Consider the following 72,089-nt stretch of genomic DNA (forward strand, 5'->3'; position numbering starts at 1 on the left):
TGTAATGCGTTGATCATGATCCTATGTATCTTATCTCCCGGTCGTACAACTCGATGAAGGGTTTGCTTACGCACCTATCTGCCAATGTGTGGATGACGAAAGCCTCGTGAATCTCCCTCGGGCGTTGGTCGCGATACCTCATGAGGATGACGGTGCGGCCAAATCCTGGTGGGGATATCTTGCATTGCTGGCACTTAGCACAGTGCGCAGCTAGATAGCTGCCAGTGCCTGTCCTTATCGTGTTTGCGTGCTCCCTGAGCCGGTTATTATTGCAGCGACCTGTTTGGCCGACATAGCTTTTGCTAAACGAGAGCTCAATCTTTTACACCACACCTTGTATAAACTCGCTGAAGCGATTGCCGTGTTTTTTGCTGCAATTTTGCTGTTTACCGGCCCCGAATTCACCCGGCCGCACGTTCCGCTAAGTTTTCTTGGCGCCGAAAAAACAACACGTACGCCCGCGCGACCACCCGCCTTCTTAATTCGTTGGGACATGCTATGGACATACGGTATCACCGCAATTCTTGGGGCCCCTTCTTCCCTTGTGCATTGTGTGCATTCCTTGTGCGGCGGCGACATCAAAGTCTCCGCTAGTGCGCTGAGCAGCTCACGCAGAAAACCTGCATCGGTCATCCTTGCTATCTGGTCCCCGAAGCTATCCTGCACACTATGAGGGCACGACCTCTCTAAAGCATTCAGCATTGCCGAGAGAGCAATGCGACGCTTCACTTACTTAGAATGGGCTGATGTGTACGGTAGCAGGCTCCTCTTTGAACGAGGCGCGTATTTCCAGCAAATATGATCATGGCTAAAGTACAGCACTAGATCAAGAAACCTAAGGCTGTTTTCTGACGGGAGCTCATACGTTAAGGTGAAGTCGCGAAGGGTGCTCTCGAAGGTGGCGACAATGTCGCATGACAGCACTCGTAACTCGTCTAGTTTGGGAAGAAATGAGATTAGAAAGTCGTCCACTTATCGAAATACGCGTACAATGTTAGTTTCATCCAGGGTGTTCAAGAGGGCGCGGTCATACCGAGCCAGAAGGACCCGTGCCTGTTAAAAATAAGTAAAATATGAGGTGTGCGAGTCCAAAAATACGGAATAAAACATGACTCCCATAACTCGCTCCAAACGAGAAGGGCAGAGAAACAGGTTTAGGATTTACAAAGAGGTTGGGCAAGGATGGATCGTTAAAGACAGTTTGGAAGAGGTTAATATTTTGAGATTAAATTCCAGCTAATATATCTTGCTTTGCCACGGAAAACTTCGCATATTTTACTCTTTTTCGACTCACAATTTGTTGCAATCAACGTATGCGCTTTGCCCGAATTAGTGCGAAACGGGCTCGATGCAAGCAAAACCCTTACCGCATTACTCAATCGCTCATGTTTACGGCTATTTCCCTGTCTGACGGATAAACGACAATGCCGTAGTCCAGACATGACCCCACAAAGGCAGCCACGGCACGCAGACATTGTTCTTCGTTCGTTCGTTCGCACAGTAGGAGTGGTGTGACGAAATGTTTAAGTCGCTTTTTTTATTTTTTGTGTTAAATCAGTTTACTGTGTCGGATATATGTGTGTCGGATATACGTCGGATATATCGGATATATGTGTGTCGGATATATATGTGCGAAACTAAAAATTACGCTTCTTTTTAACAGGAATCGATTCACAATTCAGTTTGAGCTGCAGATAACGGAAGATCTGTCGCCTCTTAGAGAACATATGTACATTTTACTAGAGAACTTTTAAACCTATTTTAATCATCCAAGGAAACAAGTTTGATGACCCCAAAAGGCACGTATGATTTACACCTAGGTGCGTTACATAATTGGACGGGCATTTGTACAACTTCCTAAAACCCTAAACGGACGATTGACGGTGGCAATGCTTCCCTAGGAACATTCACTTTCGCTACAAACGACGTACAGAAAAAGGCTGCAGCTGGAACCATGTGTAAGTCATGCACGTGAACGTTTGAGAGTGCTGGTCCAGCACTGATGTGGAATCTTTTCGGCGACCTGCAAATGGAGGTCTGCTGCACAGTTTTACATGATGATGATGATGGTTGGTGCCTAAAGGCACAAGGCCAACAAGGGCAAAGAGCGCCAGAGAAGAAACTACTGACTTGTTGTTGAGACCGGGAGTAATAAAACATGTGAGTAAAAGTAAAAGTGATGCAAAACAAAAGACAATCAAGATGGCCGGTGTGTAAGTCCAGGATGATTACACGGGATTTGACTAAAGCTGCAGAAACGTACCTCAGCTAAAAACTTAAGAACGCGTCGTCTACAAATCTATGGTTCATCGGCTAAAAGGTGTGATGGGTGCAGTGGCATCTGTCGTCTGTATTAGTCAGGGAAATGTTTGTGCCGTGTTGTTTCAAGTGCCTTGCATGTGAATAATATGTGGACTACGGATAGGGTCCTTCCAAACCTGCTATAAAAGAGTCGCGAGATCCAGTGAGCAGGTGGGAGTGCGTTACATGTGTGTGGACTATTTGGAGCCTAGTCGGGCAACTTTAGTATATCGGTTGTGTTAGTGGGTTATGTAGCTTCCATTTGTGGTTTATTATGCGTAGTTGGTTGTCTGTTTTTTGACTCCACTAAGGCGTCCACGTGTTACAAAGGTGTCGTCGGATGTGTGTCTTTTGGTTGGTGTAAGGTACTCTTGTAAGGGCGACTGGGGCCACAAGAGCAGCAGCACCCTACATTTGATCAGTGGTGTCATTGCCAGGTCTCATTGCCACACTGTCCTGGTACCCAGCATATAGGTATTTCTACATTTGAAGCAGATGCAATCATTATAACCTTTAAAACAACATTGATCACATATTTTTCAGACGACCTTCCTGATGACAGTGCTTGCACAACGCTCACAGAATGTGCGTACACAATGGACTTGGGAATTTTATGTTTGATGATGTGATTTTAAACCAGTAGGATGCCATACGCTTCTGCCGTAGAAATAGTGCTATAAAATTCATTGTTTTAGTAACGTAAATTTTGGTCCAAGGGCTACTCAAGAGACCATAGAATCAGTTTTCGACGCGTCGCTGACGAATTATGCGCACCTGTACTTGTCCTGCCGGAACGGGAAGGAAGAGATATGCTCCGGAGAATGTTATCAACTTCTCTATCAGACAACCTTGGGAATTCATGAGAGAAGAGCCCAAAGAGAATTGTGTGCCTAGGTCGCCGGTGGGGCTGTATGGTTCGGGCAGCTGGTCAACCACCACTTCGAAGTCGATGCTCGAAAGTGCAAAATCGTGACAAATATATATATAGAGAGCATACCCTTGTCAAGCTAATAAATATATTTTGCATATTACTACAGTCTCAAGGAACGAGTTAAAAGTGACAGAGTGTAATGCTAAGGTATTCCTGGCGATAATTGCCATACCGCCCGAATAGTGTGTGCAGCCAGCCCTGTCCTTTCTGAATACCATATAACTATTCAAGAAACTATTTCAAGAAACCAAGTAACTATTTGTGCGATGGGAATTCAAACGTGTTTCGTGAACACACATTACCCTTGCCTGATTAGCATATATTATTTCATTGCGTTTCATTTGGTCATGTTTTCTATTTCCATTATGAAGTTTTCGGAGCTACTCGAGTGTGTTGTGTATGTATTGTCTTCGGGGCTTGGACTCCCAGTGGAAGCTTTTTCTTCCTTTAAAAATGTTGGTATGCAGAGGCCCGTTCCTTCCGCTCCGACTTAAACAGGATCGGTCACACGTCCATCGCATCCTCGGATGTCATAGAGGTGGCCGAGGGACCACGTCCCTCGGACTTGGCTCCCATTCGGGCGCCCTTTGTTTTTTGACCCGCCACCGCCTGAAGTGTGGGAGCACCACAGTTGGCACGGGCGCTGCAGCAGGGGTGGGAGCCGATGCGGGAGCCCCGGTGTCCATCACTTCCACAGTCTCCAGAGGAAGCAGGGAGGGTGAGGAAGGAGGCGCCACAGAGCATTCGGTGCCGAAGGTGGCCGATGCCACCACAGCGGCTGCGGCCTCAGTAGGCGCTGTGGTGACGAGATCGGCTGCCTGAAGCAAGCTGATGGGGGGTGGGGGCGGTACCAGGTCTGACTCGCGTTACTGGGTTCCCGCTTGAACCAGACGCCGCTCTGCCCCAAGCGAGCCGCGTTGACATACCTCCCCAGGGGGATAGAAGCGAACCTTTTTAGTGCCTCTGGGAAGGTTATATTTTCTGTGACCTTAATGTTTATTGTTTTCTTCTCAAGTTGAAACTTGTCGTACTTTCTGCAGCACGTCGCCTGTGGGCCCTGACAGTAATGCAGAGGCGTTCTTCTAAACTACATATATCTGTGGGGTGGTCATGCTAGGCGCACTTGACACAGGTTATTTGGCCCCGACTTGAGTTAGTACTCTGCCATAATGTGCTGGCACTTCAAACAGCGCCGTGGGATAGGGATTTACGCTCGGACGGAGCATCGGATTAACCCAGCATTATAGAGGTCTCGAAGGGCGGAACGGTCACACGTCAGGATGACATGTCTAGTGGGTACTACCTTATCGTCTCTTCTAATGGTTATGCGCCAGACAGGCATTACACCCGGGCTTTTCAGGACTTCAAGAAGGTTGGCTTAGGTCTCGTTTCCTAGGTGTGGCTAAGAGATCACGCCCAACGAGCTGTTGAGGCTGCGGCGGTGCGCGACCTTGATGTCACAATCGGCAATTTGGTTCGGCTTCAGGTGTTTTGTGACCTGCTGTTGATTGTGTACCTCGACAAAGATCTGCTTCTTAGTTTTATAGGATTCCATTATTAAACTCTCTAAAACATTTAAATCAAGAACATAGACACTGAAGAAATTGGCTGGCGCGGGTTGTTCAAGGCATTCAATTATCAAAAAGTGGGGTAGTCATCAAGTTTTGGGATTGTCATTGTCGGAAGGGGTGGATATTATACTTCAATAAAGCCGAATGATCGGCGCCCCACAGGGGGCGATCATTGGGTGAGGAAAATTCGGAAAAAGAATGTAGTATGTATAAATGCAAAGGCGCGGGTACATTCTTTACCAAAAAGTGGGGTAGTCATCATGTTGTGGGATTGTCATTGTCGGAAGGGGTAGAAATTATACTTCAATGAAGCCGAATGATCGGGGCCCCACAGGGGGCGACCATTAGGTAAGGAAAATTTGAAAAAACCATACAGTACAAAAATGCAGGGGCGGGGGTACATTCTTCGCTCGGGTTACCCTGATACCGAGAGATGTCCCGGAGCTCCCTGCCTGGTAAACCGACAGGGAACCCATCCGCCGGAGCTTGACCTGCGCTCCTACTGCAACCGTTTCTGATTTATTTATTATATTTATTTATTGATTTTTTTATTTATTAGAGTACCCTCAGGGCCTTTACGGCGTTACAGAGGGGTGGGTACAGTGCATGAAAACAGGTAACAGTGTAGAAGTACAGGCAGTATGTAAACACGAGAATATTTCCAGAAACCAGGTTACTGCCCCACATACAAAGAAAGTGCATTCTTGAATGATGCGGGATCTTCAATGGACAGAATGTGGTAGGGAAGGTGGTTCCGTTCCTCAGACGCGCTGGAGAGAAATGAATCGGAGAATGCGTTTGTGCGGCCAGATGGAACGGGAACCTTGAACGGATTGTCGATGAGGGATGATATACACGTGGGCCGAGAGAAAAGGTCGCGCCTCATAGATGGGTTATGAAACAAAAATTTGTGAAACAGAGAAAGATGTGTAATTTTTCTGCTATTGTGTAAACTTGGTAGAACCAGGTTATTTTTCATTAGTGAAACTCTAGAGGTACGGGAGTAGTCCGAAAGCATAAATCGAGCTGAGCGGTTTTGTACGGATTTTATAAGAGAAATTATTTTTTGTTGTACAGGGTCCCAGATTTCCGAGGCATACTCTAGTTTAGGGCGAATTAGTGTCCGATAAAGTGTTAACCTAAGGGAGGATGGAGAATGAGAAAAATAACGACGAATGTATCCTAAGAAAGGGTTTGCGAAGCTGCAGACATAATTAATGTGTGTGTGCCATGTTAAGTCATTGCTGATATGAACACCATGATACTTGTATGATGTAACGTATTCGAGAATGGCTCCGGTAATTTTGTAAGTAAATGGCTGCTGGGAATACCGTTTGCGCGTTATGGTCATTCTTTTGCATTTGTTTGTGTTAAGGGTCGTGTGCCATTTGCTGCACCATTTAAAGACAGTGTCGAGGTGGGCTGGTAAATACTGTTGTCCGTTTGGCCATGAATTTCGCTATAAATTACGCAATCCTCAGCGAATAAATGTATGGAGTAATTTATACCATTAGGAATGTCGTAATAAATATTAAAAAGAGTAGAGGACCTAACACGGAACCCTGAGATACACCAGACTTAACATCAGTTGCGGAAGAATTGCATTGGTTAGCAGTCACGAATTGGGTGCTATTGGTATAAAAGCATTCCATCCACTTACACACATTAGGGTGAATATTTAGGATATGGAGCTTAGGAAGTAATAATTGATGAGATACTTTGTCAAACGCTTTTTAAAAATCTGCAAAGATGGAAATTCACATCAACAGTGATCCAAAGCTGATGCAATGTCGTTTGTGAATCTTAGAAGCTGAGTTTCGCGTGAGTAATTTTTCCGAAAGCCATGTTGAAATGGGCTGAAAAAGGAGTTGCATTCGAGGAATGCGGTTAGAATAAATGACGTGCTAGGAGTTTGCAGGAAAGAGAAGTTAAGGATATTGGCCGGTAATTTGAAGGAGAACTTTGGATACCGGATTTGAACAAATGTACGACCTTCCCCACATTCCAATCAATTGGCACAGCACAGCACTGAAGGGATTGAGAAAAATATAGTGACAGGAATATTGACGAATAAACTTCGGTGTTTTAAAGAACTTGGCCCTAATTTCGTCTATGCCACAACGGGTAGAAGGTTTAAGGTCACGAATCAGCTTCATAATTCCAACAGGATCTACTACAATAGGATTCATAGGAAAAAGTTGCAATCACATAATTGCGACAAAAAAAGAGCAGGGCAATTGGAAAACGACTTGGCAAATACTTCATTCAGAACGCGACAACATTCGTCACTGCGCATGACGTGGTTGTCAGTTTATCTAAGAGATATAAGTTCTTTTTTATTACGTGTAATTGTCTTCCAAAACATTTTTGGGTTACTTTGGAGGAGCGAGGGGAGAGTGTTTGTAAAAAAGACGTCCTTTGTTTTTTGTATGGCTGCGCGATAAGCGGAGGAAATATATTTGCAAGCAAAGTAGCGGGATGCATTATTTCTGCGTTTGGCTACACGAAATGAGCGTTTCTTTTGGTTTTGCGGTCGTTTTATATCAGATGTAAACCAAGGTGACCGTTGCTTGCCAGAAATAACAACTAAAGGAATATACTTGTTTATCAAAAACAAAACTTTTTCTTTAAACAAGTGCCAATTGGGTTCAACCGTGCGATTAAAAAAGCCTTCCATGTAGGTATCGAGAAACGATTCGATTTCTGTGTTAATTGAAGCGTAGTCTCCTTTGGCGTAATTTCTGATTATTTGGCGGTGTGTGAGGCGGGCGCAAAACCTGAGCTTCTAAGGTAAAATGAACAAAACAATGATCGCTTCAATCAGGAAGAGAAATAGGGTCTCGCCCAAGATCTGGAACTTTTGTCAAGTCCAGATCTTGTATGTTAGCGAACGTCGGACCCACTCTGGTTGGTTGCTCAGCTAGCTGAGTCAAATTAAAGTCGAGAAACATGTTAAAAATTTAGTACTATCTCTTGATAGATTAGTGGAAGCAGAGGAGGTCACCGACCAGTTGATTTTGGGGACGTTAAAGTCCCCGAGCAAGAACAACGGCGCATGCGGAAATTTCAAGACCAGGTTGTTAAGAACATGATGTATTTGATCACAAAAGTCAGTTGTAGCATTCGGTGGAAGATAACAGGCGCAAAAGAGGGCGTTGTAATTACTAAAGTGTATCGAAACAGATAATTTCGAAGACCAAATTGGTTATCACTAAACTGGAAGTGAGACAATTGGATACAGCGATCAACACACCGCACCAGGTGGATTACAACGATCAGATCTGTATACAATATATTTTTTTTGCAATAAAACAATTCCGAGTTTGCCGTTTCATTTGACAACCCAGTTTCTGTTAGGACTACTATGTTTACAGCGCAGTCATCAAAAAGAGAAAACAGCATCGCACTTGTTAGCGACGCTGCGCACAACTGGAAATAAGACTGACACGTTGTTGTGGTTATTGTCATTTACCTTAAACTCCTAGCCACGGTAGAGAACAGCGTGAGTATGGGCGCTCGGGCTTCAAAGTGTCGCCAGTACTGTGACCAAAATTTCACAAGGTGCCGCGTGCGGGGTGTAGAGGTTTCCAGAAACACCGAATGATTTCAGATGAATAACCCTACCGTGGCACCAGCGGTGTCAATGCTTTTTAACGTGAAAAGACCCTCTTAACGAAATAAAATACGAAAGAAGACATTCCTGTTGTACGTTCCAGTAGTAACAAGTTGTTCGTTCGTGTATAACCGGAACCAGAATTTTGAAAAGCAGGCCTTTAGAAGAACATTGTACACTAGATTGTGCTGATGTCTTGAGTTTATTATCTTCTTGGAGAGCTTGCACATTCAGGTTGCCAGTGCAATAAGACGATATCTTGCAGGTGATGCTGTGTGCTTTACCGTTTCAGGAATGTATACTAATATTGCGCCGTTCAACACACCGAAATGCGCACTGCAAGCCATATATTGCTCGAACTTTAAAAGATTGTTTGAAGTGCGTCTCCGTGTAGCTGTTGTATCCTCATGTCTTTCATGTTTTGTACACCTGGATCTGAAGGCTTGCATGCACTAAGACAGTGCTTAATACCTGATGTGGTTATTCAGAGTATATTAGGATTTTGACTGGTTATTGTAACGTAAGGGGGCGGTTTCGCTGATTCTTTCATATTAATGAAAATGTTTGTGTAGTTTTCACAATTGGATTCGTATTTGGAGTGTTCTCCGAGCGTTTATTGTGTACTTTCACTGTATGTTTGTTGTGTAAGCCAAAGGCAGGCAATGAACCCCGTATCTACGAAGAGCTATCGTTTTCAGACTTTGTGTGTGTGCCTTTGATTCTGTTTAGGTATGTAAAAAAAGCACGTCATATTTCCTTCTTGAATAACAGCGCAGAGGCTAGCAAAGACACCTTTCTTGTATGGTAAATATGAGGCTTCTTGAAGTACGAATGTCAACCAAGGAATCTACACCTCTCGTTCCTGCCCTATCACGCCCACTAAGCATCCTTCTCACAACAGAGACTCCTAGGATGTCACGGAAATCCTGTGACCGCAAAGTTTACTGTACGGTGGCGTCGAAGATGTGCACTGTGACGAGTTGAGTTGCCTGGTCTACGGTTTGGTGTAATAATATGAGTAGCGTAATTTGAATTTTATAAATGTATTGCAACTTGCTGTTGCTTCATTGAAATTCTTACGTGAAGGTGAACAGCTTGAGCTTACCAATATTACTGACCTGAAGCAGTCGTCACCTCCTACAATTTGGTGCCCATGTGCAACTGAAGACTTGAAAAGAGAACTTACGAGGGAATGAGCAATTGAATGTGTGTGAATTAGTTGGCTGAAAAATATGGCGCTTAGTCTGTTTATTAAACAGGAGTGCTGGCGAAAATGTAATACAATGTTTCAAGCAGGCGACCTAGTGCATCGGTGCGGGAAGCGCTCGAAAAAGAATTGAAGCATTTAGGCAACACTGAGGAACCAAGGGTTTGAGGTGTTGACCTAAACGCTCCCCAAAAAAGAGCTGAAGCAGTGGAAGTCAGAAGGTACGTAAAGAGAGTATACAGCAACTAACCTAATAAATACTGTTGTTCAAATCACTACAGCCTCAATAGTAGTGTTCTAGTAATTTTTACCATGCCAACCAGTTTCATGCGATGGAGCGCAAAACCTCCGAAAAGTGCCTGCAAGTATCCCGTTTATTTCTGCATATTTGATCTCTTTCCAAGAAATTGCTTTGCTTGATTTGTGAGTGGGCAAAGTGTCAAAAACGACCCAAACATGCTCAACGAATTAACGTCAACAGCGAACATCTTTACAATATGTAAGGTCTGTGTCGAAGAAAAAATAAATTATGAAATGCGGATGCTCGTCAACGCGTGCCCACTGGCGACTGGCCAGCGTCTGCGGCGCAAGCTGTAACAAAATGCGTTGTTGGGCGTGTTGGCTCATGGCTTCAAAAAATTAAAACGACCGCAAAGGACGAGAACAAAAAACACAGTAGACGGGACGAGCGCTTATCCCGTCTACTGTGTTTCTCTGTCCTCGTCCTTTGCGCTGGTTTTACTTTTTTGAAGCACGCTGTAACTTTAGCAAAAGGAACTTCCAACATCCTTGAGGAGCGAGATAACCCTCGGTGGTCATGACCACGTACGCCACAATGACTGCTGAGTCCCTGGCTCACGCAGTGACAAGCAAGAATAGCTCCAGCAGTGCCATCAAGCACTTCTGTGCGTGTAAAAACAAGTCCAGCATTAATTTCAACTGTGTAAACCAACCTTCTTTGGTAAGGTCACCAAGGCCGCATTGTCTTACAGCAATAACAAATGACTGGAGACATGGCTACGAGTGAGCTCCTTTCATACACGGCTCACCGTTCCCGCCATCGCTCGCTTGAGTCGATGAAGAAGTGCTGGTCCAAGTGTAAAATGTAAAGTTTACTTTCCAATAACCATTCGCCGCGAAGAAGACGACGAAGTCTTTGGTGAATTTGACGACAATTACTAGCATCGTAACTCAGCAAGTAAACAAGGATTCTGAAACCGAACTATGTGCCCGGATGGTCACCTCTAACAGCGCCATTATTCAAGTCTTGCGCGTGAGTGCATCTCTCTGAACATTTTGTAGCGCAAGCTGCACTGGCCAAAGTTGAGCAGTTTCGTCTGGATCATGAGGGGCAGTGCTTGCCAAGAGCGGTGAACTTTGGATTGGATTGGCATTGTATCGGGGTTGGATGAGAATAATTTGGATTCTATTCTATTGGATTGAGAATCCAGTCCAATTGGATTACGGGAGTGTAGAGAATTGGGTAGACTAATTTGCCGGTTTGCGCCTTTCAGAGGAGTGAAGTCGTAGTCGCGGCAGACGCACTGGCGCCGGCGTGTGCACTGCTTTGCACCTTCGTTGTGCAGTAGCCAAGTCTGACGCTGCGCGGAAGCCGTTTAATAGCCGTTTCGCATGGCTCCTGGAAAGCCGTGCTCCGCCTCCCCGAGTAGCAGTGAATGGACCTGACTTGACCGGAATTCACTGGATTGGATTGGACAAGAGTGGAGTGACATTGCCTGATTGGATTGGATTGAATAGGATCGGTGAACGTTACCTCAAGCTACGTAGATACTGGCATGGCTGAGCTAAGCTACTGCTAATTTTTTCACTCAGCTTTTGGCAGTTTGATTGCATCGACGCTCTTCGCAGCTACTGTGACCGGTATTAGTGTTGCATCTTGTTTTCCGGGGCCATTCTGCCCGGCTGGACACGCGGTTTTCGGTGGTAGGACCCAAACATTGCTATAATCCCCTTGCGCAATAACTGAGATTTGTATGCGAGTGTGCCTCACGGGAGGTTTCACTCCACGTGGTCGTACAACTATACCTTCGGTCATCCCATCAAAACAAATGTCCCGGGTGTGATGTCCCTTTGCGAAGCTTTAAAGGAACCAGCCTTGGGCTAACCGCAAAGTAGTTGTAGTGGCGGCAACAAGTACGTTTACCCAAAATTATGCACTTTTACATAGGTATGTTACTTGCATTGTGGGTACATAGTTCTTAGCGATGACAGTTTTTCCTTCGGCTGCATGAAACCCAATATTTGGTTTGGCCGTGTTGTTGCAGTATTTTATTGATACCGCATATTATTTTTGGGTTGGCATTGAATTTATTCCGGCCCAACATCATAACTGTTCCCGTAGCTAAAAGCGAGCAACTTGGCAAGGATCCTGCAACTCGCGCTATTGTCAGTTCTTGTTGGACAACAGAGATTGGTGCTAGGTCTTGAACAGCCGACTACAGTATCGCTGGCATACCTCATGTCGCCGCTATGCTTTCTTAAGTCCTGGCAATACAACGGCAAACCACCGGTGGTATTGTTGAAATCAGGTGCGTTTCGAAAAGATAGTGAAGAACTTGAGTCTGGTGTATCCATGCTCAACAATGTTTGCACATAGTGCAAATCTATGTATGATTGTATTGTATAGTGCTCCCTAAAAATCTTGGCTAGCGCTTGGATTGCCCAAATCATTTTTAAGATCACCTCGAAATTAGATGACAACTCGCCTGTGTAGCCTCGGCGCTTTAAACACTACAATCAAGGAAAAATCAAGAACAAAGCGAAAATCTTAAAATTTTCGGGCTATCGAAAAAAGCTAACGAAGTCGGCGAATGTTTTGCGGCTAAGATTGCGTCAATTTGTTGTGCACATTTACAGATTGAACGCCTTCATACTTAATGGGGCCACAAACCCCGCAGGAAGTACACAGATTGTTATAGTCCTGGGGTAGACAAAGGGACACTGAATTGAGTTTTAAATATTCCGGGATTTCTAGCGTAAATTGTAGTATGCAGTCAGTAGTAGAGACATTCATTAAAAAACTCTTTCTTCCTTTCTGCACCCCCTCGCCTATTTTTATGGCGTTTCGATCAACGTCACAAAAAAATGGTTTAGCTTGACTTGGCTACTGCCCGGCTCACGAACCCCCGGTGAGAATCAGGCGGCCAAGCGTTTAGTGAGCCGGCCCACCAGCGGGTCATCCCAATTTGTTGGCACACTTGAAACTAGGCCACAAAATGATTGGCGCCAGGAGGAATGTGGGTTTAGTTAGTTCGTAGATTGTATCAAACTCAGAGTCCGAGTCGCTCCACACAAGCGCACACATTACGCTTCGCTGACTGGTACGCTACTAGTAAAATATTTGGCCAACTGAAGGAGAGAGAAGATAATTCAAAATTTCATTCAGGTACTATTACAATAGTCAAACGAAGCATTTGCTGCACGGCGTAAACCCTGGGTGCAGGATGTACTTTTCTGCTTGGGTGAACAAGCACAGCGCTCAGGAGCACGGCGACACAATGCGAACGCTTTTCTGTCTGAGACGTGCAGTCGCTAGAGATAATGTAGTGTGGGAGTTTTCAGAGGCCGATTTAGCGAGCGCTGTACAAGAAGTAGTCATCTAAGCTACGCGAAATCCTAAAAGAAAATAGAAATGTAAACCGGCTATACAATTTATATTTATATTTCCGACTCTCGCAGCGCTCGATCGTCGCCGAGTGGCCCAGAGCACTGGGTACCTTATTTTGAAACTCGTAAGTTGGAATCGCCGAGAGAAAAAAGTTTTTTTCAAAATGAACTTTGGCCTCCTTCTATACTAAAATCATCATTTCCACCCCGTTTTATACGAAGCGAAATTCTTTCTTTTGGCAGATATTTGTATACTTAAGTCACTATTATTTCGCTGCAACTTTCATTGCTTCGCGAGCGAGGTTGCAAAAAGTGCGCAGACTGACACTCACGCACTAGAGAGTTGCTGTTGGCGTGTGGTTGCCATAAGCACCGACTGCTTGCGGGCAGTGGATACAGTCACACATCAGGTGAACCCTTGGTGGTGTGATAACACGCTTTTGAGGACACAGGAATGAGTCCAGCAAGCTTCAAAGATGGTGGAAAAGCGCATTGCATTAGGTGTCTCCGGTGATGCGGAGGACATTCATCCGATGCGTTGCATGTTGAAGTGATTCATCATCATCATTTATATACGCTCAAGGGCGCCTTGCGGAGTATTACATAAGGGGGTAGCAAGTACAGAAATTCCACAGCAGGTGAGGGTCGATGATACACGCGTAGAAGTGAGGCAGATTTATAAAGAAACGGCAGCAACACAGCAAATATATTTACACAAGTACGTACAAGAACTGTAACAATTAATATAAGGAGCGAAGACACCTTTCAAAATATTAATATTAGCCATTGATTGGCCACATGAACCATTCAATACCAAACATGTCCCACATGTCCCCACCCGCGCTCACGTCACCCAACACTCACTCTAATGACTCATAGCACTCATAGACGTAGAGTCACTCACCGCGCGGAGTGGTAACCCATTTCGGCAGGCGGGCAGCACATACACAAGGCCAAAGCCGAACGCCTAGCGCAGTCACCACGTGGACAACCTCCCGGTGTCCTCGCCTCGACGCCCCGCAGTTGTCCGCGTGCGCTCGCCGGCACAACGAAGGAGTCGTTCCTAATCCCCTGAGGAACGCCACCGCCCGCCACCGGTCTCGCCAGAAGAGCTGCTGCAATACCAGGCGAGCATTCTTCTGTAAGCCCTGGCGAGCCGGCCTCCACGCCACGCGCCTTTTCGGCATTCCTTTGCTTCCCGTCATCTCGTCAGCCCTGGCGAACGACCGTATACCAATGGAAGAGAGGAGACCGAACTTAACAACTACTGAAATGATCTATGATTAACTGCTTCAACACTGAAGGGTCACGTTTGTTGACTATAGTTTCGGGTAGGTTATTCCAATCTTCTATGGCTTCAGGTAAAAAGGATTTGTTAAAAGCGTTAGTTGACCCATGCAGGCGCTGCAAACTTAATGAGTTAAAAAGGCGACGCCATGAACGGGCAGGAGGGAGAAAGACTACCGCGGTGTGAGTAAAAATTATAATATATTTTGTGCAATAGGCTTAGACGAGCAATGTATCGGCCGATTTCGACAGTGGGCAGGTTAAGAGATTGTTTAATGCTGGTAATACTGAAACGCGGGTTGTACTGTGAGAAAATAAATCTAGCGGCGCAATTCTGAATTGATTCAAGTAAGTCGATCACGTAATTTTGCTGGGGCCCCAAATACCCAATGCATATTCAAGTTTACTACGCGTTAAAGTTTCAGAAGCCAGTTTTCTCATTTGGGGGGACAGAAGGTTAGCGATCTGTTAATATATCCAAGTGATTAAGCCGAGGCGGCAGTTAGTTGCTGTATGTGATTGCACAATGTTAGATTGCTTAATATCACTACTCCGAGGTATCGATACGAATCGGCCTGGGTTAGGAAATTGGAGTTTAGCGAATACTGGAAAGAAAAGTTACTGCGCTTGCGCGAAACTTGCATGACTTTACATTTATTTGTACCATTTTTGTATGTTAGATAAGTCATTTTGAAGATCATTTTGGTCAGAGATACTTGAAATGCGAAGATAAAGTACGCAGTCATCTGCGAACAGGCGAATGGTTGATGAGATTTTGTCTGGAATATGATGAATAAAGATCAAAAACAAAAGCGGCCAAGTTCTGACCCTTGCGGAATACCGGATCTTACCTTCACGTGAGCTCATTGGTGGTTCTCCACAACAGTATATTGAACCCTATCGGTGAGGAAATTTTTAATCCAAGATATAAATAAGGGTCAATGCTGAGGGAGGAAAGTTCACTTATAAGACGCCGATGGGGGACACGATTGAATGCTTTTAAAAAATCAAGGTATATTACGTCGGTTTGAAAGGAGGAGCCAAGGTTAAAATGAAGATCAGTAGTTAATTCATACAACTGCGTCTCGCACGAGAGTCCTCGCCGGAACGCATGCTGGTTGCGAAAAAATAATCAATTTAGGACAAAATGCGTTGCAGTGTGGAAGCAGAATACGTGTTCTAGGAGCTTGCGGGTGATGAATGTTAGAAAAATTGGGCGGTAGATTGAGGGGTTTGCTGAGGGTTAGCTAGTTTGCTGATACTCCAAGCCGCGATGTTATGTTTATGAGACGCATATTACAGCCGACAATATCGCTTAAGCGTGGTATGGGGTATAGTGAGATATCAAAAATGCCCATACAACAATAACATGGGATGTCAAGCATGTCGTTCCCCAAACGGAAACCAAACCTTTCTTGAATTGTAATTTTGGATATGGTAGATCACGAAGAACCTTTCGTTACGTGACCTGCTGGTATTTGGCGCAGCCGCCGCATACCGCGTAGGGTACTTTTTCTTCTTTCAGGATTTGCAAAATAACTTCCCTCTTATCCCCGTATAACCGACGAAAAGCGTGTATTTGGGCACGTCTACGCAGAGCAAGAAAATACAGGAGCTTGGCCAATTTCCCGTAGTGTCCCGTTATGTCCTTGATCCTTGGGACAAAATTATTAGGTGCGGAGTACCTTAGGATCGTCGAATGTCCGTCCGCGTCTATGCGCATAGCACTTCAAATCGCAAAAAATTACAGGCACCGGCAGGATAAAAGCGTGTGTCTTGTAGTGCAAACATAGTTAAGGAAGGTCATCTTAGCAATTGGGCTAACAGTCAAATGACTTAGTCCCTCGCCTATAACGGTGTGGAGGACCCTACCCGGGCGCACACCATAACCAAGGTAAAATCAAGCAAATTTCGATTTGAGCGTGATTTGCAGTTTCTTTCAGGGAATAATCAAGGTGCAACTCATGGCTCTCATCGAATGGTGGTCGGGGCGCAAATCGGAAATCACTCGGGGGGCGACTTAGATGCAACTTCTATTCCCCGTACTCCGCACCCACGCCCTCATCCAGGGAGTGGAGATGCTGCCATTTTTATCTTTGAACGGGAAGAAAAGTCTTTATGAATGAAATTTGCTCTTCCAGAGTGTGTGCCGTATGTAACGTTTATGGGAGTTCGAAGATTCTTTTGGCACTATTGGTTGTTCGACTTGTTCGTGTTTTAAATCTATCTTTACAAGCCTGTTTTTGCAATGCCAATATGAAGAAATAATTTCCTTGTAGAAGCACCAGTAGCGTGGAATAATACTCATAATATGTCCTTCCTTGGAACCTAAGATACTCATGTCGGATCACATGGTGATGAACGATACAGATGCGGTGCCGTTCTAGCTAACATCTTGTTCACGACTCATTTCCTCTTGTACGAAATCTTCCAGGGTAACAATAGCTTCTATAGCTTCTATCTGCCTCCGGTTGACGTCGTCCCGGAAACACTGAAAAATTTGTGCTTCTACATTTCAATGCTGGGAGCATAATAAAAATTACCAAGCCTTCTGACCCTTTTGAGGGGCTATCATCATTTGGCATTGCCGTTGACAAGCCGTGGCTACGCGCTCGTATTTTCGATTCTGAATTCAGACCCACCGCAGGAATTCCAATGCGCACTGACTGAATTGTCGGAAAATGGGGAGGGGGTCGCTCTGCTCATTCCTAAAGACTCAAACTTTCCTGTGGTTCCTGGCCCCACCGAAACTCAGTAGGTTATGTGTAATATTTACCTCGAGAACTACTCTGTTGTCATTTCCCTTTTCTGTAAGCCTCGTCTGTTGAACATAAAAAACCTGAAATTTCTGTACAAACTCCATTTATTGAACCTAACTTCTATTGTGTGGGTGGTTTTATTTCCCTAGGTTTCCACTGGTTCTCCTTTACGTAGGTTAGTTTGCGAATCGATATCTGCAGTAAAATTATCAAGTTTACACCATCTTTGCACTTCCCTCTAATGGTTCAAGTTGCCATCAAGAATAATTATGTTCTCGACGTAGTATTTGTACCTTCCTCCCTGTTGTCTAAAAGCTTTTACTTCGAAGTATTTTTTGACCTATTGGACTATCAGGCTGTTTTTGTTTGCCTAGAATTCGAAATTAGTAAAGCATGATTTTTTTTTCACTTATTTTTCAGACTTTATTAGTGGGGATAACAACACTCTCCAAGAGGCTTTATCCAATGGGAACAATGACTTTTTGCTACCCAGGTTTCAATACACTTTGATGCAAAATCTGCTGGTTTTGAAAATCTGGTTATTACATCCATTACAGAGTTTCTCAACGTGAAGTTTCAAATAGAAAATAGTGAAGCTCCCTGGATAACCGCAGAAATTTCACAATTATCTCACCTAGTCCCGAAACATTGTAACCTAAGACGGTCTGCTATTCCAGAAAAGAATATGCGGTTTAATGAATCGAAGAGGTGACTTCGGGAGCAGGAAAATTGAGATCCAGAAGTTTTCTCTGGTATTCACGCTCAACGTTCACTGATATGGATATTCCCTGCAAAGTTTGACTTCTCCAGGATACTTCCTGCAATCCTTCTAAAATAAACGACGCATTTATCTATGATCCTGCGGACGTTTCGAACACAATTAGGGCTTTATTATTGTGTTGTTTATGCTCAGCGATCTGCAAATTAGCGTCTGCAATCTGCGACGTACACGATGTAGTGATCAATAAAGAGGGCCAGTTAAATCTCGAAGACATTTCGGACACTAATAATACAATGCCCGCTGTTCCGCTAATCATTCGCTATTCTCTGCGGACCTCTCGCTACCTTGCAAAAATTTCTAATAAATGCTTGAATTCTGGTTTGGAAAAAATTCAGAATTGTACGTTTACCTAAACCTGGAGACAACCAAGACATGAGGAATCACCGACCTATTCATCTTACCACTCATTCCTGCGAGCTAACAGATCGTACTATTTGTAAACCTATCATTACATTCCTCTAATCTATGAATGCACTGGCCGAAATTATTACATGGGGAGGAAGCCCGGAGTACAACAGCCGCGTTCCCAATCGCCTGTGGCTCATGGGGTTACTCTGGCGTCGTGGAACACCCATTGATCGCAGCACTTCGCGCAATGCGTTGGTGACGTATGCGGCGCCGGGTTGTGGTATTTCGAGCGAGCATTCTGAAGTTCTGTGTGAGTGACGGCGGGTGGCATATCGAATTCACAGGTGTCGATAGCGTTTCCCAAAAACGCGCTGAGTGGTCGATCGTAGCGTCTCAAGGGCATGTCTATTGTCGACCTCAACATGGAAGGCGGCGTCACTAGCTCATCAGCGGTTTCCGGGGGGTTGCCAGACAGTCCAGCGAAACCGCCTGTTTACACAGCGAATTTGGAAGTGCAGCTTTTTTTCTCTGCCTTGATTAGCTCTTCAGAAAAGCAAGCGTTTTATTGGCCTAGAAACACTAGAACACTTCGTTAGGGTGTTAAATTTGCATCTGCAACCAAAGTTCACCTTTTGATTTGCGCGCGAATGTTGTGAATGTCTTCGAAAATTCCATTTTGATGATGCTCCGTGAAGTTAGCGAGTTCTCATGGTTTTCTAACAAACTCGAGCCCTGTTAGTGAGATAGAAAACCCTTGCCTCCCGGTTTCATCATCGTGCAACTGGTTTAAAATACGGATGCGCTTCCTCTTTTCCAGCTACTATTCCGACTTTTCACAGGAGGCAACCGAGGTTGTCGTAGAATAACGCAAGGAGTGGTGTGGTTGACAAAGTTTCTGGTTGCAATGTCTTCCTTGTTATCTTTCTCTGAAGTACACCGAAATGAGATGGGCGACCTTTCTGTCAGCAGCTAGAACAAATGGGTCTTTCTCGGCATTTATCTGAGAGTATTAGGTTGCATGTTCCCGCGAATCCTACAGATGTCGCGTAACCAAATACGACACAGCTGGCTTGAAGAAAAAGCATGTTTTTGAAGCGAAATTATTCTCCTACACAAATTTAAACATTACGCCGGCGGCGAAGCCGCTGTTAACAAAGTGCCGTGTGCTGGCCAGTATCGGCTGGTTGAATGCCGCGGCATCCCGGTTTGGGGGCACTTATCTTTCACTGCAATGCCTTACCAGAATGCCCTATTACTTCGGCAACTGTGCAGATCAAAGAGAAAAATTGTAGTCTGGTAACCAGGTTGAAGACATTTTAAGTTGAAGGCATCCTTGTTTACGACATTGCCAAATCTTTTGAAACGCCCGGGGCTGCCGCTTTCGTGCTCGTGAAGAAAAGCACGGTTCTTTGATGTCCTACGTTGACTACGAACAAAACCCAAGAAAAGACGTTCTCCACGTTCAATGAATCGACAACGCCCTTGGCCACCACTCCCATGCGAAGTATTCTCTTTCACGAGCCTGAAAGGAAGGTACTAGCAAATGGAACTGGAAGAGAGGATCCGTGAGAAGACCGCGTTTATTACGTCTGACGGACTGTACCAGTTCAGGGGGATCCCGTCGGCGATGTTCACGGCAAGGGATACCTTCAAGAGTTATTGACACTGTGCTTGCCGGTCTCAACTGACACACCTGCCTCGTCTTCTTCGACGACCATGTTGCATTTGCCGAGACCTTAGACGAGCAATTGGCATCGCAAGATTGGAGTCGGTACTTGTGGCAATAAAAACACCGCGATTAATGCTGAAGCTTGAGAAGTGCCGCTTTCCGCCCGAGGAACTCAGAATTTCCTGCCACGTCTTTAACGCCGATGAAAGCTTTATGGAGCCAGCAGAAACTTCAGCCGTAGCAAAATTCCGATACCCAAGAGCAAGAAATTCGCGCGCCAATTCATCAGGCTGGGCGTGCAATATCGGCATGTCTCCGCCAACTTTGCACGAATTGCAGATCAAATACCTTGCTCGCTTGACAAAAGACAGCACGTTTTTTTGCTGGGAGGCACCCAAGAAGAACCATTCTGTGAGCTGCAACGACGCCTGCTTGGCCACCTAGTCTCTCGTTTTTCGACGAAGGGGCCGAAACAGATTTGGGCACATACTGCAGTCACTTAGGATAATTTGCAGTTCTCGTCCAAAACGAACACGCCCGGAAAAATGTGATTGATCATTTCTTCCGCGGCTTGTGAAAAAAACAAAAAAAAATACTATTTCGCTTCTTAGAAAGAGTGGTTTTTTATCTTAACTGCAAAAATACAAATTCCGCCCGTATGTGTATGACAGACCGTTCAGTATAGACCATCATTCACTGTTTTCTGGAAATATCGCGTTAAGACAGGACCACAAAGAAAAGAACCAGACAGGAGGAGCGCTCGTCATGTCTGGTTCTGTTATTTGTGATCGTATTTTAATGCACTGTTTCCAAAACAACATGTCGCCTTACCAACTCACCCAACTGTCCATCCTGCAGAATTCACTGTCTTGGATTGCCAATTTGAATGACACCTCTTGCCATGTCAGGTGATTGTGCAGGCACCCTAACAATTTCACTTCTCCATCATTTAGCAATCGGAAAGTAAACTTTCAGACGCCAACTGCAGGTCACGGTCCCCTTTTACCCTCCGCGATAGGTCTCCAACGCACACGCTGCCGATGACAAAAGCAGACCTCGCCGCCCAGCGAGGTCTTTTTTTGTTTGTCGTCCTGTGGACGAGAAATTTCTTCTGCCGATAACGTTTTAAAATGTCTTTCGAGTACAAACTTAGCAGTGACAACCATTCAATGGTTATGCCGCACAAGAGCAGCGTGAATAGAGTGCTGGGTTACAGCCTCCTTATCCTGAATAAAATGTACCTTACAAGCAACAGATGCACCGAGGCCTTAAAAAACAGGAAGCTACCCTGTCGGAAAACCCTGCGTTTTCCAAATTACGAGAGCGATGCAATACGAAAAAAACAAAAAAAACGCGGGGAGGTTGCTAGAAAGCATCGAATAACACGCGGACGGTGCCTCTGGGGTGATGGGAATCAGATAGGTCGAACAGGACAGTACGCTCTCACGTGCCGCTGCTTGGCTGGACAGGGCAGTGCCGTGCGCCGTGGTGGTTACGTGGTAGACTGGTTGTAATCCTGCGCCGCGATGGACGCAGATGCTCGGAAATTTGGTGTTTGCGGTCAGTGTGGTGCCGCAAAATCCCACTTTTTAACATGCGCTGCACGGAATCAATGCTCCGTACGAGCTAAGATCATCTCTTTCAATTGAATTGCAAGCGTCTGTCGTCGTGAAAGTTTGTTGTATTGCCGCAATTCGTATTCCGGCCATGTTTGAAGAAACCTTCCCTACAAATTTGCAAATAACAACACACCTTATCGCAAATCACGGTAACGCTGAAACATATAAGCGTAGCCCGCTAACCAAAAAGACGTCACAAATTTCTGCTGCGGTTTGAGTGAATTGCTAGTGCGTACATTTTACGTGGACAACCTTTGATGGGTGAATGAGGCAATACGGGTAGCCCGTTGGCAAAACGGATGCATCAAGGGCAAGCAACACTTGCTTTTTGAGGACGAGGTGTAATTATAGCAGTTCACATTCTGACATGCAATTTTGGGTCTTGTATTATTTTTTTAGCGAGCAACCTGTTTATTTTAACGCAAAACACGTGTCCAATCAAGCCTAAATAGTGACACTAAGATTAAAAAAAAAGCTAACCAGTTGCCGCTGCCGTGGTTAAAAGAAAAAAAATGACTCCAGTGGACCCATAACATTTCCAAGATGTGTTAAAAACGAATAAACGTAGAAAGAAAAAAAAACGTGTGCCTTCGTTCCACCCCGGCCGTTCGGAAGAAAGTCAGGAAATAAACAGTCACTACCGAAGACCTGTCGCGCGACAACTCTCGCTGGGCGGGAAGCCCACAATACGAGGACATCAGAGGGGTAGGGAGGGGTCGCGGCGTGGAACAAGTTCTCGTGATCGGCCATGGGGCAATTTGTTCCTCCCTGCTTTTCGTCTTTCGGTCAAAATTCGTAGGTGGCTTCGTGGCTGAGTGGCCCCTCCATATTTCACATCGGCGCTGTGCCTAGTTTAAGGTACGCGTAAATTTTTTATAAAAACGTGCATCCTATGTATCATAGAAGTGTCAGCAGCAACATGTGAAGCTACGTAAGCTGTGGTAAAAGCAAGAACAGTGGTCCGGATTTCAAGCATCTCGAAGTGAGGACTCCTCTAGCGGCTATAAAACGTGGGGCTTGGGATTGCTGACACTTTGATGAGAGTGGATATGACGACTCTCAGAGGCAGAGTGATTTTGCATTCGTGCGATGGGTTTCGACAATCGACTGAAATTACAAAGGCACTTGTGGTTCTTGGGCAGGTATCGTGCGCGTTTACTCTTCGAGATAGTGCTGCACCACGGAGACATGCGCTTTCCGCCACAGGTCTTGCTGTACTAATGCATTGTCAACGAATGAAGGTTCACCAAGACAAGGAATCGAGCTAAGGATTTACTTTTCATTTTAATTCTCTCACGTTTTGCTGTTAAAATAAAGTACGTCCAGAAAATATTTGTTCACTTGTGTTTTATTAGCCCGAAAAAATATAAACAACGAATTTTTGAACGGTATTGTCGATGCTCGTTTAACATTTTTTTCTATCCGGGAGAATAAATTTGCTTTTATGAACAGAATAAGCGTTACTGACGGAACGCGATGACAAAACAATACATTGAGCAGGACGAAAACAGCTGAAAGGTGCCCAAATGGGTCTGGCTAAATTTTGTAGCGCTGCTTAGATTTCCCCCGAAGGAGCGAATTCTGGATTTCTCGTTAACAGCCATGCGGGTGTGTAGTTACACGGCTAATAAAAAAAGGCATAGCGTGAGCATCGGCTACGCTATACGCTGGAGATGGAGTGGTCTCTGGTGTGTTCCAGCGTTACGTTCTTGCGCACGCCAGATCCACGCGTTTCCACGTCCGGCGTGTTCTAGCGTCCAGGGTCCGGCGCGCTGCAACGTATCAGAGACCGGCGTATTTCAGCGCTAACTACTCCCATAATGAGGCGAACGCTGGAAACGGACCTTCAGCGCCGCTTTGTTTTCGGATAGGGTACACAAGTGACTTAGACTTCCGAAGGAATTTTCGAGTCTTAGAACCATACCAGGGGCACGTTGTATGCCTTTTTTTGTTGATTAGATAACGGGAGAACTTTCGATTGCCCTCTTCGCGTCGCTACACGCCAGAAATTCTTGCCTAAATGGTATCGCCTCGAAGTGCTGCCGATCCAGATTCGCCCAAATTATTTATTGCATACCGCGGTCTCTTTCTACTAAGCCCTCCTGAATAATGCCGCCACATTTCCCTCGGTGCAAGCTTGTTCTGGTACAAATGGATGGATGGATGGATGGATGGATGGATGGATGGATGGATGGATGGATGGATGGATGGATGGATGGATGGATGGATGGATGGATGGATGGATGGATGGATGGATGGATGGATGGACGAATGAATGGATAGATGGAGGGATGGATAGACAGACGGACGGACGGATGGACGCATGGACGGATAAATGGATGGATGGATGGATGGAGGGATGGATTGATGGATGGATGGATGGATGGATGGATGGATGGATGGATGGATGGATGGATGACCGGACGGATAGACGGACGGACGGACGGACGGACGGACGAATGGATGGACGGATGGAAGGATGGATGGATGGGCGGATGGATGGATGGTTGGATGGCAGGACGGATCAACGGACGCACAGACGAATGGATGGATGGATGGATGGATGGATGGATGGATGGAGGGATGGATGGATCGACGGACGGACGGACGGACGGACGGACGGACGGACGGATGGATGGATGGATGGATGGATGGATGGATGGACGGACGGATGGATGGATGGACGGACGGATGGGCGGAGGGAAGGATGGGTGGATGGATGGATGGATGGATAAATGGATAGGTGGATGGCTGGATGGATGGATGGACGGACGGACGGACGGACGGACGGACGGACGGACGGACGGACGGATGGATGGATGGATGAATGGATGGATCGATGAATGGATGGATGGATGGATGGATGGATGGACGGATTGACGGACGGACGGACGGACGGACGGGTGGACGCACTGACGGACAAACGGACGGGTGGATGGATGGACGGATGGATGGATAGATGGAGGGATGGATAAACGGACGGATGAACGGATGGACGCATGGACGGACGGATGGATAGATCGATGGATGGTTGAACAGACAGATGGATAGACGCAGGGACGTAACAAGAGGTGGTCCCGGGGGAGCGCCCCCCCCCCCCCGGAATTTTTGGGACATACTCCCAATTTTTCCTTTCCCACCCCACCCCTCTTCTCCCCTGCACACACTTTAAAGCGCCGCCATAAGAATCCTGTGCTTTATAAATATTTGAGGCGTTCCTTTCAAAATGAGCCAAATCCACCTAAAGAGAATTTTAATTTTAGGAAATTTTAATGGGAAAGTTGCCGGGATTTTCTTGGCAGTGCTGTTTTATGTGATTTTGTTTTGGTTTGTGGATTAGGTCCATTTCGAAACAAAGACGCCTTATTTGGTGGTCAAAGTGGGATTAAAAAGACAGGCAAGGTTTATTTGCGCCGTTTACACTGAAGGCAGTACCTCTGTACACTGGCTTTGTGTTCTGCTGCCTGCCTGTCACTTGCCATTCGCTGCACCCCAACTTACCCTGTTCGTATACATTCGGTGCTTCGGGTCTCTCGGGAATCAAAAACGTAATGATTTTTATCCAAGGTGGCGTTTCAGAGGGTCGGGTCACATATGTTTTGGTGGGGAAGAAAAAGTTTGTCTTTAAACATTCAACGAATCTGTCCGTCCCAACGTGCCGTGGTATCGGCATATACTGTCGCTCATGCCTGGTGTATTTGGCTCAACCGTTTCCTTCCCTGAGCCAAAATTACAGCTCGTTTTTTACTAGTTTTCATAGAACTGCTGCTTTTGCTATTAGTAAGAAGGCCAAAAAGTCTGCTTGCCGCAGAGAAACCTGCTGTAGGGCTCCTCTACGGATTGCCTTCCAACGTCCGTCTCGCGCACGTGTGCTGCGTCCGCCGAACAAGCCAATGAGACACAACAGCTTGGAACCGGATGGGGACGAGCGGAATGGCCCAAGGGGATGTTTGACCCCGACGCCGGCGCCTCTGACGACTGTTACGCCCGCATGGGAAAAGCTACCGTGGGAGTACAAAAGCCCTGTTCCAGAGTCGGCGAGTCAATCTGGACAAGAAGTGTTGCTCAAAAAGGAAGCGCAAGAACGCTCATCGCTCGTCTGTGCCGTTCTTTCTTAGTCCTCTTTTTTGCGCTGTTTTTTTTTTGTCCAGAAGGTACCAACTGGCCCCACTCTAGACGCTACAACAATACCAAGCCCGACGACAGAACGGTGACAAAGTGAAGGCTTTCGTTGCAGTAGTATGGCAGAAAGAGACACAAGCGGCATTCCTTTGGACAAATAAAGCTCGTGACAGCGGCACTGTAGATTTACAGCCATTGTGGTTAAAGGCTGCTATGCACAACGGCGGTGTAGTGATACCATCGGCGGTTGACCCCCTCAGGGCGATGGCCCTCCTCCCTTCCAGTCGCTTTGCCGTGTCCCCCCAGCCGTCGGTGGAGTGGCAGCCTTTTGGTACGGCCGTGCGGGCGAAAGTGGGCGTGGGAGCGGCATTGTGATGCGGCTTCTAAGAGAGGTGCGTCTGTTTACGCAAGTTACTTCGTGGCTTCAGTTCTGCGCAGTTTCATCGCCTGAGCGCAATCTTGGGATCCGGTCAGCGCCGCATCAGCACGAGTTCGGTTTCACCCCCGTGCGTCGGCGGCAACAGCACTGGACCTTTCCTCGTTTAAACAAGGCGACCAGATCACCACTGTCATCAACGCAGGATTGGGATAAAAACGGCGGGCTGAGCCTTCGTCACTTCAGTGGGCGTGGGAACGGCATTGTGATGCGGCTTCTACGAGACGTGCGTCTGTTTACGCAGGTTACTGCGTGGCTTCAGTTCTGCGCAGTTTCATCGCCTGAGCGCAACCTTAAGATCCGGTCAGCGCCGCATCATGACGAGTTCGGCTTCAGCCACGTGCCTCGGCGGCAACAGCGCTGGAACTTTCCTCGCTTCAACAAGGCGACCGGATCACCACTGTAATCAACCCAAGATTTGGATAAAAACGGCAGGCTGAGCCTACGTCACTTCAGTGGGCGTGGGAGCGGCATTGTGATGCGGCTTCTAAGAGACGTGCGTCTGTTTACACAGGTTACTACGTGGCTTCACTTCTGCACAGTTTCATCGCCTGAGCCCAATCTTGCGATCCGGTCAGCGCCGCATCATGACGAGATCGTCTTCACCCCCGTGCCTCGGCTGTAACAGCGCTGGAACTTTCCTCGTTTCAACAAGGCGACCGGATCACCACTGTCATCAACGCAGGATTGGGATAAAAACGGCAGGCTGAGCCTTCGTCACTTCAGTGGGCGTGGAAGCGGCAGTGTGATGCGGCTTCTAAGAGACGTGCGTCTGTTTACGCAGGTTACTACGTGGCTTCACTTCTGCACAGTTTCATCGCCTGAGCCTAATCTTGCAATCCGGTCAGCGCCGCATCATGACGAGTTCGGCTTCACACCTGTGCCTCGGCTGTAACAGCGCTGGAACTTTCCTCGTTTCAACAAGGCGACCTGATCACCACTGTCATTAACGCAGGATTGGGATAAAATTTTCCCGCATTTCCCCGAGGGGAAGAATGTGAAAGTGCGAATGCATGAGTTGAATTAGAGCGGTTCCTTAATGTTCGCGAAAGAGAGATCACACACACACACACAACTACAAAGAAAGAAAGATGCATTTATTCACAGACACCTATTTGTTTTGTCTTTGTACTTGATTGCTAGAGCGGATCTCAGCTTTGAAATTTCGTGTCAGTACTCCTTTCAGCGGGTGCATTAGCCCTTCTCACGCCCGATTCCTGGCCAATCCCCCACGTGGGTATTTGCCATGTCAGCAGCCAGGCAGCGCGCGCCCATCTCTCCCCGTTGCCAAGGAAGACGAGGAGATTCCTGGCCAATCCCCCACGTGGGTATGTGCCATGTCAGCGGCCAGGCAGCGCGCGCCCATCTCCCCCCGTTGCCAAGGAAGACGAGGAGCGCGCACACCCGCAGCTGTTGCTATGTGGACGGACGGTGGTCACCGGAATTCAGGGTCGCTTATAAAGTGCATTCGCACTTAAAAACGGCGGTCTGAGCCTTCGTCACTTAAGTGGGCGTGGGAGCGGCATTGTGATGCGGCTTCTAAGAGACGTGCGTCTGTTTACGCAGGTTACTACGTGGCTTCACTTCTGCACAGTTTCATCGCCTGAGCCCAATCTTGTGATCCGGTGAGCGCCGCATCATGACGAGTTCGGCTTCACCCCCGCGCCTCGGCTGTAACAGCGCTGGAACTTTCCTCGTTTCAACAAGGCGACCGGATCACCACTGTCATCAACGCAGGATTGGGAAAAAAACGGCGGGCTGAGTCTTCGTCACTTCAGCGGGCGTGGGAGCGGCATTGTGATGCGGCTTCTAAGAGACGTGCGTCTGTTTACGCAGGTTACTACGTGGCTTCAGTTCTGCATAGTTTGATTCCCTGAGCCGAATCTTGCGATCCGGTAAGCGCCGCATCATGACGAGTTCGGCTTCACCGCCATGCCTCGGCGGCAACAGCGCTGGAACTTTCCTCGCTTCAACAAGGCGACCGGATCACCACTGTCATCAACCCAGGATTGGGATAAAACGCCGTGCTGAGCCTTCGTCACTTCTGTGGGCGTGGGAGCGGAATTGCGATGTGGCTTCTAAGAGACGTGCGTCTGTTTACGCAGGTTACTACGTGGCTTCAGTTCTGCACAGTTTCATTCCCAGAGCCCAATCTTGCGATCCGGTAAGCGCCGCATCATGACGAGTTCGGCTTCACCCCCGTGCCTCCGCGGCAACAGCGCTGGAACTTTCCTCGCTTCAACAAGGGCAACCGGATCACCACTGTCATCAACGCAGGATTGGGATAAAACGGCGGGCTGAGCTTTCGTCACTTCAGTGGGCGTGGGACTGGCATGGTGATGCGGCTTCTAAGAGACGTGCGTCTGTTTACGCAGGTTACTACGTGGCTTCACTTCTGCACAGTTTCATTCCCTGAGCCCAATCTTGCGATCCGGTAAGCGCCGCATAATGACGAGTTCGGCTTCACCCCCGTGCCTCGGCGGCAACAGCGCTGGAACTTTCCTCACTTCAATACGGCGACCAGATCACCACTGTCATCAACGCAGGATTGGGATAAAACGGCGGTTGGAGCCTTCGTCACTTCAGTGGTCGTGGGAGCGGCATTGTGATGCGGCTTCTAAGAGACATGCGTCTGTTTACGCAGGTTACTGCGTGGCTTCAGTTCTGGGCTGTTTCATCGCCTGAGCGCAATCTTGGGATCCGGTCAGCGCCGCATCATGACGAGTTCCGCTTCACCCCCTGCCACGGCGGCAACAGCGCTGGAACTTTCCTCGCTTCAACAAGGCGACCGGATCACCACTGTCATCAACGCAGGATTGGGATAAAAACCGGCGGGCTGAGCCTTCGTCACTTCAGTGGGCGTGGGAGCGGCATGGTGATGCGGCTTCCAAGAGACGTGCGTCTGTTTACGCACGTTACTACGTGGCTTCAGTTCTGCACAGTTTCATCGCCTGAGCCCAATCTTGCGATCCAGTCAGCGCCGCATCATGACGAGTTCGGCTTCACCCCCGTGCCTAGGCGGCAACAGCGCTGGAACTTTTCTCGCTTCAACAAGGCGACCGGATCACCACTGTCATCAATGCAGGATTGGGATAAAAACGGCGGGCTGAGCGTCTGTCACTTCAGTGGGCGGGGGAGCGGCATTGTGATGCGGCTTCTAAGAGACGTGCGTCTGTTTACGCAGGTTACTACGTGGCTTCACTTCTGCACAGTTTCATCGCCTGGGCCCAATCTTGCGATCCGGTCAGCGCCGCATCATGACGAGTTCGGCTTCACCCCCGTGCCTCGGCGGCAACAGCGCTGGAACTTTGCTCGCTTCAACAAGGCGACCGGATTACCACTGTCATCAACGCAGGATTGGGATAAAAACGGCGGGCTGAGCCTTCGTCACTTCAGTGGGCGTGGGAGCGGCATTGTGATGCGGCGTCTAAGAGACGTGCGTCTGTTTACGCAGGTTACTACGTGGCTTCACTTCTGCACAGTTTCATCGCCTGAGCCCAATCTTGCGATCCGGTCAGCGCCGCATCATGACGAGTTCGGCTTCACCCCCGTGCCTCGGCGGCAACAGCGCTGGAAATTTCCTCGCTTCAACAAGGCGACCGGATCACCACTGTCATCAACGCAGGATTGGGATAAAAACGGCGGGCTGAGCCTTCGTCACTTCAGTGGGCGTAGGAGCGGCATTGTGATGCGGCTTCTAAGAGACGTGCGTCTGTTTACGCACGTTACTACGTGGCTTCAGTTCTGCACAGTTTCATTCCCTGAGCCCAATCTTGCGATCCAGTAGCGCCGCATCATGACGAGTTCGGCTTCACCGCCGTGCCTCGGCGGCAACAGCGCTGGAACTTTTCTCGCTTAATCAAGGCGACCGGATCAACACTGTCATCAACGCACGATTGGGATAAAACGCCGGGCTGAGCCTTCGTCACTTCAGTGGGCGTGGGAGCGGAATTGTGATGCGGCTTTTAAGAGACGTGCGTCTGTTTACGCAGGTTTCTACGTGGCTTCATTTCTGCACAGTTTCATTCCCTGAGCCAAATCTTGCGATCCGGCAAGCGCCGCATCATGACGAGTTCGGCTTCACCCCCGTGCCTCGGCGGCAACAGCGCTGGAACTTTCCTCGCTTCAACAAGGCGACCGAATCACCACTGTCATCAACGCAGGATCGGGATAAAACGGCGGGCTGAGCTTTCGTCACTTCAGTGGGCGTGGGAGCGGCTTGGTGATGCGGCTTCTAAGAGACGTGCGTCTGTTTACGCAGGTTACTACGTGTCTTTACTTCTGCAGTTTCATTCCCTGAGCCCAATCTTGCGATCCGGCAAGCGCCGCATTATGACGAGTTCGGCTTCACCCCCGTGCCTCGGCGGCAACAGCGCTGGAACTTTCCTCGCTTCAACAAGGCGACCAGATCACCACAGTCATCAACGCAGGATTGGGATAAAACGGCGGGCGGAGCCTTCGTCACTTCAGTGGGTGTGGGAGCGGCATTGTGATGCGGCTTCTAACAGACGTGCGTCTGTTTACGCAGGTTACTGCGTGGCTTCAGTTCTGGGCTGTCTCATCGCCTGAGCGCAATCTTGGGATCCGGTCAGCGCCGCATTATGACGAGTTCGGCTTCACCCCCATGCCTCGGCGGCAACAGCGCTGGAACTTTCCTCGCTTCAAAAAGGCGACCGGATCACCACTGTCATGAACGCAGGATTGGGATAAAAACGGCGGGCGGAGCATTTGTTACTTCAGTGGGCGTGGGAGCGGCATGGTGATGCGGCTTCTAAGAGACGTGCGTCTGTTTACGCAGGTTACTACGTGGCTTCACTTCTCTACAGTTTCATCGCCTGGGCCCAATCTTGCGATCCGGTCAGCGCCGCATCATGACGAGTTCGGCTTCACCCCCGTGCCTCGGCGGCAACAGCGCTCGAACTTTCCTCGCTTCAACAAGGCGACCGGATTACCACTGTCATCAACGCAGGATTGGGATAAAAACGGCGGGCTGAGCCTTCGTCACTTCAGTGGGCGTGGGAGAATGGCATTGTGATGCGGCTTCTAAGAGACGTGCGTCTGTTTACGCAGGTTACTACGTGGCTTCACTTCTGCACAGTTTCATCGCCTGAGCCCAATCTTACGATCCGGTCAGCGCCGCATCATGACGAGTTCGGCTTCACCCCCGTGCCTCGGCGGCAACAGCGCTGGAAATTTCCTCGCTTCAACAAGGCGACCGGATCACCACTGTCATCAACGCAGGATTGGGATAAAAACGGCGGGCTGAGCCTTCGTCACTTCAGTGGGCGTAGGAGCGGCATTGTGATGCGGCTTCTAAGAGACGTGCGTCTGTTTACGCACGTTACTACGTGGCTTCAGTTCTGCACAGTTTCATTCCCTGAGCCCAATCTTGCGATCCAGTAGCGCCGCATCATGACGAGTTCGGCTTCACCGCCGTGCCTCGGCGGATACAGCGCTGGAACTTTTCTCGCTTAATCAAGGCGACCGGATCACCACTGTCATCAACGCACGATTGGGATAAAACGCCGGGCTGAGCCTTCGTCACTTCAGTGGGCGTGGGAGCGGAATTGTGATGCGGCTTTTAAGAGACGTGCGTCTGTTTACGCAGGTTTCTACGTGGCTTCATTTCTGCACAGTTTCATTCCCTGAGCCAAATCTTGCGATCCGGCAAGCGCCGCATCATGACGAGTTCGGCTTCACCCCCGTGCCTCGGCGGCAACAGCGCTGGAACTTTCCTCGCTTCAACAAGGCGACCGAATCACCACTGTCATCAACGCAGGATCGGGATAAAACGGCGGGCTGAGCTTTCGTCACTTCAGTGGGCGTGGGAGCGGCTTGGTGATGCGGCTTCTAAGAGACGTGCGTCTGTTTACGCAGGTTACTACGTGTCTTCACTTCTGCACAGTTTCATTCCCTGAGCCCAATCTTGCGATCCGGCAAGCGCCGCATCATGACGAGTTCGGCTTCACCCCCGTGCCTCGGCGGCAACAGTGCTGGAACTTTCCTCGCTTCAACAAGGCGACCAGATCACCACAGTCATCAACGCAGGATTGGGATAAAACGGCGGGCGGAGCCTTCGTCACTTCAGTGGGTGTGGGAGCGGCATTGTGATGCGGCTTCTAAGAGACGTGCGTCTGTTTACGCAGGTTACTGCGTGGCTTCAGTTCTGGGCTGTCTCATCGCCTGAGCGCAATCTTGGGATCCGGTCAGCGCCGCATTATGACGAGTTCGGCTTCACCCCCATGCCTCGGCGGCAACAGCGCTGGAACTTTCCTCGCTTCAACAAGGCGACCGGATCACCACTGTCATGAACGCAGGATTGGGATAAAAACGGCGGGCGGAGCCTTCGTTACTTCAGTGGGCGTGGGAGCGGCATGGTGATGCGGCTTCTAAGAGACGTGCGTCTGTTTACGCAGGTTACTACGTGGCTTCAGTTCTGCACAGTTTCATTCCCTGAGCCCAATCTTGCGATCCGGAAAGTGCCGCATCATGACGAGTTCGGCTTCACCCCCGTGCCTCAGAGGCAACAGCACTGGAACTTTCCTCGCTTCAACAAGGCGACCGGATCACCACTGTCATCAACCGAGGATTGGGATAAAACGCCGTGCTGAGCCTTCGTCACTTCAGTGGGCGTGGGAGCGGAATTGCGATGTGGCTTCTAAGAGACGTGCGTCTGTTTACGCAGGTTACTACGTGGCTTCCGTTCTGCACAGTTTCATTCCCTGAGCCCAATCTTGCGATCCGGTAAGCGCCGCATCATGACGAGTTCGGCTTCACCCCCATGCTTCGGCGGCAACAGCGCTGGAACTTTCCTCGCTTCAACAATGCGACCGGATCACCACTGTCATCAATGCAGGATTGGGATAAAAACGGCGGGCTGAGCCTTCGTCACTTCAGTGGGCGTGGGAGCGGCATTGTGATGCGGATTCTAAGAGACGTGCGTCTGTTTACGCAGGATACTACGTGGCTTCAGTTCTGCACTGTCTCATCGCCTGAGCGCAATCTTGGGATCCGGTCAGCGCCGCATTATGACGAGTTCGGCTTCACCCCCATGCCTCGGCGGCAACAGCGCTGGAACTGTCCTCGCTTCAACAAGGCGACCGGATCACCACTGTCATGAACGCAGGATTGGGATAAAAACGGCGGGCGGAGCCTTCGTTACTTCAGTGGGCGTGGGAGCGGCATGGTGATGCGGCTTCTAAGAGACGTGCGTCTGTTTACGCAGGTTACTACGTGGCTTCACTTCTCTACAGTTTCATCGCCTGGGCCCAATCTTGCGATCCGGTCAGCGCCGCATCATGACGAGTTCGGCTTCACCCCCGTGCCTCGGCGGCAACAGCGCTCGAACTTTCCTCGCTTCAACAAGGCGACCGGATTACCACTGTCATCAACGCAGGATTGGGATAAAAACGGCGGGCTGAGCCTTCGTCACTTCAGTGGGCGTGGGAGCGGCATTGTGATGCGGCTTCTAAGAGACGTGCGTCTGTTTACGCAGGTTACTACGTGGCTTCACTTCTGCACAGTTTCATCGCCTGAGCCCAATCCTGCGATCCGGTCCGCGCCGCATCATGACGAGTTCGGCTTCACCCCCGTGCCTCGGCGGCAACAGCGCTGGAAATTTCCTCGCTTCAACAAGGCGACCGGATCACCACTGTCATCAACGCAGGATTGGGATAAAAACGGCGGGCTGAGCCTTCGTCACTTCAGTGGGCGTAGGAGCGGCATTGTGATGCGGCTTCTAAGAGACGTGCGTCTGTTTACGCACGTTACTACGTGGCTTCAGTTCTGCACAGTTTCATTCCCTGAGCCCAATCTTGCGATCCAGTAGCGCCGCATCATGACGAGTTCGGCTTCACCGCCGTGCCTCGGCGGCAACAGCGCTGGAACTTTTCTCGCTTAATCAAGGCGACCGGATCACCACTGTCATCAACGCACGATTGGGATAAAACGCCGGGCTGAGCCTTCGTCACTACAGTGGGCGTGGGAGCGGCTTGGTGATGCGGCTTCTAAGAGACGTGCGTCTGTTTACGCAGGTTACTACGTGTCTTCACTTCTGCACAGTTTCATTCCCTGAGCCCAATCTTGGGATCCGGCAAGCGCCGCATCATGACGAGTTCGGCTTCACCCCCGTGCCTCGGCGGCAACAGCGCTGGAACTTTCCTCGCTTCAACAAGGCGACCAGATCACCACAGTCATCAACGCAGGATTGGGATAAAACGGCGGGCGGAGCCTTCGTCACTTCAGTGGGTGTGGGAGCGGCATTGTGATGCGGCTTCTAAGAGACGTGCGTCTGTTTACGCAGGTTACTGCGTGGCTTCAGTTCTGGGCTGTCTCATCGCCTGAGCGCAATCTTGGGATCCGGTCAGCGCCGCATTATGACGAGTTTGGGTTCACCCCCATGCCTCGGCGGCAACAGCGCTGGAACTTTCCTCGCTTCAACAAGGCGACCGGATCACCACTGTCATGAACGCAGGATTGGGATAAAAACGGCGGGCGGAGCCTTCGTTACTTCAGTGGGCGTGGGAGCGGCATGGTGATGCGGCTTCTAAGAGACGTGCGTCTGTTTACGCAGGTTACTACGTGGCTTCAGTTCTGCACAGTTTCATTCCCTGAGCCCAATCTCGCGATCCGGAAAGCGCCGCATCATGACGAGTTCGGCTTCACCCCCGTGCCTCAGAGGCAACAGCACTGGAACTTTCCTCGCTTCAACAAGGCGACCGGATCACCACTGTCATCAACCGAGGATTGGGATAAAACGCCGTGCTGAGCCTTCGTCACTTCAGTGGGCGTGGGAGCGGAATTGCGATGTGGCTTCTAAGAGACGTGCGTCTGTTTACGCAGGTTACTACGTGGATTCAGTTCTGCACAGTTTCATTCCCAGAGCCCAATCTTGCGATCCCGTAAGCGCCGCATCATGACGAGTTCGGCTTCACCCCCGTGCCTCCGCGGCAACAGCGCTGGAACTTTCCTCGCTTCAACAAGGGCAACCGGATCACCACTGTCATCAACGCAGGATTGGGATAAAACGGCGGGCTGAGCTTTCGTCACTTCAGTGGGCGTGGGAGCGGCATTGTGAAGCGGCTTCTAAGAGACGTGCGTCTGTTTACGCACGTTACTACGTGGCTTCAGTTCTGCACAGTTCCATTCCCTGAGCCAAATCTTGCGATCCGGTAAGCGCCGCATCATGACGAGTTCGGCTTCACCCCCGTGCCTCGGCGGCAACAGCGCTGGAACTTTCTTCGCTTCAACAAGGCGACCGGATCACCACTGTCATCAACGCAGGATTGGGATAAAAACGGCGGGCTGAGCCTTTGTCACTTCAGTGGGCGTGGGAGTGGCAGTGATGCAGCTTCTAAGAGACGTTCGTCTGTTTACGCAGGTTACTACGTGGCTTGAGTTCTGCACAGTTTCATTCCCTGAGCCCAATCTTGCGATCCGGTAAGCGCCGCATCATGACGAGTTCGGCTTCACCCACATGCCTCGGCGGCAACAGCGCTGGAACTTTCCTCGCTTCAACATGGCGACCGGATCACCACTGTCATCAACGCAGGATTGGGATAAAAACGGCGGGCTGAGCCTTCGTCACTTCAGTGGGCGTGGGAGCGGCATTGTGATGCGGCTTCTAAGAGACGTGCGTCTGTTTACGCACGTTACTACGTGGCTTCAGTTCTGCACAGTTTCATTCCCTGAGCCCAAACTTTCGATCCGGTGAGCGCCGCATCATGACGAGTTCGGCTTCACCCCCGTGCCTCGGCGGCAACAGCGTTGGAACTTTCCTCGCTTCAACAAGGCGACCGGATTACCACTGTCATCAACGCAGGATTGGGATAAAAACGGCGTCTGAGCCTTCGTTACTTCAGTGGGCGTGGGAGCGGCATTGTGATGCGGCTTCTAAGAGACGTGCGTCTGTTTACGCACGTTACTACGTGGCTTCAGTTCTGGGCTGTTTCATCGCCTGAGCCCAATCTTGCGATCCGGTAAGCGCCGCATCATGACGAGTTCGGCTTCACCCCCGTGCCTCGGCGGCAACAGCGCTGGAACTTTCCTCGCTTCAACAAGGCGACCGGATCACCACTGTCATCAACGCAGGATTGGGATAAAAACGGCGGGCTGAGCCTTCGTCACTTCAGTGGTCGTGGGAGCGGCATTGTGATGCGTCTTCTAAGATACGTGCGTCTGTTTACGCAGGTAACTACGTGGTTTCAGTTCTGCACAGTTTCATTCCCTGAGCCCAATCTTGCGATCCGGTAAGCGCCGCATCATGACGAGTTCGGCTTCACCCCCATTACTCGCGGCAACAGCGCTGGAACTTTCCTCGCTCCAACAAGGCGACCGGATCACCACTGTCATCAACGCAGGATTGGGATAGAAACGGCGGGCTGAGCCTTCGTCACTTCAGTGGGCGTGGGAGCGGCATTGTGATGCGGCTTCTAAGAGACGTGCGTCTGTTTACGCAGGTTACTACGTGGCTTCAGTTCTGCACAGTTTCATCGCCTGAGCCCAATCTTGCGATCCGGTCAGCGCCGCATCATGACGAGTTCGGCTTCACCCCCATGCCTCGGCGGCAACAGCGCTGGAACTTTCCTCGCTTCAGCAAGGTGACCAGATCACCACTGTCATCAACGCAGGATTGTGATAAAAACGGCGGGCTGAGCCTTCGTCACTTCAGTGGGCGTGGGAGCGGCAGTGTGATGCGGCTTCTAAGAGACGTGCGTCTGTTTACGCAGGTTTCTACGTGGCTTCATTTCTGCACAGTTTCATTCCCTGAGCCAAATCTTGCGATCCGGCAAGCGCCGCATCATGACGAGTTCGGCTTCACCCCCGTGCCTCGGCGGCAACAGCGCTGGAACTTTCCTCGCTTCAACAAGGCGACCGGATCACCACTGTCATCAACGCAGCATTGGGATAAAAACGGCGGGCTGAGCCTTCGTCACTTCAGTGGGCGTGGGAGCGGCATTGTGATGCGGCTTCTAAGAGACGTGCGTCTGTTACCGCACGTTACTACGTGGCTTCAGTTCTGCACAGTTCCATTCCCTGAGCCCAATCTTGCGATCCGGTAAGCGCCGCATCATGACGAGTTCGGCTTCACCCCCGTGCCTCGGCGGCAACAGATCTGGAACTTTCCTCGCTTCAACAAGGCGTCCGGATCACCACTGTCATCAACACAGGATTGGGATAAAAACGGCGGGCTGAGCCTTCGTCACTTCAGTGGGCGTGGGAGCGGCATTGTGATGCGGCTTCTAAGAGACGTGCGTCTGTTTACGCAGGTAACTACGTGGCTTCAGTTCTGCACAGTTTCATTCCCTGAGCCCAATCTTGCGATCCGGTAAGCGCCACATCATGACGAGTTCGGCTTCACCCCCATGCTTTGGCGGCAACAGCGCAGGAACTTTCCTCGCTTCAACAAGGCGACCGGATCACCACTGTCATCAACGCAGGATTGGGATAAAACGGCTGGCTGAGCCTTCGTCACTTCAGTGGTCGTGGGAGCGGCATTGTGATGCGGCTTCTAAGAGACGTGCGTCTGTTTACGCAGGTTACTACGTGGCTTCACTTCTCTACAGTTTCATCGCCTGGGCCCAATCTTGCGATCCGGTCAGCGCCGCATCATGACGAGTTCGGCTTCACCCCCGTGCCTCGGCGGCAACAGCGCTCGAACTTTCCTCGCTTCAACAATGCGACCGGATCACCACTGTCATCAATGCAGGATTGGGATAAAAACGGCGGGCTGAGCCTTCGTCACTTCAGTGGGCGTGGGAGCGGCATTGTGATGCGGCTTCTAAGAGACGTGCGTCTTTTTACGCAGGATACTACGTGGCTTCAGTTCTGCACAGTTTCATTCCCTGAGCCCAATCTTGCGATCCGGTAAGCGCCACATCATGACGAGTTCGGCTTCACCCCCATGCTTCGGCGGCAACAGCGCTGGAACTTTCCTCGCTTCAACAAGGCGACCGGATCACCACTGTCATCAACGCAGGATTGGGATAAAACGGCTGGCTGAGCCTTCGTCACTTCAGTGGGCGTGGGAGCGGCATTGTGATGCGGCTTCTAAGAGACGTGCGTCTGTTTACGCAGGTTACTACGTGGCTTCCGTTCTGCACAGTTTCATTCCCTGAGCCCAATCTTGGGATCCGGTAAGCGCCGCATCATGACGAGTTCGGCTTCACCCCCATGCTTCGGCGGCAACAGCGATGGAACTTTCCTCGCTTCAACAATGCGACCGGATCACCACTGTCATCAATGCAGGATTGGGATAAAAACGGCGGGCTGAGCCTTCGTCACTTCAGTGGGCGTGGGAGCGGCATTGTGATGCGGCTTCTAAGAGACGTGCGTCTGTTTACGCAGGATACTACGTGGCTTCAGTTCTGCACAGTTTCATTCCCTGAGCCCAATCTTGCGATCCGGTAAGCGCCACATCATGACGAGTTCGGCTTCACCCCCGTGCCTCGGCGGCAACAGCGCTGGAACTTTCCTCGCTTCAACAAGGCGACGGGATCACCACTGTCATCAACGCAGGATTGGGATAAAAACGGCGGGCTGAGCCTTCATCACTTCAGTGGGCGTGGGAGCGGCATTGTGATGCGGCTTCTAAGAGACGTGCGTCTGTTTACGCAGGTTACTACGTGGCTTCGGTTCTGCACAGTTTCATTCCCTGAGCCCAATCTTGCGATCCGGTAAGCGCCGCATCATGACGAGTTCGCCTTCACCCCCGTGCCTCGGCGGCAACAGCGCTGGAACTTTCCTCGCTTCAACAAGGTGACTGGAACACCACTGTCATCAACGCAGGATTGGGATAAAAACGGCGGGCTGAGCCTTCGTCACTTCAGTGGGCGTGGGAGCGGCATTGTGATGCGGCTTCTAGAGACGTGCGTCTGTTTACGCAGGTTACTACGTGGCTTCAGTTCTGCACAGTTTCATTCCCTGAGCCCAATCTTGCGATCCGGTAAGCGCCGCATCATGACGAGTTCGGCTTCACCCCCATGCTTCGGCGGCAACAGCGCTGGAACTTTCCTCGCTTCAACAATGCGACCGGATCACCACTGTCATCAATGCAGGATTGGGATAAAAACGGCGGGCTGAGCCTTCGTCACTTCAGTGGGCGTGGGAGCGGCATTGTGATGCGGCTTCTAAGAGACGTGTGTCTGTTTACGCAGGTTACTACGTGGCTTCAGTTCTGCACAGTTTCATTCCCTGAGCCCAATCTTGCGATCCGGTAAGCGCCGCATCATGACGAGTTCCTCTTCACCCCCATGCTTCGGCGGCAACAGCGCTGGAACTTTCCTCGCTTCAACAAGGCGACCGGATCACCACTGTCATCAACGCAGGATTGGGATAAAACGGCTGGCTGAGCCTTCGTCACTTCAGTGGGCGTGGGAGCGGCATTGTGATGCGGCTTCTAAGAGACGTGCGTCTGTTTACGCAGGTTACTACGTGGCTTCAGTTCTGCACAGTTTCATTCCCTGAGCCCAATCTTGCGATCCGGTAAGCGCCGCATCATGACGAGTTCGTGTTCACCCCCATGCTTCGGCGGCAACAGCGCTGGAACTTTCCTCGCTTCAACAAGGCGACCGGACCACCACTGTCATCAACGCAGGATTGGGATAAAACGGCTGGCTGAGCCTTCGTCCCTTCAGTGGGCGTGGGAGCGGCATTGTGATGCGGCTTCTAAGAGACGTGCGTCTGTTTACGCAGGTTACTACGTGGCTTCACTTCTGCACAGTTTCATCGCCTGAACCCAATCTTGCGATCCTGTCAGCGCCGCATCATGACAAGTTCGGCTTCACCCCCGTGCATCGGCGGCAACAGTGCTGGAACTTTCCTCGCTTCAACAAGGCGACCGGATCACCACTGTCATCAATGCAGGATTGGGATAAAAACGACTGGCTGAGCCTCCGGCACTTCAGTGGGCGTGGGAGCGGCATTGTCATGCGGCTTCTAAGAGACGTGCGTCGGTTTAGGCAGGTTAGTAATACTGCCTCCTTACACACCAAAATATCAAACAAAGTTTGCTTGCTGCTGCTCCCACGCCCTGGAGTGATATTTTCTTTGTTGTGTCAGTGTTTTGATGTTAGTAGAGAGCTCTTGTTGTTGTCAGGTGACATCGAGCTCAACCCTGGTCCAACCACGCGTTCAGAAGAATGTACCAGCGATACTGAACAAACACAGCTCGATCAGACATTCACAATGTAACAACGTGTAATGACATCACAGAAAAAATGAAAAAAGGGCAGGGAAGTTTGATAGAAAGTGTAAATGCGGTAAAGAAAATCAGGAAGCAATCCAGGCCATTGTGGAAGATATTGATAAACGACTCTCGGACGTCGAATCCAAAGCATCCGGTATTGACGATTTACTGCAGGAACTGTCGCACTTAAGGCAGCTAACAGATAATCTCTGTAAAGAAAATGCAAGATGAATTGACGATCAATCCGATATTGAAGATAGAATGCGACGTGAAAATGTTTTGTTTTATGGCTTACAAGATGAGCGATTGGAAAAATGGTAGGATACGGAAAATAAAGTTCTTAATCTAATTTCTGAGACATTGAAGCTACCGGTTTCTAAAGACATGATACAATGGGCCCATAGAATTGGCGTATTTTCTGATGATAAAGAAAGGCCAGTGGTTGTAAAATTTTCCTCTTTCAAGTTGAAACAGATGGTATTGCTTTAAAGTGCTAAACCTAAGAACGAAAGTGTGAGTATTAGTGAAGATAATTCATTTGCAACGCGTCAAGCAAAAAAAAAAATCCTCGAATTCAGAAAAATGAGTAAGTGCGCATTCTAACTACGGTACAAAACACTTCACATGAATGACAAGTGCTATGGGTACAGACCTACCGGTAAGAAAGTGTATGAACATCTTTCCCGCAACGCGCAATCTACGCCAACCTTTAAACCTGATAATGAAACTGGTTCATCGGCAGCTGTGGAGAATAGATAGCGATCAGTGAGGGGCAGTGGCCAAGCGCATGCGCAAAGCAAACAGCTCTCTTTTCTTTTTAAGAACATAAGAAGTGTTGTGCCCAAACGCGAAGATCTCAAATCCGTCGTTGATTCATGGGATGCCGATATCGTTATTTCAACGGAAACTTGGCTGTCTTCGAAAGTAAGCAACAGTGAAATTTTCAGCAGCAGCAGAAGTTTCAAGGTTCATCGTCGTGACAGTGGACAAAGGTGTGGCGGTGGCGTTTTGATCGCAGTTGCGGATAAGTTCAGTTCTTTTGCTGTCCATACTGCAAGTGATTTGGAAATTCTTTCGGTGGAAATAGACATGTACTTAAGGAAACTTATTTTGGGTGTTTGTATCGCCCATCGTCATCCACATCCACATTTGTTGATGAACTGCATGACGCTCTTAATAACATTGTCGTTCGATTTCCTACTGTTCCTATTATTTTAGTTGGCGCATTCAATTATCCCCATATTGTTTTGTCCAACGTACCTCCCGAACTTAGCATTTTTTAGAGTGAGTGCGAGAGCTTTCTTCGTTTGTGTGCTGATTTCAATCTGTGTCAGCTTCTCACTCAAGCAACCCACATTACACCGACGACATCAAGTACTATAGACCTTGTACTAACTACTTTGCCGGAAAATGTGTCTCCGATATCTCATTTAGCCAGATTAAGTGATCATTCACTGTTACATTTCTCTCTTGATTTCAACGTACATTCCCGTTCAACCCATCCGAAAAAAAAAAATTAGAGATTACAAAAAGGCTGATTTCAGTTCCATGAATAGAGAACGTGGTGCTTTTTTAAACAGTTACTTGATTAATTTTTCGCAGCGTTCTGTTAAGGATAACTAGGTTTTGTTTAGAGAGAAGGTTGCCTCTGTAAAAAAAAAGTTGGTTCCGGTTAGGACGGTTATCTCTAGTAACCAGGAACCATGGTTTAATAAGTCTCTGAAAAAACTGCGCAAAAAGAAAAAGCGCCTCTTTCGCTCAGCCAAAATTCTCGAACAGTAAAACACGCTGGGATTCATTACGACCTGGAGCTACCCAATATAAAGGGGCGCTGAAAGATGCAAAGCACATGTTCTTTAATAAAACACTGCCCAATATGCTAATATACCCTAAACAATTTTGGAACATTGTTAATAAAAGCACTAATGTAGCTGTAACGCTTAAATATCCAGATGATTTAGCAGTTCCTGCTGAAGAGTGTGCCAATGTTTTTAATGCTGTTTTTTCTATCGCATTTTCTACTTGTAATAATTTCAACTGCTACCCTGATTATGAAATACCTCATGCATGTTTCAAAGAACCGATTGTTTTTGATTATTACGGCGTTGAGTGTTTAATTAGTAAACTGGGAATTTCCACATCTTGTGATGTTGATAATATAAACTCAAAGTTATTGGCTAATACTAAAATGAACTGTTCTATTATCTTGACCAATCTTTATGCGCAGTCACTTGAAACATCCTGTATTCCCAATGAATGGAAAGTCGGGAAGTTGGTCCCGCTGCACAAGTCTGGCGACAGACATTCTCCGAATAATTATCGACCGATGTGATTAACCAACCTGTGCTGTAAGACAATGAAACACGTAATTTATTCTCATATTGTAAATTTCTTGGAAGGTAACTCATTTTTCAGTAAGTTTCAACATGGGCTCAGAAAATATTTTTCGTGTCAAACACAGCTAAAATGCTTTACGCACGAACTTCATACTGTTCTTGATCGCCGGTCAATCACAGACTGCATAGAATAAAGTTCTATCTATCTATCTTCCTCGATTTCGCTAAAGCGTTTGATGCAGTCCCCCACGAATTATTGCTTTTCAAACTTTCGAATCAGAACCTAGACCCAAACGTACTTGCATGGTTACAGTTTCCTGACTAACCGTTATCAATTTGTAAATGTTAATGGCACTAAATCGTCTTTTTCACCAGATAATTCAGGAGTTCCACAAGGTTCCGTTTTGGGACCACTGTTATTTTTAATATACATAAATGATTTACCAACTAAAATTTCTTCATCTATGAGCCTTTTCGCCGACGATTGTGTAATCTACAGGGAAATTTCCAGTGATTATTACACTATAGCACTTCAATCCGATCTTGACCGTGTTTTGCAGTGGTGCGAGGTCTGGCAAATGAAACTCAATATTAATAAGTGTAAAAAAGCATGCGCGTTTCTCGAAGTAGGACCCAAGCATTCTCTTACTCTATTAACAAAATTCCTCTTGAAGATGTCCTGTCCTATAAATACCTAGGCGTGCACATATCATCTATCCTGTCCTGGAAAACTCATATCAATTATGTTGTTAACAACGCCAATCGTACCTTAGGCTATCTCCGGAGAAACTTTAATCAGGCTACTTCTTCTTTGAAACTGCTTCTCTATAAAACATTAGTTCGTTCAAAACTGGAGTATGCGGCCAGTGTTTGGTATCCGAACAAGGCGTCCCTCTGTTCTGAGTTAGAAAGCGTACAAAATCGAGCTTCGCGTTTCATACTTTCAAATTATCACCGCACATCCAGTCTTACATCTATGAAAGCAAGCATATTTTTGCCTCTTCTTGAAAATCGCAGAAAAGTGTTTCGTTTATGCTTGTTCCATAGGATTTATCATTGCAATGCCATCCTCAGAAGAAGGATTTTGTCCAGTCCATCCTACACGTCGTCCCGGATCGATAATCAGCACAAAGTTAACGTTTCATCGGTTCGCACAAACCTGTTTCAGGCTTCCTTTTTCCCCAGCACTTGTGCAAGTTGGAATCGCCTTCCTCGGTTCGTAGCTAAAATCGGCAATGTGATTGCTTTTCGCTCAGCCATTACCAAACTGTTTTCATAAAAAGCTGTTATTTGAAATGTTTATTGTTGTTTTGCTGCTTTTGTCTGTATTATTGTGTATTTCCCACTACCCTCTGTAACGCCCTCGGGTCCTGGGGGTAACACAAATAAATAAAAATAAATAAACTTCTACGCAGCTGTTGGGAAGGCCTGCGTTTCCTCCCTAATTTCGGGTGGGCGAACCGAGGAGAGCGGGGGTCAAAACCCTAATTGGTACGTGTAATGCTGTGCAGGGGCGGCTTCGCTTCCAACTACATGCGCAATTTTGTGGAGTTTGTCCGGAGCTGCGGCCCAGAGCGGTCGCATTAAGACTTGCCCCCGTGCTGGTTTCTGGGCGCCAGAACCCCACGAATTTCTCGCCACCCGCGCGGCGGTTCGACACCTTTTTTGGCCACCGGTCCCCCATCAAGGAATGTACCGCGAAAGCCTTTTGGTGTGATGCGGCGCCATTTATTTGTAATCCAGTTTTTACTGTCTAGTGTTATCTTATGTTCGTGCTTCGCCGTCCCCTGTAAGTAGTGTATTAATTGTAAATTGACTTTTTCTTCATCATCTACTTGCCTCATCTCGTCATCGGGTCCTTCACCCTCCTCCACGACGACTCCACCCACCTCAGCAATGAACGACCAAATTGGCGGGTTTACGGACCCCCAGCTGCATTCGTATGAACAGACATCGAGAACACCGGGCTTGAGCGGGGAAGGGCATGGAGTCAAGGTGGAAAATGGTCAACATGGGAAAGATTGGTGTGCAGCGGGTGACCAGTAAAAATGAACGCGGACCGGGCATCTCGACGGACAACAACCAGACTTCGGCCGAGAGAAATTTAGGCTTCAAAATTGGACTGCGAACTCTTTCTTTGTGTCAACTAGTATATAAAACCTCCGGTACATACGAAGAAACAACGAGGCGCAATAAACATAGCTTAGTCTCGCGATGTAGGTGTATCGTCAAGGTGTCGGTGGATACAAACTAGTTTACTTCACCAACTGGCCGAATGAGAGGACAGAGGAGAAGCTCATTCCCGCCTTGCATCTTGCATCGAGCCGTTGGTATGGGCAAGCGCCGCAGGAAAAGGCGCGCTGAGACATCGAGGAAGCGACAAGTCGCATCCCTGGAAATAACAAGGTTCTTTACAAAACGTCCGAGGTAAGCGCTGACGCGTTGGAGCTTGCCACCATTTTTATCTACATCTACTGCAGTTCAGTGCGTCTCGATACTCAAATTTCCGTGGCCTGAATTGCTTGCAACCGTTTTTTATCTACATCTACTGCAGTTCAGTGCGTCTCGATACTCAAATTTCCGTGGCCTGAATCGTTCGCGCTTCGAATGGCAGATCGTAAACGTCGAAGTCTGAGGGTGTTTAAGGATAATAACACACGGAATTAGACGTATGACATCTCCGATATACCTATCATTATGTTTCCCTTCTTCATAACTAGAAGCCACAGGTTTTGTTTGGAGAAAAATATCAAAAGACAAGAGGTTTGCCACGGAGATCTGAACTCTCGAGTGCCTGCTTGCATTTGCATTCCTGCCGGCTTCGATTGTGTATAACGTGTGGGATGCTCCGGAAATATGTCTTAACGTTAGCAGAGGGAATGTATATTTACTGTGCAGTACGCGTATTTATTCGTGTATATATTTTATTACTGCTGCTCTTTTTATTTAGCAGACTTGGCGTAGGGATTTTTAACGTGCGCTGAAATCTAGAACATACAAGTATTTTCGCTTTTCGCCTCCATCACAAAGGCGGATTCACTTTTTTCATTTCTCTATGCAGTTTTACGCGCCTTTACGGTAAACGCTGGGTGTTCATCGTGTTTGTGCTAGTAACGGCCGGTACCGTCGTTCTCTCCCCTAATTTACATAGAAACATTACCTTGGGTTGGGCCCCCCTCCGAAAAAAAATACTGGGCCCTTGCCTGGATAGATGGATGGATGGACGGATGGACGAATAGAGGGAAGGACGAATAAACGAATGGACTGATGCACGGACAGACGGAAAGACGGACGGACGGATGGACTGGTGGACGGACGGACAGACAGATGAATAGTTCGATGGACGGACGTATGGACGGATGGAGAGACGGACGCATGGATGGATGGATGGATGGCCCGACGGACGAACGGTCGGGCGGACGGATGGGTTAATGGGTGGGTGCATTGGTGGATGGATGTATTGGTGGACGGATGGATGGGTGGATGGATAGATGGATGGATGGATTGACGAGTGGACGGACGGACGGATGGATGAATGGACGGATGGATGGATGGGTGGATGGTCGGATCTTTGGATGCTTGGATGTGTGGATGGATGAATGGTTCGTTCGATTGCTGCATTGATGCGTGGGTGGATTGATGGATGGGTAGATGTATGGATGTATAGATGGATGGATGGGTGGATGATCGGATGGATTGATGGATGGAAGGACGAATGAACGAATTGACGGATGGACGTTCGGATGGATGGATGGAAGGATGATGGCTGGATGGGTCGGAGGGTGGATCGATAGGTGGATGGATGGACGAACGGACAGACGGACGGATGGGTTGATGGATGGGTGGGTGGATTGGTGGGTGGATTGATAAAAGCGGGGATGGAAGGACGGACGACGGAAGGATGGGCGGATGAATGGATAGACGTATGGAGGGATCGATAGACAGATGGACAGATGGATGAATGGATGGATGGATAGATGGATGGATGGATGGATGGATGGATGGATGGATGGATGGATGGATGGATGGATGGATGGATGGATGGGTAGATTCGTGGAGAGATGGATGGATGGATGGATGGATGGATGGATGGATGGATGGATGGATGGATGGATGGATGGATGGATGGATGGATGGATGGATGGATGGATGGATGGGTGAGGGGGTGAATGGGTGGATGTATGGATGGGTGGATGGTCGGACGAATGGATGGATGGGTGGATGGGTGGATGGCTGGATAGGTGGGTGGGGGCTGGTTCGCGGGATGGGTGGGTGGATTGTTCGTTGGATGGCTTCATGGATGGGTGGATGGATAGATGGAAGGATGCATGGATGAAGGGATGGGTGGATGATCGGATGGACGATTGGATGGAAGGGCAAATGAACAAATAGACGATGGGCTATGGACGTTTGGATGGATGGATGGATGGATGGATGGATGGATGGATGGATGGATGGATGGATGGATGGATGGATGGATGGATGGATGGATGGATGGATGGATGGATGGATGGATGGATGGATGGATGAATCGGTGGATGGATGGACGGGCGGACAGACGGGCAGACGGACGGACGGATGGATGCGTGGATGGGTGGGTGGATGGATAAATGGGTGTATGGAAGGACGGACGTACGGATGGACGGATGGACAGATGGACAGATAGATGGATGGATAGATAGATGGATGAATGGATGGACGGGTGGATGGATGGATGGATGGATGGATGGATGGATGGATGGATGGATGGATGGATGGATGGATGGATGGATGGTTGGTTGGTTGGATGGATGGATGGATGGATGGATGGATGGATGGATGGATGGATGGATGGATGGATGGATGGATGGATGGATGGATGGATGGATGGATGGATGGATGGATGGATGGATGGATGGATGGATGGATGGATGGATGGGTGGGATGGTTGATGGTCGGATGGATGGATGGGTGAATGGGTGGATGGAGGGATGTGTGGATGGGGGTGGATGAATGGATGGGGTGATGGTCGGATGGACGGATGGGTGTGTAAGTGGATGGTTCGATGGATAGATGGGTGAATTGGTAGATGGGTGGGTGGATTGGTAGGTGGAAGGATGGCCGGACGGACGCACGGATGGATGAATGGATGGATAGTGTATTGCACATGACAGTCGTACGAGGGTTTCCTTGCTTTCCTAAGCACGCAGTGCTTCTGGGAAGGCAGGCTGAACAGCAGCACCCGAGCAGAAGGTCAGTAGAGGTACTTTTGTGGAAAGAAAACAAAAAACGTAAAAAGAGGACCGTGATTAGAAGCAGCAACTGACGTACAAAAAAGGAAACAAACGTGACACAAAAGGACAAGCGGAATCAACAAGATAAACGCGTACTGGAGTGATGCAGTTAAAAAAAGAAAAAAAAAACAAATGAACAAAAAACAGAGCAAGGAGAAACATAGTCAACTGCTTTCTATTTGTTAGGCTGCTGCGTGCGCCAAAATTTTGCTGTATCGCTTTTAAGAAACCCTGCAAGGTCACCGAGAAATAGTTGTGTTTTGCGGCGCATATCTTATTTACAAGCATATCAATACAGTTCTAGAAACGGCTCTTCCATGTATCACTTTTTCAATACCTTAACTTTATGCGTTAAATGAACGATTTCTCTAGATAACCAAGCGTTTTTACGGTTACATATATTGGTTTGGCTCGGAATAAAGGTTACCATGCAAAAGTCGCAAAATCACTGGAATTTTTTTCCAGAGATAAAGAACATCATAGCTAACAAACACTTCAAAAGCCAAATTCAGATAGTTCAGGACCCATTCATCATTAGCCATAGTATATTCTTTACCTACTTTTGCCCTGTAAAGGCCCATAGCAAGATAGATCTACGACAGACCATGTGAAAAGAACAAGACTATGATCGGACAGCCCATCTTCTATGGATGCATAGACGTTCGAGAAACTTTTGCTAAAGAAAACAAGGTAACCAATGAATGCCGTCTTTTCTTAAATGCGGGTGGAGCGCCTACTGCTTGGGCATGATCGCATACCAACATAGTGTCAAAAATAACCTCATTGTTGGAACATGGCGAGCCCAGTTTATCCCAGAAAATCGGCGAGAGGATTAAGTCACGGGCAAATATAAGATAACGTTTAAAATGTTTGAAATTATAGTTTATTCAAAGATCATACTTTTGATGAGGGGGTGGTAAACGGCAAACAAATTAATTGTATTTTCAAAGATGTTTATCTGAAGGCATAAGTTTTGTAATTTTCAATTTGGGTTAAAAGAGTAGCTGGTAAGTCAGAACTCAAGACAACCGCGTCATCGCCACGACGAGACAGGGTGTCTCGTCAAAATATTTTGCTATTTTTTGGCACTATGTGTTCTTCGCAATATTGTCACTTACCCAAGTTTCCGTCACGACAGTGCATGTCGGGTGCATAAGTGAGTAACCTACTTTCGAAATCTACAGTTTTAGTGACTTCTACGAACATTGATATTAGGCAGGCGCAATTTTTTATTAAATTAGCGAGAAACAATCATGCACTGGTTTTTCAAGGTGTTTGAAATTTGCGCCGGCAATGACGTAGTTCGAACCTTTACGCCTGTGTTCGTACTATTTTAAACGTACATTAAAAAACTGGGCGATTTTGGATGGCCACAAAAGGGAGGAAACACAGGACCGGCGCAGACTTGCAACTAACATATATAAACCAAAGTCACTTAGAAGTACATCCGGAAAGACTTCAAATGCGGATACGCAATACAAAAACCAATAGTACTTCGCGTAAAGATAATAAAAACCAACAAATGAAACACCCTTACCCTGGTCATCAACAAATTTCATCTAAGTGTTGTGCAACCAGATTGATGTTTCGCTGACGCACTGATGACTACGCTTTTTTATGTAATATCCTTTGCGTATCTCCCTCGCCCGGCTATCACGGCACCGACACAGGACCTTAACCTCCTTCAATTGTGGTTTACACGGCTTACACGTGCATGCCGAACAGTGATTTCGGAGATGCCCGCTCGCGCTCTTCTGTATTGATAATTCATGCTGCGGCAATCTGTCATTAACGCATCTTCCCGTTTGGCCCAAGTAAACCTTGTCACATTTCAGCGGAATTTGATAAATTACCCCCGTGCAACAATCAACGTATGCATAGGTGTGCTTTTTTCTGCACCCTTTCAATCCAGCGCAACCTTTGCGGATGCGGGACCACATCCCGCCTATCTTGAACCCTGCAGAAAATGCCACCTGAACGCCGTACCATTTTATTATATTATTCTAATTGTGGGACGCTTTGTGCACATAAGGCACTACTTCCCATTTTTTATTCTCGCGTTCTCTTGGAGGCTCACGATTGGTATTCTCTGCTTTCGTTTTCTGTTTGACCACCTCCACACTACTGAAACTACCGAATTGGGGAAACCTGCCTCCCCTAATCTTGCAATCTGTGCATTAAAGCTTTCGCGCACTTGGTGTGAGCATGATCTTTTAACAGTTGACGCGATGAACTGGCTAGCTATCGCCCGTGTAACCGTTTTCGAATGTGCCGATTCACACGGCAACAATTCCTTTTTGGATCTTGCGTTATCTTTCCAGCACAGGTGACGGCAACAGAAGTTTCTGGCGATGTATAAAAACTGAGTCCTGCTGTTATTTATTTGCTTGGACCTTTTAAAGGTTAGACCTTTCTGCGCCATGTGAATCACCAATGGAGCATTGTCGCGGAGTTCAAGGCAGCCCTAAGAAATCTACTAGAAGAAGCAGAATTCCTTCCTGACCCCCCAAAACTCCAGCCGCCACAATTTGCCTGCTGTTCAGGGCACAACAATAAATTACAGTGGATTTATGGAGACAGCGGCATCAAAGAAAACCAAAAAGCCGATGAACCGGACCATAAAAGTTTCGCTTTTTTTCTGTTGCGACGTCCTCTGCATATCAGCTTCGTCGTCTTTATCTACCGGAGCCACAATCTCCGCGAGTAAAGTACAAGCAGTGACTTTTTTTCGACATCCATGTTCCCCCTATGTAATGGTTTTAGAATCCCTTACACTGGAAATCTTTCTGAGAAACTATGAAGGAGAGGTTATCAGGTTTACATCTTTTTTTCTGAAAGAGGTGCATGTTTTACCCAACAGTTTCCCCTGTCATGCTGACGGTAAATTTCTTGTGTACAAACTTTTATAACTTCATAAATAGTATAAATCAAAGGACAGATGCCCAATATGATAGGAACACTCCTTTTAGAAAATCATGCGTACAAATTTTTAAGAAACCTTTATTTAAATCTCCAAATTGTCCTGTGACAGTTTCAGGACTTTATATTAGCCTCTATTTAGGAAAGACTTTTCTGCCCTATTGAGATTGGCCTAAGTAGGTTTAGCCCTAATTAGACAGTGTTTTAAACTTTGTGTAAAAAATACCTAAAACGGGTATGCCTTGCCCTGCCTTATGTGGTAGTCTTTATTACGCGTGCTTCATCTGGTTGTTTTTTTGCTGAATTCCATGTAATTGTCTCGGCTCTTAGCAACGTTAGTAGGCGTATAGACTAGTGTAGAAGCCCATTTTGCGTGTACATATATCCCACGAATAAATTTTTCACCCTTTAGAACGGCAACTTCGGACTGTTGGTCAGTAGGGTATTTATTTATTAGTCTGTTTACTTGTATATTTTTATTTATTTATCTATTTATTTATTTATTTATTTTATAAAATATTTTTGAATAAAATAACTCAGTTGGCCTAAATACCTTCATAGGATTAGTGGCTACTAATGCAAAGCAGAGGCCTTATGTGTTAGCTATACAAAACAGGGAAAATGACAAAAAAAGAGAAAATTCGATCTCAAAGCCATAAACTTTTGTTTTGTGCGTATGCACAAAACAGAAGTATAAAGCGGAATGCCCTTATTGGTAATAAGTATGTATAATCTTTATGGAAGAGCAAGTATTATAGAACTTTTAAGTACTAATACCAGAAAAAGAAGTAAAGAATTTGAAACCATTGCATTGAAGTGAAAATGGACCGCAAAGCAATGATTGGAGACGGAAAGCAAACGCTGAACGAGACAGCGTAAAAACTAGCTCAAATTAGAGCTAAGCTGGACGGTCTCCTAGAACTACCAAACAAGATAGGAGAGATTGAAAAATCTGAGCAGCATATGTCTCATTAAGTTAACGAATTTCAAAGACGTCTACTCAAGCAAAAGAACTTGACGAAAGAACTTGTAAAACTGGTGGACGAACTTGAGAATACTGAGTCGTCAAAAGAAATTGCCGAGGTTTGAGCTGTGTTGAATAATCTAGAGTGGCAGAGTCATCGACTGAATATTGAAGTAAGTGCAATCCCGGTAAATAAAAAGAAATGTGATGGAGAAAGTTATTGAACTGCCACTAAAATTGAAAATCCACCTAGCACGTACCATAACATATGAGCGCTGCACAGACTTCCTACCAAGGTAGACATTACCCCCGGCGTTTAAATGCGTTTTGTAAACTAGTCACTGCCTCATAGCTGGCTTGCGAAGAGGCACGCTTCCAAAGAAATAGAGGAAAACTGTTTCTTCTATGAAAACAGGACTCATTCCTCGCACACCGTGCTTTGAATAACAAAAGAGCAGGCTCAAAGAAACGGATATGCTTACGCTTAGCATTCTAATCGAAAGGTATTGCAATGAAGTTGATCTGGTAAACCATCCATCGTTATTCGAAGAGAGGAGGATATGCCCAATCAGAGAATGTTTTTACGGCCTTCCCATACTCCCACGTTGACTTGGTTGTCTTCGGTACAAGGGATGCCGGAACAATCAAATTTTTCTTTTGAAGGTAATTTATCAAAGCGTGGAAAACCTTTTTCTCTTTTTCATCTAAATGCCAGGAGTCTCAGAAACAAAGATGATGAGATGGACTTGTTTTACTCTGAGTAACATTTTTCTTTTGTCGTGATAATGCTTCAGTAAAATATGGTTAATGGGTGAGGAGGAATGCGTTTTATTTTCGGGTTATGAATGTATAACAGCTTGCTGGGCACTTAAACGTGGTAAGGTGCAGCTATATATGTCCACTCGGACGTTCCTTATCAACTTCTTGCAGACTTCACAATAAGCGATTACAACTTTGAGTGTATTGCCATCAGATGCTACGATCTACTAATTGCTATGATGTACCGCCGCCCTCTGGATCAGTGAGTGTTTTTTTTTAAATTTGAAAAAGCTAAAAGGCTTGTATTGAGTTAAAACTTCTTACAGTCTTTATCGATAATTTCAACATAAATGTCTGCCCATCTAACAAAAACCTAACTATTAAAGAGCTGTTTGAATCATACTGTTGGCACGATGCAATCAATCTGCTAACAACAATAGCTTTGAACACCCAAACAATATCAGACCCCTCCAGTAGTAGTTTTCCCAGTGCAATATCCTATCAAATAGCGCTTGCATGTAGTATCAGTGATCACCTATCAATTTACTGCTTACTTCCTTCGAAGAAACCGTAGATATCTAGCCAAAATTTTTTTGGAGAAGAAGCATAACAAAACACAGTTTTAAAGTGTTTGTTAACCGTGTCTCATGTTTGGAAGTGAACGTCATACAATGCACAGATACGAACACTTGCTGTTAAAGTTTCTGTCGTATTTTCTTCCAGCTTATAACCGATCCTTCCCTCTCAATGTAATTAAACAACGTAGTAAACAATGCAAACGTTGGCCTATTGGTAGAAGTGTATGAATGAAGAAAAAACAAAAATGGCCTATTCAAACATTTTATAAAGACTAGAAGAGACAGCGCACTACTGAGTTTAAAAAAGAAAATTATGTCAAATAAAGATCGTAAAATGCAAAATACGAATATTGCAAGAAGAAATACTCCAGGACGACAGTAGTTCGTTTAGTTTCGAAAGATGTTCACGAAATAACTTTGAAAAGTGCAGTGAAAAGACAGTTTAACTTCCTAACGCAAGGCGTACCCGGTGGTGATGTTGCAAACTTGTTTGATGATCACTATGCAGCCACAGGATGCAAATACAAGATGCGAGCACAAATACCGCGCGAAACCTTTATCACCTCAAATTCTCTCGACTCCATGTTTTCGTATACGACAGACGAGCACGAAATATTCAGAGAATTTTCTGTTTTAAAGATAGATGTTCTTCAGGCGCAGGTGAGATAAAACAGCGGCCGTTAAAGCTGTCAGTTCGTTAGGAGCAATGCACTGGCGCACTTGACTAATGTTACTCTTTCAACTGGCAATTTTCCGGGTAAAACGAGAGTGGCGCGATTAGTTGCTATGCATAAAGGCGGCCCACATGGCGATTTAAAAAACTATCGACTGATCTCTGTGCTCTCAGTATTTGCAAAAATAGTTGAAGATATAACAAAGAAAAGAACAGTCTGGTTTATGACTTTATATATTCTAATTGTAAAGAAGGAATGTGGTTTCACAAAAGATAAATCACTCATGTTCGCTTTACTTGCAAACAAAGATGACAATATTGAAAATATTGAGAAGGAGTCCTAACACTAGGCATATTTTTAGACTTTAAAAAGCGTTTCACAGCTTTCAACATGGCATACTACTGAAAAAGCTTCGTTTTTATGGCAACCAGGGAACAGCACGGTCCCTTTTTAAACGGTATTTGTCTTCAAGAACACAATGTTCGGTAGTAAATGGTCGCAACTCCAAGATAGCAGCAATTAAATATGGAGTCCCTCAAGGGTGAATTCTTTCTGCTATACTGTTTTTAGTATATATTAATGACATTGTGAATGTACAAGATAATGTAAATTAATCCTATACGCAGACGCCACCAACGTATTTCTTTCTGGCGTTGACACTGGTGAACTTTTCACGTGTGCTATCAATTGGTTATCTGGCTTGAATACGTGGCTTAGGGGTAACAAATTCAGCTTAACACCGTGGAAACGAAATACCTACTGTTCAGATCTAGAAGACCATCTTGACCCTAAAATTCAAGAATACCTACGACGGCCAATCACAAACAATTCGATTTGTAGGTGTTCTGCTTAACGAAAGCTAGTAATGGATGCCACATGTAGATGCCTTGCTGAAAGACCTTTCTCGAGCAGTAGGGGCACTGAATAAACAACACTATCTTCCTAATAAACATAAACGACACATTTATTATGCACTTGTCTATTCTCGACTAAGTTACTCTAGCCTTGTTTGGTCCACTACAACAAAGCAAACATAAACTACCCTTAAACTAGCATATTGCTCTCGGAGAGTTTTATGCCCTACTTCGAGTTAAATGAGATACTAAATATCAGAAAACTATATAGGTATCGGCTGTCTATAGAAATATTTCGTACGTACCAATGGGACAAAACTAAATTTAACTTTGAGTTTCATAAAACCCAAATCGCTTATGAATTAAGAACAAACTTAATCGCAAAACCATATTCGAGGACAGGTTATGGGGAGCGGCGATTGGTTTCTCAAGTACCCGGGTTACTGGATCAGTACACTGCAATCTTAGACATCTTAAATATCCATCTTACAAAAGACAGTTTAAAACTATGAAAACTCTGTTTCTTGCGAAAAATTGATTTATTATCGCACTGTTTTGTCTGGTTTATACCAAATAGAAACCTCCTAGGTGTGTGGTCACCTTATGGTCCTTTGTGCTTTCTGTTCTGCTTTGTTTGTGAATTGTTAGTTAGTTTGTGATTACTTTTTGACTGTTCTGGTTATTTTGTGACTGAAAAGCTTGTGACTGAAAAGCTTGTGACCTATTCGTGTAAATTACTTTGCTTTTGCTGCAAAACAATCACTATTACTGTATACCATCTCCAAAATGAAGTCTTTATTGCGGTTGGTTTCAAAAGGGATTTCTCAGCGTGTTACTATTGTAGTGTATCGGCATGTTTTGGGCGTAGCTGAGCCTTTTGCTTTCCTTACAAATATGTTTATGCTCACACCTAATGCACTGCATGATGGGCTGTCTCCAGTTGCTCATGGGTGTCATCGCCCCGCAGGCGTTCATTCTGCCTGTGCCACACCACCACCGACCAACTGGTAATAAGGATTGTGTTGAATAAATTGAAATTGAATAGAAATATACTTAGAACCTCAAACAAAAAACGCAGCAAAATTTGGTGTACCTTTTGAACCAAGCAAGACAAAATAAACAGAAAAGGCAATATATCGGAATGGGCCTTGGTTTTTTATAGCTATCAAAAATTTTGGTTCTTTGTTTCAGTAACAATAAAAAATCGCAATAGAAAATTATAAGCCCACAGAGCAAATAGTGTTTGTTCGAAAAACTAATTAGAATATACACAATTGCCGCAGATTTGCCATGCTATCCAAATCTATATAATATAATTTGCGGTAAAAGAAATAGTGTGAAAGTAACATGCTTAGATAAGCAGTTCAGGAATGAAACCTTTTTATCACTTCGATTAGAACATGAGTGAAAATTTAATTTTATAAAAAGCTGATAAATGACATTTTATTCCGCATTGACACTGTTATGAACGCGTGCAAATACTGCTACTGGCCAAAAAAGCTTCATGGGCTAAGCAAGTGTGTTAGGTTTCCGCACGGCACCCGCGATGACGTTTCATAACTCACCGGTTTTAATTCCTATTGAAATAAAACAAGAAAGTGAAAAAGCTTAGCTGGTTTTGTTATTTGTAAAAAACACAGCACCACTATCCTTGAATAACACGCATTCCCTTCATAGTTATGAAATTTTTTCAAAACCTCAAAGATACTTCTCACTAAGTTCGGTAAATATTGTCACAAGTTTTTGGAGGCTGGGGCTGTTGGCGTCTCCTGTCGTCGTTATCGTTGACCTAACTGTCGTCTGACGTAGAAACGGTACAAAAACCCCGTACAGCAGCCTACACCTCGCGCTAGAAGATAACCCGCCCTAACAAAAATTACACCATCTTCCATTGGGGGAACCCTGAGTAGTATGCGAAGCAAGCGCGTGATTTAGGAGGATCGCCGGGCGTCATTGTGGTTGTTGGTATTCTTTTATCTCTTCTTGTGGCACATACCCACGTGGGTTACTGGCTAAGAAATGCGGTGTGTTTTGGGGGCTAAAACGCCCACCTCATAACCTTATACAATTACCCTGTAGGAATTTGGGAAATGGTTACCGAAATATGTATTTGATCTAGAAAAGAATCAGTGATAGATGCCATTTTTGTGGGGACCATCTTTTCGTAGGGGAACCCTGAGTAGTATGCGAAACAGCCATGTGTTCGACTGAAGTTCCCATTAATTTTCAATTCGTCGTTTCCCTTGACGTTCAGCTTCGCGTGCCTTCGTTACAACAGTAGCTTCTTGACGTAGTTAAAATGAGTGAAGGACATAAGGTGCATTCGTAGCACATGCTCCAGTCTCGGTTTGTAGCGCAGTGGAAAGCGCACCACGTACCTCCCGTTGTTGCCAGAGAGTCGTTGGATTGAAACCGGGCGCCGCCTATTTCTGTTTACAGTGGACTGCGCTGATGTCAGCCCAAACGCTGACGGGGCTGAATAGACGCGCACGCACATTATTGGTCGGGCGGCGGACAACGACGACAACGATGGAGGGAGGGACACAGCCCCGAGCGCAAAATGCTTCGCATCTGAAATGCTGGTAAATTTTTTAAGCCTCGGGCTGAAACGCTTGGTCACCCGTACCAAAAAAAACCCTGCACAGCCATTTACGCCTCGCGCTAAAACGCTTCATGTTTCAAGGGCACGAGACTTGTGCAGCATAGCTGTATACCCTCAAGCCAACGCTTCCATTTTTATTAACAAAAACGCCAAGGCTCCAAGGATAGAACTACGCAGTTATACACATAGATAGCGGACTACCGCGGTGGACGACACGTTTTATGTCTTATCTGGAAGGCTGAACCTCTCAATACGCCGTAAAAAAGGGAGTGCACTCTCATTTCACTCAAGAAAATCTTGCCGAGGGAACTTAAGATCACGCTGCATGCAGTAGATATGTGTATGGGGCGTACTCGTTCCGGACAATGCAAACAGCAGTGATCATAAAGCCATACTAAATATTTTAACTTTCTAGCAGCCTGAGGCCTTCAATTTCCTCTAGATAAGAGTCTGGCTAGGGCTTTACACGGAAAATTAGTGATCGCTATCCATTCATACTGGGCGGACGCGTATTTTCGTATGAACCAGTTAATAAATGTCTAGGATTTTCATTATTCCGCAACTTCACCTGGTGAACCGAAGTCTAACAGATACGGAGCCGCGTTTCTTCGGTGGATCAGGTTTTTAATGTCTTTCGAGTTCCAACTGGGGCAGCGACTGCCATTCAATGGTTATGCTGTACAGGAGCTACATGAATGGAGTACGAGGTAACAGCCTCGGTACCCTGCATAAAATACACCATACAAGCAACAAATGCTTTCAGGCCCTAAGAAAGAGGAAGCTACACATGTTGGACTTCCGAAGAGGTTTTCTAGTCTTAAAACTATAGCAGTGGCACGTGGTATGCTTCTTGAAATGACTAGATGACGACCGAACTTTCGATTGCACATGAGGCGTAAGCTACAAAAAAGAACTTCCTTTCTGAATGGTATCATCTTCAAGTTCTGCAGCTTCGGATTCGCCCAAACAATTGATTCCATACCGCTGGCTGTTCCTACCAAGCCCTCCTGAATAATGCCACCACATTTCCCTCCTAGGAACCTTGTTTTGGTACGAATTGCACATAGCATTACAGGAATTCCGCCGAAAAAGTCTATTTCGCAGTCATAAATCCTTCACATCATTCAAGACTACGTGTATAGAGCACATTCACTTTTGCCGATGCTTCATGAACCATGAAAACATAACCCCCTGTAATATACATACCACTAACTGCTGAAATGTTTTCATTTATTCTGAAGCGACAAACATATCCGACAGCGCATGAGCTCCATACTTTGAAGTAGGCAATTGTTTACATCTTGCGCAATGGTCCGCACCAACGGAGTATTTTCACGGACTCCATGGTACCACTGCAACTTCTATCGAGAAGAAGATTCCCACAAGGAAATCGCAGCCTGTCACAAGTCAAACATTTTGCCTGTTCTACTGGGCACAACATTAAATTTTAGCGAAAACTTGGACACTCCGGCATCACATGAATCCGAAAAGGTAACAAACTGGTCTCTTAACATTTCTCTGTTAGTTGTTGCGATTTCTGCTGCCTATGAGATTATTCGTCTTGATCTTCCAGAATGAAATCTTTATTCGCCAGTGAAGCACAAGTAGTGGCTTTATTCCGATATGCGCGTTCCCCCTATGTAATGGTTTTTTATTGTTATAGTGAAGACCTTACTGGAAAACTATGACTTCGAGGTTAACATGTTGCCCTATTTTTTTGCGGAAGGAGGTGCCTGTGTTACCCAGAAGTTCCCCAGTCATACTGACGGCAAATCCCTTTGGTCAAACAATTTGTTTTTTATAAAGTGCAGAAATCAAGCAGAATAAATCAGAATACTACAGAAGCACTCTATTAGAAAATTTTGTTACATATTTATATTTATATATTTATATCCCCAAATGCTCCAGTGATAATTGAAGACTTTAGGATGGCCTCTATTTAAGAAGGGCCTCTCTAGCCATTTCAGAGTGTCCTAACTGCGTTTGGCCTTTATTTATTTATTTTATTTATTTATTTGGTACATACTGCAGGCCCATTGAAGGGCCCAAGCAGGAGGGGCATAACATCAAGGTGTACATTAAAACACATATCAGCAAACAGCTTGTTGGATGGCATCAAGGTTTTCAACGTTTGAGGGTGAAAGCTGGTTCCACTCTGTGATGGTTCGAGGGAAAAACGAGTATTTGAAGATGTTAGTTCTGGCGTAGTGTGGGGTAAGTGATTGGAGGTGCCTATTTCTTGACAACCGGGCTGTGGAAGGATTGATGTAAGAGTCAGGTTGCATGGATAATTTGTTGTTTTTTAGTAGAAACATGAATTTTAGTCGTAACATTTTTCTTCGAATTTGCAGCGTAGGAATTCCATTTTTCTTCAATAAGAGGGTAGGAGTGTCAGTTGCGCGATATTTGGAGAATATAAATCGGACAGCTTTACGCTGAATCATTTCAAGGGCATCTATGTTAATTTTTGTGTAAGGGTCCCATACCGAACATGCATATTCTAATTTTGGCCTTATTATGGAAGTATAAGCGAGGAGCCTAACGGTTGCAGGAGTATGGCGCAGTTTATGTCTCAAAAAGCAGAGTTTACGAAAGGCGGATGAGCAAATATTTTTAACGTGTTTATTCCAACTAAGGTTATTGGTTAAAGTTACGCCTATGTATTTATATTCATTAACTTCTGAAAGTGGACGAGAAGGAACATGGTATGGGAAGGAAAGACTATTTCTTTTGTTGGTAATTTTCATGAAAACAGTTTTATCTGGATTAAGCTGCATCCCCCATTCATTACACCATGCAATAATGTTATGCAAGGAGGAATTAAGTAGTCGTTGGTCATCATGGTTAGAAATTTCCCTAAACAAAACACAGTCATCAGCAAATAGCCTAATTTGTATAGAGTCCGGGATAACCTTAGGAAGGTCATTTATATAAATTAAAAAAAGTAAGGGACCTAAGACGCTTCCCTGGGGAACGCCGGATGTGACAGGGAGTTCGTCGGAATTCTGACCATTAATGCTTACAAATTGAACACGGTTAGACAAATACGCAAAAACCCAGTTAATAATGAAAGGTGGAAGGCCAATAGTTTCGAGCTTATGCAGTAGTTTGCCATGTGGGACGAGGTAAAAGGCTTTACAAAAATCAATGAAAATAACGTCAACCTGACCTGACTTATCAAGGACCTGGGCAAAGCTATGAACCACTGATGTTAACTGAGTGACCGTAGAAAAACCTTTGCGAAATCCATGTTGGAAGGAAGAAAGTACGACATTGTCATTCAGAAACGTTGTTATGTAAGTAGCTATAATGTGCTCAAGCATCTTGCAGCATGATGAAGTTAGTGATATGGGACGATAGTTACTGAAGAAAGCACTGTCACCTTTCTTCAAGACGGGTACTGCGCGTGTTCCAAATAGTGTTCCAAATTTTTCGTTAAACATTTCCAAAATGGGTATGTCTGGCCCTGCCTAAAGTGGTCGTTTTTCGTTCGCCTGGCTGATCTGGTTCGTTTTTTGCAGATGTCCAGGCAGTTGTCTTGACTATTAATAAGTTCGATGCATCGATAGCGTCTGTATTAAAAAAAGGCGAGTTCGCTTGATTTCTAAGTCCTACCACCCTGAAACTGGTCTTCATAAAAACATGCCTGAGTCCACATGTCACGTTATCAGAGGAGGAGGAACAAACGTTTATTCTACATATTTAGAGCAGATGGGCAGCTTTCTTAGTTCAGGTAGCCGCGTGCTGTCGCTGCTCGGGTGGCCCGCTGGATCAGGTTTTTCTAGTCGTGCAGGTCCGAGCTGGTCAGCGCGTATTCCACTGCTCGAGAGTAGGTGTGGTGTGGGCAGAAGAATACGAGGTGGGGGGTTGTGTCTGGGTTGTGGCAGTCGGGGCAGTTATAGGTGAAACGGCTGGGGGAGATGTGGCTGGGGGGGGGGGGTGTAGCGTGTCAGTCAGGGTGTCAAAGTCGAGCGGCCTCGTGGGGAGTGCCCGGAAGTGAAGTTCCCGGGCCGCAGCATGGGCTGCTTTGTTCCCGGAGGGGAGAAGCATGACCTGGGGTCCAAACGATGGTCACGTTAGAAGGTGATACTACGGCTTGCAGAAGCTTGAGGGCAGGTAGAGGAATTTTCCAAGGAGGTAACTTCGACAGGCTTGCTGCGAGTCCGTGATAATTGTGAGGTAGTCGCAAGTTGCCGTATGCATTGCTAGTGCTATTGCAGTAGCTTCCGCTGCAGATGGGCAGAGGTGACGGTATGTGGCCGCAGTGTATAAGGTGCCGTTGGTGTCGGTGACCGCTAGGGTTGAGTGGGAAGGTGAGTGAGCGATGTCGGTGAGTGGGTGTCGTTGTCCGATGAGTACTTCTTATGTAGGTAGTGAACACGAGCATTGCGACGTCCTTGTTGTACTCGGGATGCATATGTCGTGGAATAGGGTGAATTAATGGTGGCCCGAATATGAGGTGGTACCGGTTGTAGTGCTTCATAGGGCTCTGGTGTAGGACGGCCTAAATTCTGGAGGACTGGGTGGCGTGTGGGGGTTAGCGTAAGGCGAGATAGTTGGCTGGTTCTTTGGGCTTCTATAAGTTCGGAGAGCGAATTATGTAGGCCAAGTTGAAGGAGCTTGTTGGTGGAAGTGAAAGCCGGTAGTCCCAGGGCTATCTTGTAGGCTCAACGGGTGAGAGCATCCAATTTGGAGTGTTCTAAGGGTCGGAGTTGGACATAGGGAGTTTCATTTATTTCATTTATTCGTCCTTAAGGGCCAGGAGGCATTACGTAAGGGGGGGGGCGTACATCAAGGTTTTAACATCTTCGCAAAAATGTAACAAGGAATAACAAAAAAAGGAAATAAAAAGACAAAAATCAGCACCCAAGTGATGGCGTACATCGGGGTTTCAACAACTTCGTAAAAAGTAAAAATGATCACAAGTTAACAAGGGACTACAAAAGAGGAAATAAAAAGCAGGAAAATTAACACTCAAGTGACAAGGCGTACGTGTAGGTTGTAACATATAAAAAAGCGACAATGGTCCCACATATAAAGAAGCGACAATGGTCACACATAGTAACTAGAAACAACATTAGAAGGAAATAAAAGCAGGAATGAACACTCAAGTGACAACTGCAAGACTGAATTAATTTAACAGGAGTGTAATAACAGACAAAGAAAGAAGAGTAAAAAAGAGATACGAAGAAGGCAGGTGGGGTGTTTAGGTAGCATCGTTTGGGTTGCTGATATCCGTTAGTTTTTCACGACATTTTGTGCGGTCGCTGCACGAAGCAATGTTATCCGGCAGCGCGTTCCAAAGCGCGACGGTGTGGGGAAAGAATGAGCTGCTCATCACCGTCGTGCAGCCCTTTATCGCTGACAAGGGGCCAGTGTGAGATATACGGGACGATGTCCGAAATGGGCGTTTCAGGAGGGCGTGTCCTGACTGAGTGAAGTAAAAGGTGTGAAGGAGGCAGAGGCGAGAAATTAAGCGCCGCGAAGCAAGCGGTTGAAGAGACAGAGTTTGTTTTAAGGCGGTTATGCTGGTTCGGCTTTAATATTCGGAGTCAATGAAACGAGCAGCGCGGTTTAGCACGGCTTCAAAGTCATCGCTGAGATAAGCTTGGGATGGGTGCCAAACGGATGATGCGTACTCAAGTTTTGGTCGAACGTATGTTAAATATGCAAGTTTTTTTTTTTTTCGGAAGATGCGGATTTTAAGTTGCGTCGCAAGTACCCAAGTGTGCGCGAAGCTTCACAGTTAATTGTTTAAATATGTGCCACCAATGATAGAGATGGCGTCATATGAAGTCCTATATACTTGTAAGCACTGGTGTGGTCAACAGGAACAGAGTGAATGCAATAAATGTTATTCATGGTGGTGTGTTTGCGGGTGAAAGACATTACTTTGCTTTTAGTGAGGTTTAAAGATATATGCCATTTTTCGCACCAGGCAGCGATGGTGTCTAGATCATGTTGTAGGGCGATAGCGTCATTAGGTGAAAGAAGGGGGTTATACAGGACGCAATCGTCCGCGAAAAGGCGCATTTTGATGTTATGTTGGTAGGGAGGTCGTTTACGTAAATGAAAAACAAGAGTGGATATAAGCCTGCGCCCTGGGGAACACCTGAGGTTACATTGGTTAGAGCTGACTGGAAATTGTTGGCGCAGGTAAACTGGACGCGTCCAGTTAAAAACTGTTCCGGCCATTTTATAATGTTTGGACTGATACCAAGGGGAGATAGTTTTGCAAGCAGATGTTTGTGAGAAACGCGGTCGAAGGCCTTCGAAAAATCCAAAAATATTGCGTCAATTTGAAGAATGTCGTCCATGTGTTGCAGCAGGTCATATGTGAATTCGGCTAATTGAGTTTCGCAAGACAGTGCTTTACGAAACCCGTGTTGGAAGGGGTAAAAAAAATTGATTGATTCTAAGTAAAACATTAGGTTAGATGCTATGTTGTGCTCGAGGAGCTTACATAGGACACTGGTAAGAGAAATCGGGCGGTAACTGGAAGGTGCATCGCCCTGCCTCCTTTAAAAATGGGGACTATTTTCGCTTTTTTCCAATCATCAGGCAAGGTTCCTGTGCTTAAGGACTGTTTGAATATAAGGTACAGAAATTTACTAGAGATATGTATTGTACCTTTAAGTAATTTTGCATTGATGTCATCGCAGCCTGCTGATGATGATATTTTAATAGAGCGGATTAAGTTGGTTATGCCATCCAGGGTTATTTGTATTTCAGGCATTGTTTTGGGGGAGAAGTTGGGCAAGGGTTCTATAGGGCAAGAATTAAAATCGTGGAAGACCGATGTAAAGAATTGGTTTAGGGCTGCTGCGGAATCACTGACGCCTATGGGTTCCTCACTTGTATCGACAAGGTTTATCTGGTTAGTTTGTGGTTTTGTGGAAATGGTGCGCCAGAATTTATTTGGGTTTGTGCGGAGTATTGAAATCAAGTCAACTTGGAAATATTTGTCTTTGGCGTCATTTAATGCTTTGATGTATTCAGCCTCACAGAGGTGGTGTCGCTCCCATGCTTCTGGACTGTTTTTGCTTTTTGCCGTTCTATACAGCCGCTTTTTCCGGTTTAGCAGTGATTTTAAGTGTTTGTTGAACCATGGGTTATACGAGTCTGATTTTACAGTAATTGCAGGTATATATTTCTTTTTAAGCTGAGCAACATGTTTTTACAGAGTTCCCAGTTGGTGTTTACTGAACGAGCCTCGTACTTTTCAAATTTTCGAAGTAGTGAGTAAGTTCTTTATTGAATAATTCAAAGTTTCCTCTATTATAGTCTGTGATTAATTTGTTCGTAGGTGACCATCTTTTTATTGTCATAGAGAGGGCTACATGAACAAGGTTGTTGTCGCTAAGTCCGGGCAGTACTGTTACACTTGATACATCATCAGGGCAATTGGTGAGCAAAAGATCAAGTACGTTGTCACCTATAGTAGGCGTCGTTATTGTTTGGTGAAGGTTAAAGTCTAGTACCAAGTCTATGAACTGTTTTGGTTCATTCGAGGGCGAATGATTAGCCACCGCGAGAAGGGACCAATGGATGTGAGGGTATTTTAAGTCTCCAAAAAGAAAATTGGCACTTCGGAGAATTTATCTTTGACGTTTGTGAGGAAGTTGCGAAGGTGGTCACAAAAAAGCGGATTACTGTCTGGTGGTCGATAACAAACGCCGAACACTAATTTAACCGATGAATTGTGCACACACACCCATGTGAGGTCATCGTTGTCATCGCGGCAAACGAGTGAGGATGACAGGCTACTTTCAACTCCTACGAGAACGCCACCTCCTCTCTTGTCTTTTCTATCATGTGGGTATAGTGTGTAATTTAGGTTCAAGGGCAAAACTTCACAATCTTTAATGTTGCAATTCAGCCATGTCTCGGTGAGAAGAATTACGTCGGTGTCAATGTCTGTGATAAAACTGTGTAACTGATCTCGTTTCGGGACTACACTTCTAATATTGATGAAAGCAATGTTGATATCTAAAGAAGATGAGGGATGGTTGTTTGAATGACCTTGGTTGTTTGCTCTGCGTCAGTTACCACATGCTTCGGCACTGAGATGATGCTGAGGGGGGAACGGCACAAACGCAGGGAAGCTTTCGCACTCTAAAACGGTATCGGTTGCCCCGTCGTAAGAATAAGATTTACTTCCTACGTGCAGTTTATCAACGGAGAGTTTGAAGGCACACTTTTGAGGTCGTATGAATTGTATTAATTTGGAGCGCGCGTATCGAGTAGCGGGAGCGAAATCTTCTCGGATGGCGTAATCAGTTCCCTCCAGTTGGCGGCCGCAAGCAAGGATATTTTCTTTAGTCTTGAAGTGGTTTTTACTTTACAATTATGGGTCTTTTTTTGTTGTTACTCAATTTGCCTAAGCGGTGGGCACGTTCGATAGCGTTGTCGTGCAATTGCGGCATCAAGGTGGCAGGGCAAAATTCTACTATTTGTTTCAGCTTCCTGCCACGTCTCTTTTTCTGCGTCATCGATACCCAGGAACAGAAGATTGTTCCTCCGCATTCGGTTGTTAGTATCTGTGTGAGCCGCTTGAAGGAAGGCGATTTCACGTTTGATTGCATTTGCCTCGTGCACAACTGGGTCGGGATTAGTTGTCCTTTGCGTGATTTCCAGTGCGGCAGGCCTTTTAGTGATATCTGTGATCGTTTTTTCTTGTGATAACTGTGTGGTCTTCAGAGCTATGAGCTCAGTTTGAATAGCATTTGGCATTCTTGAAGCTTACTTATGGCAGCCAGAATTTCTTTGGTAGGACCAGGGTTTAGCTCAACGTCACCGGACAGAATCAGCAACTAGTGACACAGTAAGTCAAATGCAATTGCATCTGTACACACGCGAACAGCACGCCGCAAGTCCGGGTCGTAGCGGCACGACACCGCAACAAGAAAGGGGTTATCACTTCGGTACTGAGTTGAATAGCGGAGGTAACTAACCTGCGTCAAAAGATGCAAAGGCATGACTGCCGGTCCTGCGGTGTCGTGCCCCGTCTTGGTCAGGTGCGGAGGCTCCTTAAGTAGGCATGGATGTCCAGAGCCGGTAATTGCTCGGGGGAGAAGAAAGGGGCAACCGGTCGCGACGGGCAGAAGTTCGTGTTGGGAAGGTCGCGCGCTCAGATGATCGGCCAGGGTGTGGAAGGTTGCTTCGTCGCAGCCGGTAAGGTTTAGGCGACCGTCACGGAGAAACAGCAAAGTCGACGCCTCGTTGGCGAAGTTGACGTCTCGGGGAAACGGGAAGAATCCGAGCAGTACGACCTGCGTCAAAAGATGCAAAGGCATGACTCCCTGTCCTGCGGTGTCGTGCCATATCTAAGCCTGCGGAGCAGTAATGCTTGCACAAGTTGACACGTGTCTTGTTCTTTAAGACCGTGTTTGTGCATGCATATACGACCGATCAGGTGGGCGAGTTGTGATACTGCGGTGTGTATTTGGGGTAGTAGTGTTCTTCTAGATCCATGGGCGTGGAAGCTTACACCCAGGATTCGTAGTGTGTTTGCTTGCGGGACAGGTTTCTGGTGAATCATGACCTGATGGTCTGGTGCCAGTTCGGGGGGTCTTCCACGGGTACGTGCACGAAGGACGAGAAGGGATGATTTTGAGTGGTGACTGGTGAGACCGCGTGGTGCTATTTTTTTTAGAACGGTGTCCACCACTTGTTGTAAAGGGGATTTTTGGGTGCCGGGTGATCCTTTGGTGATCCAGAAGGTTAGATCATCCTCGCAGAGCGCATGGTGAAGGTTAGGGATCTCGGAAAGCTGCTTAGGCAGGTCTAGAAGGGCGATATTAAACAATAAGGGGGAGATAACAGAACCTTGTGGGGTACCCTTGGGGGGTGTGGAGGACGTTGGGGGGATCAATGATCCGAGTCGGATTGTGGCAGTTCGGTGGGATAAAAAAGCCGGTACATAGTCGAAGGTGCGTTGCCCGCAGCGTGTGGTGTTCAGCCCATTGAATATGGCTTCATGGCTGACGTTTTCAAAGGCTCCACGTACATCGAAAGCTAAGATTGCGTTGGGATGAATTTTGCTGAAGTTGTCTATGACCGGTTCTTTTAGCTGAAGAACGTCTTTTAGCTGAAGAAGAAAGCGGTCATTATTTTCCAGATGGGCAGTGAGTCTTGGGTGTACCATATGTTCCAGCAGCTTTCCGAGACATGGTGTGAGGGATATGGGACGTAGGTTAGTGTGTGCAATCAGCTTATTGGGTTTAGGAATTAGAGTAATGTCTGCATGGCCCCATTGAGGAGGGAGCGTGCCCGCTTGCCAGTGGTGGTTAAAGAGATACAGTATAGATTCTTGGGCCTCGTTGTCAAGATTGCGAAGGAGCTTGTTGGTGATGCGATCGCGGCCAGAAGTTGTATTTCTAGTAAGCTTGCCGAGGGCCTGGCGTTGTTCCTCGTTGGTGAAGGGGTTGTCCAATGCGGTGTTAGTGGAACCTGAATATAGGACCGAAGTGGGCTGGGGTAGGTTGTCTGGTGCACAAAGAGGTGGTTACGGAGAGAGCGTAGGAGTTTTGGGGGTGTAGATCGCTGTTTTAGATGAGATAATAATTTGTTGGTTGGTGAAGGTGCGTGTAGGCTTGTCTCCGATGAGCTTGCGAAGGATGTGCCAGGTCCGCTTCGTGCTGAGGGTGCCCTTTAATTGGTCACAGAAAGAGTGCAAATTTTGTACTGTGAGGGTGCGTGCTTACTGCAAAGCCTTCTGGGTAATGTTCGCGATGCGTTTGTTTTAGGGTACGGTTGTGTTTTTGTTTCTGCCACTGTTTGGCCAGGCCCCCGCGGGCTTCCCATATATGCAGAAGATGGGTGTCAGCCTCCGGGTGTTTATCGGTGAGTTGCACCGTTTTTGTGTGTTTCTCGACCAGGGATTCCACGGCTGCTGCCCAATCTTCGAGGCCGTCTGTGATGGAGGGAAGTGTGGTTGGGTCCTTGCGGAATTCGGGCCAATTTCTGATCCTAGCCGTCCCCAATGAGAGCGTGGTACATCGGAGGTTAGTTGTTTTCTTGATAATATAGTGATCACTGCCCAGGGTGTCTTGGGTTCGTTGCCATTCCAGGCGAGTGACGTTGTTGGCAAACGTGAGGTCAGGGAGGTGTCACGGGGGACGCTCGTACCCAGCCTGGTGGAGATGGTGAGGTCGTTGTTTAGAGCGAGGGCATGGTGCTGGGTAGCGTGAAGAAGGGCGGTGCCTTTTTTAGATGATTGTGATTAGCCGCAACAGTGATGTGGAGCGTTGAATTCACCGAATAGGATGAAGGGACTTCGGGATGCTTGTTTCTTAGCGTCGTGTATCAATGCCTCAATCGCGTAAAGTGAGGTAGGTGGAGAACTGTAAACATCGAGGATATAAACACTTGAATGAGAATGTCAATAAGAAAGAACCTGTATAAAAGTGTGTGCGATGGGGGAGGCGAGGTGATGTTCTTGCGCGGTAAGGTGATCTGCCACTAACATTGCAGTGCGGTGCAGGGGGTCTCGTGTGTAAGTGGCATATCTTCGAAGAGATGGGTTGGGGTGTCAGCCTCTTGTAGAGCGATGCCCTGAGGAGGACTTGGGGAAATGTATAGGGCTAGCTGATTTTCTCGTTTTTGAATGACCGCCATTTCCATTGGTAGATTGTGAAATCCTGCAAATCAGTTCCCATAATTATAGACAGGGGGTTGGGAGGACGGTTGCTGTTGAAATTTGTCTTTCTTCATTTGCGGTTGGGGAGCAGGGGCAATTTCGGCCATTTCTTGGTATTGCACGACTCGAATATTGATCGATTCCATCTAGGGTGAATGCTAGGCTCTAGGGTGGATGCTTGTTTGGCTTGGAAGGCTTCGAGGGCTTGGGTGATGCGCTGGTCAATAATGGGAATGAGGCGTTGTGAATCCTTTTCTACTATGGCGTCTATGGATGGTTCAGATGGAGTGTGTTAGGCAAGGTCGCAGGCTGTGTCTTCTAGGGCATCAAGGCGTTCGCTGAGCTGCGTGCATTCTTGTTGCAGTGTTTGTAGCGTTTGCTGGAGTTGGGAGGACAGGGTGATTTCGGGAGTGGCGGAGATAGGGGAAGAGTTAGTGGTAGGGAGGAATTTTGGGGTGTGAGGAGTGTTAGCGGTGGGCAGGGGTTGGAAGGTGTGATCAGTGGGAGGATGCGCAACTATGGCTGACCAGCCTACCTTGTTTTGGTGCATACCTCTATGGCCAGTTTTCATGGTTGAGATCAATCGTTTCGGAGCGGGCGTAGGCAGGACTCGTTTCGGACACTCCTTGCATGCGGTAAGGTGGGGTTGCTGGTACAATTTGCACATTGGTGTACAGTCATGCTGGGCAGACGGTTTGACGGCGTCGCAGCGGGGACACTTGGGTGAGTCCGGGTGGGGGCAGATGTCTTGGTGATGGCCGAAGTCGTCGGAGAGTTGACAAACCTTGGCGACGCGGAGGTAAGGTCGGCAGCGATGGAGAACACAGCCCACTCGGACGCAGTAGGAGACGCGGGTGTTATTGAATGTCAGGAGGGCAGATATGGTGCATCCCATGAGCCGAGCCTGGAGGAGGGTTGGCCGGTTGGCTTCAAGAAGTTCTTGCAGGGTTTCCTGGTTGATGTCTTCTTCAAGACCGTGGATCACACCATGGCAGGTCTTGGGTGCTGGCTTCATGTACGTGCAGCATCGTATTCTTCGCTTCCGAGGCGAATCGTTGTGGTTTCGCTGAGCACGTTTGCCAGCTGAGCATTGCCTGTGCTTGCCACCAGCAAGTTGCTGTACGGTTGAGCATGTACTATAACTTCGTTGTGGAAATGCTGCCTCGAAATGGCGCTTGATTCGGCGAGACTTGCCGCAAGTGTTCGCGGAGCCCATGACCGTATACTAAGACCAGAGCGAGGGCGGTAAATGACTATGTATTGGTTGCTTGGTAGTCGAGGTGGTGGGGTGACTCGCGTGGTTGCACCTGTTTTTGGATCTTCCGGTAGATAGAGGGGCGCCTGCTTGGAGGCTGACGATAGATGGCGGGGTGGCTGCTTGGCTTCAGGTGGTTTAGAGCTTGCAGCGATCACCGTCTTTCAAGGAGTTTGTGGGGGAATTGTGCGGCCACTTAGCTCGTCAAACTCCATAGTGGCGTGGGATGTCTGTTGGGATGTTGAAGCGTCTCCCTGATCCGACGTTGCGGCCGTAGGTGACATGATAGACGCAGCGGTGTCGCTAGGCCTTGAGACAAGGCCCAGCGTAGCCGGCGAGAAGGGAGACCATGAAGTGGTCCATATCTCTGACCTGTTTGAGCCGGGGGGTCAGTCGGGCGTCCGGCGTCCACGTGTTCGAGAAAATGTTCCGCAACTGCTGGTTCTTGCCGTATGATGGTCAGAGAAAAAGGTCCGCTATTGTAGCGAAATAAACGGCACCGAAGCACTCGTGTGCGGTGGCCTCCTTGTGGCGGATCGTCACGTCACCGGGTAAAAGATTAATTTTTTTTTCGGGCCCACCCATTCTCTGGCAAACAGTAATTCCTTTTGTACTCGTCACTGCTGTTCAGCCCACACTATTATTAACCGCTGCTAAAATCATAAGGCATAAAGAATGGGAAAATCATGTTTGGATTTCGGTGACTTCTGTCACATATCGTTTTCTCATGAATCATAACACCGCCCTTGACGTAAGGTAGGCTTCTTTCTAATGGCCTTTTGATGTAGAGTTTCTTCGTTATTAGTATATTTATGTCTTTTTTGACTTAACAGCTCTGCAGTTACGGTAAAAATGGAATGTTCGTCGGCCACTACTTTTTGCCGTCGTTTATGTAACCTTACGAGTCAGTTTCTTCAGCAGGCGCTCCGGGCTTATGTCATTGCTGGTTTGTCTAGTGAAGTAAAACCAGTGCCAGTTTGCCAAGCCAGTGCTGTTTTGTCGTGTCAGTGCAAAATTTGTCAAGTCACTCACGGTTTCATTTTTATTCGGAACGACTAAGGCATTGCACTGGCCTTCAAAATGCCTTAATATATATATTTTAATTGACGGTCATCAATCCGGTGTATTTGCTGTATAGTGTTTCCAAGTTAAGATACTTCACAATTCACTGATGATTGACCGACCGTTTGACTGGGTATGCGGCTTACTCAAAAACGTACATGGATAACACCACTACACATGTCTGTGTTGTATCTGCTACAGCGTACACTAAGACGAATACCTCAGTGTAGAGGGTGAAACGGAGCTCCTCACAAACAAACCTCCAAAGAAGGAGCATGCGGCAATCGCCTTTTGCAAATAAAACAAGCTATATATGCCTTTCTATCCTCTTGGGGGGACGCGGAATTAGCAAGCCACACATACATTCGTTTTGGAAAGAAGCCATTGAAATTTTAGGCAAGAAATTTATTTGAGAGGACATTTGAGAGGGAAGACAAGACATTTTATTGGGAGCATGCAGGAGGTTGAAATATAATTGTTTTCAAATCTTCCTCAAATGTACGTTTTGGTTTACTAATCGAATCTCTTTCTATATAATTTTTTTTAAATTTAAATAGTAGCTCATATCCAAGTTTTAAGGTGTGTTTTCACCGGTTGTTATTTCCGAACTCATATATCTGCCTTTGAAATTTTGAAATATTTCATTTAGGGGGGATTTGTCAACATGTGAACAGAACTTTTCAAGAGAACTTCGTTCAAATAAAAATATTTTCGGT

Source organism: Haemaphysalis longicornis, unplaced genomic scaffold, assembly GCF_048455015.1.
Source record: "Haemaphysalis longicornis isolate Haplotype H1 unplaced genomic scaffold, Haemaphysalis longicornis Haplotype H1 scaffold_11, whole genome shotgun sequence".
Lineage (NCBI taxonomy): Eukaryota > Metazoa > Arthropoda > Arachnida > Ixodida > Ixodidae > Haemaphysalis > Haemaphysalis longicornis.